General features: G+C 32.7%; 1 protein-coding gene across 1 annotated transcript; it reads right to left on the minus strand.

Moving 5' to 3' along the window:
* Positions 1 to 10,077: 10,077 nt before the first annotated feature.
* On the minus strand, positions 10,078 to 48,835 carry LOC129225582 (uncharacterized). Its single transcript, XM_054860033.1, has 7 exons — positions 48,681 to 48,835; positions 45,183 to 45,272; positions 35,764 to 35,810; positions 33,700 to 33,801; positions 17,525 to 17,575; positions 15,019 to 15,096; positions 10,078 to 10,391 (listed from the first exon to the last, which is right to left on the minus strand). The coding sequence occupies exons 1-7, from the start codon at positions 48,736 to 48,738 to the stop codon at positions 10,338 to 10,340; spliced, it is 480 nt and encodes a 159-aa protein (XP_054716008.1). The 5' UTR covers positions 48,739 to 48,835; the 3' UTR covers positions 10,078 to 10,337.
* Between the last annotated feature and the right edge of the window lie 23,254 nt (positions 48,836 to 72,089).

Below are 72,089 nucleotides of genomic sequence, written 5' to 3' on the forward strand. Positions count from 1 at the left end.
GACGAAGTAGAAAATTGTGCTTGCATCTATTGTTTAAAACAAAAAAGGACAAGGCAAGGTTCAATGTCTAAGATGTCAAAACGTAGTCCCATGACAAGAATGCAAAAAGAACTACTTTATTTTTGCTAGTAATATATATTCCATTTGGCGGAGTAAGTGCAACCCTTGGCGAATTTTATCACGTATTTATATTGACATTGAATTGGCCATGAATGTCGCTCTGCATTAATGAACTGCAAAGTATATTTTCCGTTAGAAACCAATATGCAGAGTTTTTTGTATAATTACGATTTTGAGCTACTTTAAACGAAAAAACAAACGAAATAAGGAAGTGAACTGAAACACCAATGTAAAGAGCAGACACTTTATTTATCAAAAAATAAAACAAGAAGTTACTACATGTAAAAACTTAAAATAAGTATGTTTGGGAAAACTATGACGCTATGCCTTAAAACGTGTGAATGTAAAAGAGAAATAAAGCTGCCTTTCTTCGGTCCACAGTTAATTGTGAGAGAATGCAGGGAATTAGAACTCAACTATTTCAGTGTACTTTTCTCCTTTCGTGCTACTTTTACATATCGCACACCCAATGCAACGAAATCGCAAGAAAAAAATTGTTGATTTTATGCATGTCCTGGTACATTTTTATTAGTTCCATTAAAGCGCAAGACATCCACAAACGAAAACAAATTTTTAGCCTTGCACCCTTGTGCAAATTATAAAATCAAGCCACTTTCTTTTACAAAATAACCTTTATTTACATTATCTTATACTAATAATAAAGCAGAAGTCTGGATCTCTGTCCGGATTTCTGTTTGTCAGGATCTCTCTATGTCCGGATCTCTGTCTGTCAGGATCTCTGTGACGCGCATAGCACCTAGACCGTTCGGCCGACTTTCATGAAATTTGGCACAAAGTTAGTTAGTAGCATGGAAGTGTGCACCTCGAAGCGATTTTTCGAAAATTCGATGTGGTTCTTTTTCTATTCCAATTTTAACAACAAAATTATCATAAGACGGACGAGTAAATTACGAAATTATCATAACGTGGAACCGTAACATGGGCACAAGCCAATTGGCGAGATACGAAATTATCATAACGTGGAACCGTAACATGGGCACAAGCCAATTGGCGAGATACGAAATTATCATAGCGTGGAACCGTAACATGGGCACAAGCCAATTGGCGAGATACGAAATTATCATAGCGTGGAACCGTAACATGGGCACAAGCCAATTGGCGAGATACGAAATTATCATAGCGTGGAACCGTAACATGGGCACAAGCCAATTGGCGAGATACGAAATTATCATAACGTGGAACTGTAACATGGATACAAGCCAATTGGCGAGAAAATTCACCATACATTACAGGCGAACCAAAAGACCTTTTAATTTTTCTATTTCGGGCAAAGCCGTGCGGGTACCACAAGTTTAATTATAAAATCAAAATCACCACTTAGTATTCCCCTCCCCAACACCACCTTTTTGTCCAGCACCATTTTCACTCTACTGGACATAAAGTCAACTAGAGTTTTGCACTTTCTTTGAATTCTTGATCTCAAAATCATGTTTTTAGCAAAGCACAAATTATTTTTTCTTTTGTTGTGCAATCAGATTTTCATTCAATGTCACAATGACCTGCCTCTTTCGCGGAGAAAGATCCATGACTAACAGAAAGGTAAAAAGTGACCGGATTGAGAAAAACTGCAAAATTACGGAGAAATTTATAATACTTAAACAAAACACAATATTTATGACAAAAAAAAACGTGAGTTTATAGTGCCTAATCAACTGGTAGGCTAAGCAGCTGCTATAAACAAAGACTGAGTAACCGAAAAAATACGAAAATTAAAAATTCCCAACTTGATTCCATTATTTCGCACAAGGATGTGTTTTTGAGATGAGTCCAGTGATGTTCCCATTATTTTTTTGGGGGGTAATCATTTGGTCCCAGTAATCATTTATGCACAATATGTGTGTGCGATCATATACATAACATGTTATAATATGAAAATTTTTGAAGCTTGAGGGTATACGCTATATGTCTAGAAAATTTTTCAGAGTATACGGCGTATATGGAGTATTATACCCTATGGGAACACCTCTGGATGTGTCAGTGTGTTACTATAAGAATTTAAGCTAATGCACACTACATTTAAATTGATTTTTCTCGAAAAGAATTTTTTGCAGATGTAACATTGTACTACAAGTAGATGTGCTATATGTCTGTTGTTGATAGATTAACGTAGCACCTGCAACGTTATTTTTAGTTTTTCAAATATATTACATAGCACTTTCTATAACATTTCGACTCTATATTTCTAATACATATTTGGATTTGCCAACTTTAAAGAACACATGATCCAAATCTCCTTTCTTGCCTGTCCGAATGTTTACTTTCTTCATCTTTTCTAATTCCTATAGCCAGTAAAGCTTTATCGTTGATTGCTCTTAAAATCATTTCTGTCTTATAATCATCCTTTGCATCTAAACTCCCTGTACTTTTACTACCGATTGAAGAATCGTAGAAGCTCTACCAAACGAAAATATCCCAACTCGCCTACCTTTTAAATGGTACACAAAAGTTCATTTTGGAATGCCAAATTACCTAACTGCTGCTTCCACACCTCATTTTTCAGTTTTTACAAAGACTAACGTTGCTTGGGGGTTATCTTTCAAATACGATTTGTCTTGATCCTTGTTTTTTTTTTTTTTTTGAGAACATAGGTTTTCACTATTTTTCAAATTAAATGCACTGCATTTAGTATATTCTTTTAAAGAATGAAGACATCTATATTTTCAGGGGATATTTTTTTTTCTTATTATTCAGCCTTTAAGTCGAAAAATAAGGGTAGTTCAACATGGTTGGTTCTGTTTTTTTTTTTTTTTTTTGTTTTTCCGCAAGAGCTTTGATAGGCTATGCTGCGCCACAGTTTAACATAGGCGTAAGTCCTTTTTTACGCATAATTCGGATTATTTTATACACACAAATTTTCTAATTTATATTAAGGTTTTCACAATCTATATACAGTCGGATCCCGCTACAACGAGATCCGACTTACGCAAAATGGCTATAACGCGAGTTTTTCCATGAGTAATGGCTTTTTTTTTTTTTTTTTTTTGTTTGCTGACTTAAATTGCTCGCCTGCATTTGATTTTTTTTTTTTGGGGGGGGGGGGGGGAAGAAGTCGCGTAGTCTTACAATAGGTTTCATTGAAACTAAATATAGGTTTCGTGAATGGACTTATATATGCATATACACGTAGAAATACAAATGTGCCATCGTACACGAGTATACTCGGGTTAAACAAGTATCTATATACCTATTGTCGTGTGTACACGTATTTACTCGTATATACACGTATTTTCTCGTATATACACGTATTTTCTCGTATATGCATGCATCAATGTGTATACACACGTTTAAATAGAAATTTACCTCTGTGCGCGAGTATACTCGGGGTAACACGTATGTTTACGTACATTTTCGTGTGTACATGAACATACTTTTATATACACGTACCTTCTCGTTTATGCACGCATACATATCTATCTATATACACGTACAAATACAAATGTAGCTTTTTACACGAGTATACTCGGGTAACACGTATCTATACGCATATTCTAGTGTGTAAACGAACATACTTGTATGTACACGTACTTTCTCGTATATGCATGTTTGAATATGTATATACACGTCGAAATACAAATGTACCTCTTTACACGAGTATACTCGAAGTAACACGTATCTATACGCATATTCTCATGTATACACGTATATAAACGTATTTTCGCTTGTGTGCATCCATAAGTATGTGTATACACAATTAAAAGCAATTTTACCTCTGTACACGAGCATACTCGGGGTAACACTTATCCATATGCATATTCTCTTGTATACACGTACATACTCGTATATACACGTATTTACTCGTATATGCACACATAAATATGTATTTTCACTTAAAAATTCAAATATACCTCCGTACACGAATATACGCGGGATAACACGTTTATATACGTATTGTCACGCACATAGTCGTATATACACGTATTAACTCGTGTATGCTTGCATAAATATGTACATACACGTAGAAATACAAATGTGCCTCTGTTCATGTGACATTTATATTTTACGAATTTAATCTGAATTAAAAATGTGATCAAATCAATTTGATTACTTTTAATCTGATTACTTTTAATCTGACTAAATTCAATTTGATTAATTTAATCTGAACTAAATCAATCTGAACTAAATTAGTTTTTTTAATCAACTAACGAGTTAGTTTATACTAACGTTAATCTTCGTCTGCAATTGAATTAAATTTTTAAAATATTAGTATGAACTAAATCAGATCAGATTACTTTAGTCAACTAATCAATCAATTACAAATTTAGTTGATTTTTTTAGTTGGTGCCCAACACTGGTGTATGGTTGTGAAGAATTTGCTCCTGAAAACATTCACTGTAAAGCAGTTCAAAAGGCAGTGGCATTGGCGAGCACCTCGTTGGAGAAGGCTTCTCCGAAATGAAGAAAGAGGATATAAAGGAGCTCATCGACTGTTATTGCGAAACTCCGTCACATACTGACCTAGCAGACTTTATTAAATCTGTAAAAGTGGAGAAGAAAATGAAGATTAGGAGCTTGAACGGGAGCTGCCTGAACTGAATGTTGAAATCCTTAACAAAATGAACATATTCGCAAGAGAAATGGTAAAACTGTCAGAGATTCAAGATCGGAATATTATGTGTTCCATTACTTCGCTAATCACCTTGCATCTGCTATAGCTCATTACAACAACTTACTTGTTTTAGAGAAGGAAAAATTAAGGAAATCAAAGATAACATCCTTTCTGATAAAGGTGACTGATCTACCGAAAAAAAAAAAAAAAAAAAAACACGGGATGATACTAAAAATGCCGAAAAATAACCATAACTCCACCTCTCTCTCTCTCTCTCTCTCTCTCTCTCTCCTGTTGATCATTGATTTTGTGCTTCATAACCATAATTTATGCTCAATATTTTTACTTCCTTTTACAAAAAAGGAAGTATTGTATTCGCGAAAAAAATTTTACTCATAATTCGGCCTTTTTTTCCATTTTGCTCATCCCCGAATTAATGTTGAGTTCTTTTTTCAACCCGATCATACGCGGTTAAGTGCCTAAGAACGTATAAACATTCGAAATATCCTTTTTGACAGTCCCCGAGATAATTACAACGACATTTCTCGTGACGTCCGTATGTACGTATGTATGTACGTATGTGCGTATGTGCGGATGTGCGTATGTATGTCGCATAACTCAAGAACGGTATGCCCTAGAAAGTTGAAATTTGGTACGTAGACTCCTAGTGGGGTCTAGTTGTGCACCTCTCCTGTTGGTTGCATTGGGGTGTTTCTAAAGGAGTCTTTTGCCCGTTTTTGGTGGGAAATCATTGTTAATTACGATGTATACTGAAGAGGTGTTATAATTTGGCGGACACTTTGCGATATATCGCCAGTCTTTTGGTCGGCAAGTTTGTCGCCAACTTGGAGACAAATTTGGCGATTTTTTTTTTAAATCTGGTTTTAATTTGGCCACTAATGGTGATATTTAGAGAGTAAACTATTGAATTACATTAAAATTGCCAAAAAATGGGAAAACGACATTAAAATTGGAGTAAAATTAAGTCATGTGATGCACACATCAGCTCGTTTTTTTCTAAAATACAGTAAAAATCCAGTTCTTTATGAAAGATATCGTAATATATAGTTAAGAAATGGTTTGAAACAATTCGGATGGTCTTTACAAATGTCTAAAATAATTGGGCATGCTTTTGAAAAATTTGTAAGCATTATTTGAACATACGTTATGCTACAACGCGAAATTTCGACGTACGTGAGGGGTCTTAGAACGCTTCCCTCGCGTAAGCTGGGATCCAACTGTAGTTAAATGTTATTTTACATAACAGTTTTATGAGGGCTGCATGCGTCCACAAGACGCACGTTCCCCACCTCTGCTATAGACATTAAGAGTCATTATTTTGAAATTCAGACAAAAAACGGAAATTTTGGCAGTGACAATTTTTGATTTTCCTAATTTTTTTATATGTCAAAGTAGGTCATAAGAAGTAAACATTCTGAAATTTTTAGCCTTCCAAAAAATTTCTTTCGCTCGTTAAAATTTCCCAAAGTTTGAGGTTTTACAGCGCTTTTTTAGAAAAATTCTATAAGTCGCATTTCAGTGCGCTATAGCTCTCTACAAAAACACCACCTCACGGTTATACTTATATTTATTGGTTGTACTGTATCTAGTGATGATGACTTCATAGTTATTTTGGTTGGGGATTGTTGCTTTCTTCAGATTAGGGGTCGCAAAGTATGGATTTTATCCGTTTTCGCGCAAGTTTAACCTGCGTTATTTCCCCCCAAAAAGCAACCCCCCCCCCCGAAAAAAATGTGACATATACTGAAAGTTTATACTATGAAGAGAGTAAATAGCACAAAAGTTGTTTGAGGTTTAATTTTTTTTAGGAGAAAATGCCCTGATATTTTTCAAATTTTCAAAAATTGTGCTTTTTTGATCGCAATTAACTCAAAACAGCATCACTAGGAAAAAAAAACCTTTTATATACTATGGTACCTGGCTATGTGTAAAACATCATGAAAAAGAAAACAGCATGGGATCTCTTCTTGTTTTCTAGAAAATAAATTTTTTTGTAGCTCATTTTATGCGTTTTCTCGTGCGTAAAACGTGTGTCCAGTATGCAGATTAGATCTGCTAAAACTTAAAGGATGTAGTAAGAATGTATATATGTATGTATAAAGAAAGAGAAAAAGACTAGCACTATTTTATTTTTCTGATTTCTACATATTGATGGTATTTTAATTGCAGGTAAATCAGAAAAGGATAAATCAATATCATATGTATATATATATATATATATATATATATATATATATATATATATATATTGATTTATCGTTTTATCGTATCAATCCCAAAATAATTCTTTCTTATTTATATATTTATGTCCATAGCAATGCAAGAAATTTCATGAACAATATCTGCTTCACTTTCCTCTAAATTTTAATTTTTTATGTTATCTTCAAATACCTCTAAAAGGCTGTCGGTTCTTGATAAATCAGTATTATTTGCTTTTTTTTTTTGCTTTGTATATCGGTTAAAAGCAGCTTGAATTTGTCTTCTTGTCAGATATTGTTCGGTTGGAATATTTTTATGTCTTCAATCATCTCTGTTCTCCTTGCATGTTCTACTTGGTCGGGCGTCTAATTTCTCCCGGTTTTCTCACCATAAAGGAACTTTTCTTAAAGAAACTCTTTTTGTTTCATTGAAAATCGTGTACTTTTACGAGTTGGGAGAGCCCACCCCTCACATGAGATTGACAAAATGTTTTCTTCTTTGTCAAAGTCTTCTTTGTCAAAAAGTTTGTTTTCTTTTTGCTCGAGTCAAGTACCTTCACTAGGTCAGAAAATTTTTATTTTTTGGTCATAAATAATTTGTATGTATACAAAAATGTAGGGGAGTTAGTTCAATTGCTTCACATGTAACGGTGAAATCACCCATTAACAAAACCTTTTAAACTTATTTTCGCATCAAAAAATGCAATTGCAATGAAATTCTGTCGAAATGACATCGAATATGAAATTTTGGAATAAGTAATTTACTGTACTCCACAGATGTGTAAACCTTAGTCAATAGTTAACCTTACAGCAAACGCATATGGTTGAGAGATATACCCCTAAAGTTAAATTCAGTTTTATATCTTCCAACAAAAATTTGTTAAAAATGTTTTTTCTTAACGCATGACTAATTGCTACATAATGTCTTAGTTAAATTATTACAAGTTACATTGATTAATGGTAGGGGAATGTGGGGCAAAGTGAAATGGTTAAGATTACTTACTTTTTTCCCAACAAATGAACAAATTTCCATGAACAAGTTAGAAACTTGTTTTGAAAATTGTGGTACATACAGAAAGAACAATATATTTTATAATAAAACTTGCATTGAAACATTATTTTTTTTGTTCGAAAGTAAATTTGTACCTTCAAAAAAAGGTAAAAATTTTCCCCTCCTTATTTTCATGGGGCAAAGTGAAAAATAACATATTTTTCTAATGAAATATTTTCAACTCGATTATTAAAGATATTTTTGATCGAATAAATGCGTAAAAGAAAGAATGAATAAATGAATGAAAATAAAATGAAACAATAAACGAATAAATAAATGAGAAAAATTAAATGAATCAATAAAATAGCAAATGAATAAGAAAATTAATTAATACTTGAATAAATAAGGGAACTTTTAAATGAAAGAATGTAAATTGAACAACTAATTGACTAAGACGTAAATGAGTTCATAAAAGCTTGAATAAGTAAATGAAATGTAATATTTCACTTTTCCCCATCCACTATGCCCCGCATGGACTTCACTAACTGTACAAAGCATTTGAAATACAAACATGTTTAATATTAAGCAAATAAGTGCTGAACGATATATTAGTAGATCTCAATTAATATTTAAAATGTTAATAACAATAACTTTATCATTCAATAATAGCAAAAATAATTTTTGATTTACAACAAAATCTTACAATATGAGTATCAATTTTTGAAATTTGCATGTATTATCATATTCTTTCATTTTCAGAGATAATTTTTTTCTTGACTGGAATAGACTACATGTGTTACTACATAGTTGAAATATTATTAGGCAGGTGGTGCTTAAAGTTGAGTAAATATTCCATTATTTCACTTTGCACCGCTAGTTCACTTTGCCCCGTATTCCCCTACATTTAAATTATTGCATTGTTTCATATTAAATTAAAGCGCGCCTGACAGTGGGTTAAAACATTTAAGGCAATTTTTTTTTTGAAATGGGTTTTTACTAAACTATTAAAATTAAAAAACCTCGACTGAGTCGCAAATGTAGAAGCAAGAGAGAATATTGCAAATCCTTTTAAGAGTCATGTACTATTAAATATCAATGGGATCATTTTCGAAATTTTAAAAGTCTTTGTTTCTGAAAGAGAATGCTTAAAAACATACGAATAACCATTTTTTAAGTATTTGACATAGTTTATGTATTTTTTAACAATAATTGTAATCGGTGCGCAGATTTAATTTCATTTTTTACGCACATGACATCACAAGTGATGAAATGCCATTCGCTGATGGTATTAGCGCAGGGCGCAACATTTAATTCGCTTCTTTGCTCACATGTACTGGCAACGATATGGTTCATCGCAAGGGTAGAGCGCAATATTTAATTGCCTTCTTAATTATCATAATCTGGAAATGCGGTAGACAGCAAGCGTAAGCATTCAGAGCGCCAAAGTTCATCACTTGTGACGTCATGAAGACCACGCCTTATTTAAAAAATCGGACATTTTAAAAATAATTTAAAAATTCAGCGTTTTGTCAATAAAAGTTTTTCTTCGCTTCATCTTTTTTTTTTTTTTTGCTCGTTTAATCGACTTCCGTGACTAAAAGTAAGTAGTCCTTTTAATTGATGGAAACAGCCCCGTTACAATTATTTTATTTGTTAACTAACAGAAGCTGGAAACAGATAAACATTTTTAAATCGTTGCGTTTTCTTTCCTTGTCGGCCAACAATGAATTCGGTTACCAAGCCCATGAATAAAGGCTTAGCCGTATTTAAAATCTGCTTTAAAGAAACATTATAATTCGAATTCTATATAACATGGAAAATTCAAACTTTTTCTGTCAGACGCAGAAAAAAAAAAACTCTTTAATATAGTACTAAATTTTTAAATATGTTTTCACTGCAAAAAACGCAAAAAATCATTCAGAGGTTCTTAATTAATATCTTCGTTAATATAAATGTCATCCGATCATAGTTGACATTTGATCATGCAACCTAGCTAAGAACACTCCCGATCAACTCTCCTTTGGAACAAAAAAAAAAAAAAAAAAGGAAATTCAAAATCGGTTCATCCGTTTAGGCGTTCTTCCTTTGTGTGTCGGGGGTTAAAAACTATAAATGGCAACAAAACCATCAGTGCTATAAAAAAAAAAACAAACAAACGAATAAACGAATAGTTAGAATTTTTTATTGTCAAGTTCCCATCCTCGTTCAGATGCAAATAACTGATTTAAGGAATCCAAACATTGACCGGATAATGTCATGTCATCTTCTTTTTAGCCATATTACATAGGTTTCATATTACCATTTTTGGTACCTGTGTGCAACCTGGTACTCGTGCTGCATTTCATATCATGGTTACAGAAAAAAGCATTCGTATAAGTTTCTGTATTTCGTATTCTTGTGTAGATTTCGATCCTTAATAACGCATGATCATTTCTTTACTTTAGCATTGCTCCGGAACAGTGATGCATTTTGCTATAAGTTTGAGGATACAAGGCTGAAAAAAAAAATGTTGTTATGCTATTTCGTAAAACAATGTCAATTTTAATTATATAGTGTTAAAAAGAAACCGACATCTCATTAAATACAGATTTTACTATAAATTGGGTTGTTTCCGAAATTTTAAAATTATTTTTTTCTAAAAGCATATGCTTAAAAACAAGTTTCAACCATTTCTTAAATAATTTGATAAAGTCTAGTATTTAAAAAAAAAAAAAATACTCGGTGTACTGATACAATTTCATTTTTCGCTTCTGCTCATGACATCACAAGTGATGAAATGCCATTCACTGATACCATCAGCGCAGAGCGCAATATTTTTCATTAGATAAAGATAAAAATATTATAGCGCAATAATACTAATGAATTTCATGTTTGCTTCAGAAACTCCTTCCTTAAAAATTGCCATTATGATTGCTATTAATATTACTGTTTTGTGGCAACCTTTTTTCTAACAATGTGCATTTTAAAGCATTCACTCCGCCAATGGAGCAGCGCGCCAAAATACATCACTTGTGACGTAATAAAGTTCACAACTTATTTCCAAAATCGGATTTAAAAAAAAAATAAAAAAACAACAACATTGGGATCTTAATTTTTTTTTTTTTTTGGCTCCATGCCATTTTTAGCCTATTTTCCAGTAAAAGTCAGAAAAAGAAGAAAAAAGCATGAAAGAAGGCTTAATGCATCTTAAAAATATCGCGAAAAACAAACAAAAAAGTCAAAAATAAATAAAATAATTAAATAAATTTTTAAAAAATTCAAAATTGGAAAGTAGGGTATTGAGATGAGGAAAAATGTCTGACGGTCTGCCTGTCTGCCCCCCCCCCCCCAATAACTTTTGAATGAATAGTCCGATTCGAAAAAACTTTTTTTGTTCGAAAGATTTCGGCGAGGACACCTCACTCCCATATTTCACTATTTGATTTGAACTATTTTTCATTCAATTTTGAACAGTTCAAAAAAACTTAACATTAGCCCCTACGAGGAAATTCAAGGCAATTCCGAACTGTGAGGCGAATTTGCTTCAAACAAACTTTGTTGGAAAAGCTTTTGATGAAAAACTTGTATATAAAATATCTTTTTGATTTGAACAATTTTCCGTTCAATTTTGAGCAGTTCAAATCCCTTAACCAGTGATGTGCCGGATCGTTAAAAAAGTAGATCCGCGGATACGGATACGGATCCGTATCCGCATTTGTTAACAAATATGAACTGACAGCAGGTAAAAATTTTAAATCATTGAGCCTTTTCTCCTCATCTTCCGACTGTGAAATCGCTACCAATCACGCATATAAAGGCTTAGAATTGAATTTAAAATTTACTTTACATGATTATAGCTCCTACTGTGTATAAGTTGGAAGTTTCAAATGAATATCAAACGCAGAAAACTTCGTTCTTTCAATTAGGGTCAATATTTTTTAACGTACCGCTAAATTTTTACTACCCTATTTGTGAAAAACGTTAAGTCGGTTTTTAATTAATATCTCCGGCAGTTAAAGTTCTAAAAAACGAGGACAAGCTAAGAACACTTTCGGTCAAGTCACCTTTTGAACGAAAAATGAACTATCAAAATCGGTTCATCTGTTTTGGAGTTACGATGCCACAAAAAGACACAATGATACACACTTTTAAAACTTATTTCCCCTTCCTTTTTGCAACGAAGGGGGGAGGGGGTTACAAATTGGCTTCTGAAATACCTTAAAATTTAAATAGGGAACAAAACCTAATTTAAACGGCATTTAAGAGTTTTTATTCAAATATTTAAAAAAATTTAGAAAAGAAATGATCCGCTTAAGATCCGTCAAAAAAGTAACGGATACGGATACAAATCTTTATTTTACTTCGGATATCCGCGGATACGAATACGGATATCCGGAACAACACTACCCTTAACATTAGCAACTACGGGGAAATTGAAAGTCAATGTAGATTCCGTACTTGAAGGCGGATTTACTTCAAACAAATTTTGTTGGAAATAGCTCTTGACGGCAAACTCCAGACATCGACTCCGAGAATTTAGGGGCACTTGACTCCGACTCCGATTCCTGTGCCCGATAATTAATCGGACTCCGACTCCCCGACTTCGACTCTGACTTCGTAGCTTTGGCAAAAATTTATACACGGAGGACAAATGACTGACTCCGATTCTTAGATATTCGACTCCGACTCCTTTACCCCAAAATGAGATTGACTCCGACTCCGCAGCTATGGTTTTGACTGTGAAATAATTATTGTTGATCTGACTTGTTTTATTTTTACGCTTAAGTTTTAATTTAGGTATTCAGTTTTCGGCGAATAAACTCGAAGTCATTTATGTTTCTACATAAAGATATGAGCAGACGATTTTTTTTTTTTTTTGACAATGAAAATTATTTTTTTAAGTTGACCTTTTTTTAATATTTATTTTGGTAAGTGAATTAATTCATTCAAAAAGTTGTTTTTGGCAACAGGGGAAAAAGAAACGATTTTTTTTTAATATGATATATTTATTTTAATGAGTTTATTGATTTTAATTATTGTTTTTTCGTTTTGAAAGCTGTTAAAGATTTTTTTAATGGAAAAAAGTGTATTAGCTGCTTTGTTTAAAAAATGCTGCTATTTTATTTGTTCGTTTTTTTTTTTTTTTAGATGAATGAGGAATATTTTATTCCTAGAAATCAGCTTAAAGTATTTTGAAAATATGTTTGAAAACATTTGCGATTTTAGCTATTTTTGAGAATATTGATCAGGTACTAGAAAGTAGTATGGGTATACGTGAAAGTAGGCTCGTCTAGTTCTAGACAGAACTTCTTGTTTTTTTGCTTATTCTATCTATTTTAGTGACTAAAAGCAGTACTTTTAACTGAAGGAAAGAACCCCACTATGTATTTTTTTTTTCCTTCATGATGTAAATTTTATAATTGTAAAGTTAATCAAACTTCACAACTTATGACTCTTCTCAATAATAAAGAAAATTTCCTAATAATTTTAGTGAATGTATTTCTTTCTTCTCTTCCATAAATGTTAGACTGTTTTCTCAACCACATAAATGAACTTGAGAATACATCAACAGTAAAAATTAATTGAATTTACTTGAACAAAGCAACATCAGCAAGATTTCAGATTTGAAGCTTCATTGCTTGGGGAACACGGCATATATCGCTATTAAGGTTAATTTGCCTAGTAGATGTTTATTTAATGTAAAGTTATTTGTAAATCATCCTATGGTATTAGTTATTTTTTGCCTTGAAAATTTTCTGGTCCAGTTGAAATATGCGGCAAACTATGCCTTAATGAAGAACGTTCGCCAGAATGATAAAGGTTTCAATCTAACCATCAAGAGAGGCATCGTTTTCAGAAGTGTCTAGTGTGTCGTGGTCACCAAAAATTTTTCTTCTATATCTATTTATATATTTATTTATTTATTTATTAAAAGTATTGCACACTACAGAAATAATCCAGTTACAGTGGCAACAATAATATAAAAATAGCAATTAAAACAAATTATACATTTAAAGTATTAAAACATAAAACTTAAAATTGTAAAATGACAAGTTAAAAATATCTAAATCACGGCAATGAATGTTAAAAAATTTGTAAAATTTAAAAAGACAAAATATATTAACATATTTCTGTCTGGTAAAGAAATCTATCTTATGAATTCCTGGATCTAACGTATAATTGCTATAGCAAAATTCTACTATTGCACTGTAAAAAAATTCCGAAACGTGGAACGTTTCAAGATTTCATGGGATTTCATCTATTTCCCCATAAAATCAATTAGCAAAAAAGTTTCCTGAAAAGCTACATTGCAGACTTTTCACTGTTGTGAAAAATATTTTTAGCTACCGGTTTAAAGATTGACTGAGAGTTAATAAATATTTCGGTTTTAGGTCGAGTATAGCCCGTCCTGATTGACTAAGCTCCCAATGAGAGCGAATAATTCCATGGATAGCTGCAGCCTTGCAAGGCAAGGGATTCTTACTTGCAATTCTGCTTTGACCATGGTTGCTTCAATGCAACCCAATTTCTGTCAGTAACAAAGCTTGCAAAAAACAAGAGTGTTTTCAGCTAAAAGTTAGTACCCTTCCTGAAATTATTCTTAAATATTTCTAAATACCTCCAGAAGTACCTCCGGTTAAAGCCTGTCATATTGCAGGAGCCTTCAGAGAAAACTTAAGTAAGTTTTATGTAGTAGCTTTGCGCCTTCCTGTTTTGCCAAGAAAGCTCAAAAGCCTTATTGCAACTAGAGAAAATGCTAAGACAGAACTGCAAGAACCAGGCAACTCGCTTGCAATTCTTGCAAAGCTGTGGAATCCAGTGACTTGCGTGCTCATTGGGAGTTGGTCATTCTGGATGAACAGTAATAGCTCTTAAGCCAATACACATAGTAAAGTGGTAGCTAAAAATATTTTTCCCAAATCTGTGAGAAGTCTACGAGTCAGAAAACTTTTTGACAAAAATACTTATTTCTCGCAGGAAAGTGTTGAAAATCTGTGAAATCCCGAAACGTTCCCTGGAAATTACCAGTAACGTTTCGGATTTTTTTTACAGTGTATCATTTCTACATTTCCATTTAATTCCTTGAAAAGCATGCAATGTGTAGTTCTTTCTTATAAAAAAAACATTGAGGCCTTACTTACGAAGAATGCGAGGCTTCTAAACTCTCGGAACCTTTCCTCAACTGTTAATTCTTGTAAAGCGTCCTTTGTTAAATCTGGCTAAAATATAATACAAAACATTGCAACTTATGAAATCAAGATATTAGAGATTTTATTTTTCAAATGTAAAATCACCGTGTAAATCTTATCGATGATATTTTTTAGGCATGGCTTTGTTTTCTTCTTTATTTTACCGTTTTCCCGCTATCCCTCACGTAATGCCTCATACATTTTAATAAAAGTAACACTTTAAATGGTAACTAACCAAAATTTGTTGCTTAACAAATTACGAACATTAGTGTGTTTTCTTAAGCAAAAGATTTCGTCTTCATCTTGTAAAACTATTGCTTTTGAATGAAACATATGAAACGTGCGAGACAAAGTGGCTAATTTTTCGTGGAATAACCCCATACATAATTACATAATTTCAATGGTTTAAATTATTATTTCTCAACAAATGAGCAATGTTTCCCTTACTTTGGAATCTTAACTTTCACAACCTGCAATTTGTTTCGTCATTGTCACATTAATAGAGCAAAAATATTAACTAATTCAGATTAACTAATTAAGTTACAAGAGGTTGATTTTGGATTTCTCGCACGCGACACATGCAAATAAATTAAATATAAAAAATTAATAAGTAAAAAATAACTGTCAGGAGCATTTTTATATCAAATGTAAAGATTAAAAAATGAGCTTCTTTTGTTTAATTAAAATAGTAAGATTTGTTTCAAAATCGTTGGGAAAATTATTGCATCTGATTGTCCCGCACGTGACAGTGGAATGGCCGATTTAAACTTTAATGCTTAGTTTTTAAATAAAACAATCCGTTAAATAGAACAAATAATTACATTAAAATGAAATAAATACACCACACAAACAAAGCTATTAAATGTATAATATTTAGATGTCTCAGAAGGTCTATTATAACTGTTGGATCTGTGCTTAGCCTTGATGTGCTTTTTATTTCTTATCTGTGATGGATTCTTTTCTAATTTTCGAGACAACAAGAGTTGACGCTGCATTAGTATAATTTCATTTATTAGCCTACTTTTGAAAAAAGAAAAAAAAAAAATGACAACAGCCTGGATGTCCTGTACTCAACGGAACCAGTATTAACCCGGTATAAATTGCCAGTCCGGAAGAGATAGGGTTACATATACGCACAGAAACTAATTATAGATTGTACTATTTTTTTAGTGTGTAGTAACGTAGTTTAGTAATACATTCACACTTATTTTTCAAAATCAATAAAACGGATAAAGATATAGGGTGTCTCAAAAAATCGTTTACAAAGTTAACGTGCTGCTCTGTCACTTCACGATGAACAAGATTTACATAGAAACTTGTATTTGAAAATGCAAACTGCATTCTCTAGAGGGCGATGATGCAGGGGTAGAGAAGGTGGAAGAAAAAATTCCGACAGTGTTGTTAGTATGATTTTAATTGTAGAACATGATTACACCACAACACATGTTCAAAATTTGCTCCAATCGCCACAATGCATGTTTCACAACGTCAATACATGGATTCACAGATCCGTTCAAATTCGCCACGTGTGTCACGTACTTTCGCGATCCTAGAAATGAGATCTATAACCGATGTTACGGCGTTTAGTACACCATGGAGTTCATGTAGAAACCATGCAGACTGACAAGTAGAAAGCCAGGGGAGTCAGGTCGGGAATCACGGTGGCCCTGCGTATTCCTGCGATCATTTCCCTCTAGCGGTCGCAGTATGAATTTTCAAGTACAAGTATCTGTAAATGTTGCTCATCGTGGTATGACAGATCAGCGTGTAGAGTTGGGAAATGACCTTTCGAGACATCAATACTTCATATGTCCCTGCTTCATATCCCTGTTCGAGATAATGCTTCAACTATTGCCATTATTGATGTTCTGCTGATAAGACGTATTTTCATCTTACTTTCAATACGGTCCCTTAGAATTGTGTGCTTGAATATCTCCTAGAGTTTTCGTCCTCAAATGTTTCATTTCGTTTTACTATTGTTTTTTATGCGCATGATTTCATTAAACAAGAATTTGAGAACCTGGAGGCCATAAATTTAGATTTTGTAAATTTTCACTCTTTGTTTTCGCTTAAAACTTTTTATATGTTAAATCTGCATTTTATTTTGACTATTTTTATAACTGGCTGTATGTATAGAGGACAAAAAAACGCGAAGAGGTTGGGAAGGTACAAGAAGAATTCAAGCATTTAAAACAGTATTTAGGAGGAGATTTCAGGCCATAAATTTAGAATTATTGAATTCACATTCGAGTGTGTCCAGTGTTGTTTGGAAACTTTTTTTTGCAAAATTTAAGGCAGAAATAAGTTATCCAAAATAATTGAACTAGTTTAACTTTTAAATCGCGTAATCGGTTTGTATCAGTGTACAACTTATTGAAAATTCCAGTGCACTGCAGCGGTCTGTGTTTTCTGGATTGAATGACTATTCAATAAACGTATAAGTAAATATTATACTTACTATTATAGCAGGAGTTAAAATTTGATTCATGAGTTGTTCTCCACATTGTCTCTGAAACAAAATAATTTATATTTAAAATATATATGTTTCAAAACGGACTGAAGTGCGTTCTATAACAGTTACCAGGTGGTATAGACACCAATGTGAACAGCTCCTGCGTTGGTTTCAAACAAAGTTTGCCCATGCATTAAATGTAAGTAAGGAAATAATTTTTAAAGAAATCTACATGCTTGCATTTTTAGATTTACAAGAAACCACTTAGTTAAAGAGAATGGTGTAATGTAAGAAATGTAGATGGCTCTAAATCCGTGCAAGAAGTTTTCTTTAATAATAATACAGCGATAATTTAAAAATACGATTTTTAGCGGTAATCTTTCGGAAAACAGTAACAATGTGAGTTGTTTGGTTATTTTTCGCGGATGGCGTAGGAAATGAAAGTAAAATGATTCCTTTTCTTTTGTACTTCAATGCAGTATTAAAAAACCATCCTCTCCCCAAAAAGAACTCTTAAGATTGTTATTCATGATACTGAGATTTATTGTGCTAAATGAAGTTTTTTGTCTGATTTTAATGCAACTGTACAACTGTGGTTGAGAATCCTGCAATAACTTTAGGTTGTATATTCTTGAAAATTTGGATCGAAATCATACCGAGGAAGAAGAGTCATTCAAAGCAACCAACTCTCTAGGAGGATTGAACACATGACCTTCGCGTTTCTAACACGACGCTCTAACCGAATGAGCTATGAGGCTTCATTCGTGGGAGCGTTATACATTGAAAAAAAGGAATAGGATAAGAGATCCAGTAGTCGGGCATTTAAGACAGCGATTGCTATTTTTTGTTAACCTACAAATTTCAGCAATCAATACAAAAAAAAAAAAAAAACATTGTAAGGCTTTAGGTTATACCTTTTTGATAATGATTCACTAAATTGTTTCAGAAATAAAACCATTTTTACTTTAAAAACTAACCTATTGTTGACACGAGAAAATGCTCCAGTATTCGGGAAAAGAAATCCAGCGCTCGGCATGTATGAGCCAAGTAATCGTTCGTTTCATTTTAATTACTCTTATGGGGTATGAGTGAATAAATTTGTGCAAAATTTAATGCGAAACATTGCACAGCATTGTACTTACAAAATTAATTATTCCAATAACTGCGAAAGAATTCTGCATTCTTGATGTTTTCGTAACATTTATGTTTATATAATTTTTCAATTTGCAACCAGTTTGGATATGCTTCCCATGCAAAACATATTGCATGGCGCAAAAAGTTTTAACTGTGTATGCTAAGATAAATACTGAATAAAAGAGTTGATAGACTTCATGATTGACCAAGAATGAATTAATGATCAATATGACTGACACTTGACTCGTCTATGTTTATTAGAAAGAAACTTCAACATATGGAACAAAAAATTAAAATTGTAGTTTTGGAAACAATTTCACGTCAAAGCAAAGCAAGTAAAAATCCGTTCAAAAAGCACTTAAAAGATTGGCAATCGTAGGCACATCTAAAACAAAATTTATTATAAGACAAAGGTATTTTTATTGTGAACGAACTGGAATAAAACGAATTATGTTACAAGAATGATACAAGAGTTACAGTTATGATACAAGAATTCCGGATATGTTTCCATCGTTTTTGGGTTCATCAGTTTTTTTTTTTTTTAAACTTTTCAAAAAAGACAACAATATTTTGTCACCCGAACGCTTCATTATTTTGATTATGGGAAGTCCTTTTTCTATCAAACGCGGATTTTTTTAGCACAGTTTCCGTCTAATACGATAGGCTAATTACGGAAACCCTCGTGCAACGAGGTTTCGAGCAAACACAATCCTAAAATTTTACCTTTCTTATCCGACACAAAGTCCAAAACATTGATTTAAACTTTTTACAGCTCATTTTAAATAAACTCAGCATGAACAAAAACGAAACTATCTAAAAATCACAACAGAGAAGAATTATCTACTGAAACTTTACATAAAAATATTGACATATTACAATAACTATCGGCAATTAAATTTGCTCTATGAGAAGCGATTTGGCAGCAGACACTTCTTTTCATTATACTGATTCCTGAAGACAGCTGCCGGAGGAAAGAAGAGAATGTCTCAAGCAGAGCCAATTTACTGCCTCCATTTGAATAGAAAAGTGATATGTATACCCCAAGGAAAATCAAAAATTATTTTCTCTCTCTTGTGGTTTTGGTCAAGTTTTCTTTTCTTTCTTCTTCAAGCAGTCATTTTCACTACTCAAATGCAACGAAACTTTTAACAGATTAAAAAGTGTTGTCACAGATTGGGGGGACTGTAATATAGTTTAGCCTTGCATATTTAATTATTTCATCAAATGTTACTTTTAATACAATTGTAAGTGAACGTGACTTTAGGTTTTTAAAATATTGTCAGAACGACTTAAGATGATTTAAATGTTGTAACGAAAAGCTGGTTCCCAAACTCAACTAAAATAAAATACATATTAAACGTCAAGGAGTCTCAATACATTATATGACATGGTGGCAGCTGAAAACGAACCTAAATTCAGCGATTTTGGCATGATAAAGGTTAGTAGTTATGCAATATAATAAAAGGTCAGTTAATAGATATATTCTGGCTATTGTGAAACTGAGTTTTTAATGCTTGATTAAAGATTAGTATACCTTAAAAATGGAGTTGAAAGCACCTTCAAGTATGAAATTATCCGGCAATTTGTCCGAAAATTGGAAAAAATTTAAGCAACGTTTTATGCTTTATTTGGAGGCATCCGATAAAATAAGGAAGCCAGATAAAATGAAAGTAGCTTTATTATTAGGAATAATAGGCGAAGAATGTATAGACATATTTAATAGCTTCAAACTTAGTGAAGCAATTGGAAATAATTTCAACGAAGTTTTAAATGCTTTCGACAATTATTTTCAGCCAAGGACAAATACTGTGATTGCACGTTATAAATTCTTTAATAGCAGGCAGAAGGAAGGTGAATCTGTTGACTCATTTGTCACAAATCTGAAAAATTTATCGAAAGACTGTTGTTTTGAGAACCAAGAGGACAGCTTAGTTCGAGATTTATTAGTTATCGGTATACGAGATTCCTCGACGAAAGAAAAATTGCTCATGGAAACCGAGCTAACTTTGGGAAAAGCTATAGAGTATTGTAGGGCAAAAGAAGCCAGTACTAAACAAATTCAAGTTATGAGTGAACATTCGGACTATAATCCGAAAGACATAGATGCTGTTAAGGATAAAAATAAACACGGGAAAGTTTTTAACAGGCATAAAGGAAACGATGACAGCCATCGCAAAATGGACAGAAGTTGTTCCAAATGTAAAACAGTTCATGATTACGGAAAATGCCCAGCATATGGGAAAAAAAGCTATAATTGTTCTCTTTTGAATCATTTTTCCGTTGCATGTAAAATGAAGAAAAAGAAAAAGAAGAAAATAAATGAACTTAACAGTAATGATAATTTTTCGACATCAAATGAAGACGAAGACGGAACTACTTTGATATACCCCCCCAAATCGGAAATTTGGCGACTTTTTTTGTTTTTGTTGACACAAAACTTTGTTGCCACAAAAATTGTTGCCACAAAACTTTTTAAAAAACTCAAAGAATGGTACAAAATACATGAAAATACTAAATTTGGCAACAGTAAAAACCTAAAAGCTGAAAAAACCTAAATTGGCAACACCAAAATAAGGAACAGCAACCCTAAAAAGTCCGTAGGGAATGCCAGATTTGGCGCGTAATTTTTGGGGGTGTATATCAAAGTTATACCACGAAGACAATTCAGTTAAACTAGATTCAGTAAAATGTCAAATTAATACTTTAAAGTCAGAATGGAGAGAAAATGTTTGCATAAATAATAAAGAAGTATCTCTCAAAATTGACACTGGAGCCGAGGTTAATGTTTTGCCTTTCAGGATCTTTAAAGATGTGAAGAAAAATGAGAGTTTAGAAAAAACAGGGAAAAAGTTAACATCATACACGGGACATAAACTGAAAGTTATAGGAACCTCTAAACTGATGTGTAAATTTAAAAATAAATCAGAATTGATTGAATTTTTTATTGTTGACCAAGAGTCAAGTGCGTTATTAGGAATTGAAGCTTGTGAAAAAATGGGATTTGTTCATAGAAAGTCATCAGTTCATGTTGATTCTGCGCTTGGTAAGGATATTGTTAAAGATTTCCAAGATGTGTTTACTGGAAAATTGGGTAAATTACCATACGTGTATAAGATCAAGCTCGATGCCAGAGCTGAACCCAAAATTTCAGCTCCGAGAATAATTCCATATTCACTAAAATTGAAAGTGAAGCGTGAACTCGATAAAATGGTAGACCAAGGAAGGTGTCATAGAAAAGGTTGTTGAATCGACTGATTGGGTACATCCTATAGTGATAGTTCAGAAACCAAATAATCAAATTAGAATTTGCATGGATCCTAGGATGTTAAATAAATACGTTAAACGAGAACACTATCCTATTCCTACACAACAGAGCTTATTTTCTCAGATTGAAGGAGAATTCTTTACAGTTCTGGATGCATCTTCAGCATTTTTACAGATACCCTTAGATGAAGAAAGTTCAAATTTATGTACAATTGCCACTCCATTTGGGAGGTTCAGGTTTCGTAGATTACCTTACGGCTTATCGAGCGCCCCTGAAGTATATCAAAATACGATAGAATCTATTTTTAGAGATTTGGAGGGTATACTTGTCTATATTGATGCTATCTTAGTTTTTGGTAAAACTGAAGAGGAACATGATAGACGACTCAAAGCAGTTTTAAACAGAGCCAAAGAAGCTGGTTTGAAACTCTCCCAAGAGAAAAGTCAAATTAAACAAAAGTCTGTTAAATATTTAGGATATAACTTAACTAATGAAGGAGTTTTAGTTAATGACGATAAAATTAAAGCTATTGTTGATTTCAAAGCACCTACTAATAAAACAGAATTGCAGAGATTTTTAGGAATGATTACATACCTAGGAAAATTGATCGAAAATCTCTCAGACAGAACAGGAATATTGAGAAAACTACTGAGTAAGAAGAGTGAATTTGTTTGGACTAGTAATGAACAAAAAGTGTTTGAAAATTTGAAGAAATGTGTATCCATTGCACCCGTTTTAGCGTACTATAATCCTGATTTAAAATCTACTGTCTCTGTTGATGCTAGCCAATACGGCTTAGGAGCAGTTTTACTAAAAGGAGACCACCCAGTTTACTATGCATCGTGTGCGCTTAATGACACTCAGCAAAGATACAGCCAAATAGAGAAAGAACTTTTAGCTGTTGTGAATGGTTGTAAAAAATTTCACTACTTTATATATGGTACTGATACAGTTGTGGAGACAGATCACAAGCCTCTTCTTGGTTTGTTGAAAAAACCAATTGAAAATCTTTCGCCAAGATTGCAAAGAATGCGGTAGAATTACGGTAACCGGGTCGCGTTGGCGGATTTTTTCAAAAACAGCCAAAGTTGGCGCCTACGACTCAATGTAAACAAAGTACTTCAATGTAAACAAAGGAAATCCACCAATAAGAATAGACCCAAAGAAAATGGGCGGAGCTATGGATGACTCAAACTATCACCTTCGTAACGAAGAGAATATTAACTCTCTTTCTCTGATCGTAACCGCAAAGAAAAAAAAATATTAAAATTCTTTTTCCTCTTTTAAATGATGATAATGTAACAAAATATACAAAGAAACATATTATTAAACCTAATTTAGGAAATCATAGAGTATACTTGAAAGAAAAAAAAAAGGGTGGGGGAGTGAATATTTGGAACAGATAATTGTTAGTTTTCAAAATCATTTAATGCAAAAAAAAAAAAATAATAATAATAATAATATTTTAAGCTGTTTTTGGCTAGCGTGCACATTTTATTCGAACAGAATACATAACTAGCAATGAGCAAAATGAGCAAAAAGCAAACGAAACATTAATGTAACATTAACAGTGTATTAAAATTCAAAAAAATTGCTAAATAAATTAAAAATACTACAAAACAACGTTAAATCTCTGTTAAAATGTAAAATAACATTCTAATTAAATGATTCAACAACTCCATTAAAATTTAAATTACTCTACCAAAACAAATTGAAACAAATTCTAAGGAACAAAAGAATGTAAAATAAGTTCTAACAAAATTTAACAACATTAAAAGTTGGATCGAAAACGACATTAAAGTATAAAATAAATCGTCAAGTAAACAGAAAACGTCATTAAGTACAGTTGAAGTGTAACAGTAAAACGAAAAAAATCTACTAGATAACTTAAACTAAACGAAAAGATCCAGTCAGAGAACGTTATCATAACTGCAAATTTTAATTTTACCTTACTGAATAATTACAATAATTAATAAATTTTAAATTAAAGATGGAACAATAAAACATGAAGGAAAGTACTTACGGCGAGCAAAGTCTTAAAAAAAAGTATTCAAAAGATATGAATGACTAATTTTTAAATCAACAACTTAAAATAGTTAAGAGTGAAAAACATTCCACGATGTAAAATTTCATAAAATGTTTCGACGATCTAAAAATTGAAAAGATAGTTTACGTTGCCAATTTTCAGAAAAAAAAAGTTTCAGAAATTAAAAAATATTAATTCTGTAGAATTAAAAAAAAAAGTTTATGAGACAAATCAATTACAGTTTTGTGTATCGCCGATTGGCCAAACGAATAGCGAATCAGCTTTGTTGTAGGGTTGCTAATATTGCTCTGTCGCCAATTGAGGTAGCGGGATGCCAGAATCAAACATTTATCGCCGCGACCCGGTTACCGTAATTCTACCAAGAATGCTTTTTGAACTTTTAAAATACAGAATTAAACTTGTATATGTCCCAGGGAAGAAACTTTATGTAGCAGATGCTCTGTCTAGAAGTCCTACTAAGGTCTATGCAGACACAAGTTTCTTGGAGGGAGGAGCTGCAACTGTACATACGATTCTATCAACAACAGATGAACGAACAGCTGAAATGCAAAATGCTGTAAAGGAGGATGAAGATCTATCCAGATTAAAGTTGTTAATACAAAATGGATGGCCAAAACAATTTACTCAAGTTCCAGAAAAACTGAGACCTTATTGGAATTTTAAAGACTAGGGGGCTATCGCCCCCTGCTCGCTATCGCTCGCCAACCCCCGGAACTGCTTACGCAGTTCCCTGTGGATCGCTTCGCGATCCATGCTCGCTTCGCTCGCTCGCTGTATGCCAATACATTAGCCTAGCTAAAATTTTCCGTAAAAATTAAAGTTGGTAATTGCATTTAGGTCACCATCCATTTAACCAATATGAAAATTACGTTCATAATGTTAATTTGTCTGCTTTAGCCAGATTTTCGACAGTTTAACTTTGCTGTATGTAAGATGACTGCCTTGGCAATGTGCACAACTTTACCATTATAGATACAAAAGTGTCTGTCATTGCTTTGGAGAGATTGCACTTCTACCTGTTGGTCCGCGGAAGGTATTTTATTTCCCTTCTACCACCCATTGGAAAACCAATGAAGGCATTCCCCTATCCGCCACCTGGGGACGCGCCCTCTAGGGGTTACAGGCCTCCCCCGAGGGATGTATTTACATTATTTACACTCTTATATATTTACATATTTACACTCTTATATATTCTAATCTGAGAAAACTTCCTCATATACACAATTAAAAATGTCCCGTTTGGGAGCCACAACTGACACTGCTTCAAAAGATCTTGTTCTTGATAATGCCACATAGAGCTGGCCATGACTAAAAACAGGCTCAGAGAGCACCAAACATATTTTCTCAAACGTTTGTCCTTCTTGTTGTTATTCTGAATCCTTGCCACGTCACGAACAAAAAATGGTTTAACTAAAAACGCGAAAACTCGCCAAGGCTACTTTGCTTGCACAATACTAAAACTACTATAACCCTAAACAAATTTGGCGAAACCTTTCAGCTGAGAATAAAAGGAATAAAGTAAATTCTTTCTCGGTTATTCATTTTGAACTGAACTGTCGTACTGAAGCAGAGAATAGACGACGCTCAAAGCGCCTACGCGTTCAAAACAACATTGCCGATGAACATGATTGTGGAGCAATGTGTGAAGAATGCGAATTTTGTGGTGCTCTTTATTGGCAGAAAGAGCGTAATACTGCAAATAAATATACTAAATGTTGCCATGACGGAAAGGTGCGGTTACCGGCATTGTGTGACGCACCTGATCTGTTGAAGGAACTGCTGACTGAAAATTCCCCAGCCGCTAAAAATTATCGGCAGCGAATCAGAGAATACAACTCTGGAAATGGCTCGTCTTAAATTGGATTCAAGAACGGTTTCCTGCCTTCTTTGAGCTTTTCTTTGCTGATTAAGGTTGAAATGGGCCACAGCCCGACTCAAACTCATCTCAAAAAAAAAAAAAGTTCGTTGAGTATTCTGTGATTCAAGATTTCAAAACAACGTAGAAGTTTGTTTACATGATTTATCGGCGAAGTGTTGCCAACAGAGGTTTAGAAATTCACCCCTTCATTTGCCGGCACGTAAGAGAATTATATATATAGAAGAGTTACATGACAGTAATGACTTGATTTTTCTTGGACATAGACTTGTTGTGCCAAAGAGCATGCAATCTTATGTGTTATCTAAATTGCATTCTGCACACCAAGGTATCACTACATGTCAAAATAAAGCTAAAGTGTCTTTGTACTGGCCGAAAATGAATGAACATATTAAAGATTACGTGGAGCGATGCCAAGTCTGCCAAGAGCGCCAAACTGCAAATCAGAAAGAAACATTAATGCCTTATGATATTCCAAAACTGCCTTGGGAAGAAGTTTGCGTAGACTTTATGTATTTGGATGGAGATAACTTCTTACAAGTAATAGATTACTATTCAAAATTTATAGAATTGAGGAAGCTCAACACGAAAACTGCTACAGCAGTGATCAGTGCACTTAAACAAATATTTCGTACACATGGAATTCCGCAGAAAATACATTCAGACAATGGCCCACCTTTTGACAGCCAAGCATATTTGTCATTTTTGAAATCCTATGATATTCAACCTATAACATCATCTCCTAGATATCCAAGATCTAATGGAATGATTGAAAGATCAATAGGGACAATGAAAAACATCCTTTTGAAAGTCAAAGCTTCTGGAGGCGATCCTAATTTAGCAATCTTGGAGTACAATAACACGCCAAAATTCAAATTGCCTTCTCCAGCAGAAATGTTGATGGGAAGACGCTTAAGGTCAGTGGTACCCCAGAAGACAATTTTACTAAAGCCTTTATTTTCCACTAGAAGCACCATTCAGCAACTCAAGAAAAATCAAAACAAGCAAAAATATTATTATGATTTTTCAACAACGAAATTAAAATCTTTAAATGTAAAAGATCCAGTGTATCTACAGATTGATCATCGAAAATGGATACCAGGAACTATTATAAAGAAACACAGTCAAAGATCATATTTAGTACAGTCCGCAGAAGGAACTGTATATCGCCGTAATAGAATACACTTAAGACCAAGAAAGTTAGACGATTCCACCCCAGTGAAACAAGCTGTTCCAGTTACTCCTAAAATGGCGAGACCCAAACGAGCAATTAGACCGCCAATTCGTTTTAAAGACTATGATTGACTTTTTATTTTGCTTTGAAACTTTAAGCCAAATTTGAATTTTTAATTTTTCTTTTTACGTTTTATTTTATTGTTTCATTGAAAAGAAAGGGCGTGTAATATAGTTTAGCCTTGCATATTTAATTATTTCATCAAATGTTACTTTTAATACAATTGTAAGTGAACGTGACTTTAGGTTTTTAAAATATTGTCAGAACGACTTAAGATGATTTGAATGTTGTAACGAAAAGCTGGTTCCCAAATTCATCTAAAATAAAATGCATATTAAACGTCAAGGAGTCTCAATACATTATATGACAGGGACGACGACTCCCATGACTCCTCCCCTTTCTTTGCATAAACCACTTCATGCAATTCCCAAAAAAATTGAATTCAAAAAGATATTTACTTTATCTCATGGTTTTGGCATTTTTTAATATTATTTCAAGCAAACATTCAAAATTTTTGCTTGCGGTTTGAGGGAGGGAAGGGAGGCCATTACCCCCATGATAAAAGGAGTACCAAGTCGGGGGTTCAGCGTTAGACTGACCACCTGACCACACCAGTCATAATATGATGGTTGCAAATTTCTTGGCCATTTCTATTCCATTTCACTTGTGGAAACAAGAAACCCAACGAGTAAAATCCTATGGCAAGTCGTAATCGTGGAAAACATAACTTGAATGCGAGACGTCAAAATTTAAATGATTTTATTTCTATAATTATTTTATTTCATTTTATTTTTTTATAAATTTCTAAAGTTATTACAACTTTCAAAGCCTAAATATTGTGTTTTATTCAACACCAAGCCACATCTAACGCAAGTTACCAAATGAGAAATGTATCGTCAATTTTTATGCTAACACTAAAAGTGCGTTCAAATTAAAATTTAAAAAAGGTCAACTAAATTAAACGGGTCATTGGCTTTCATTAAAATTGTGAAGTTGATAGCAATTTTTATGTTTTCCTTTATATTCTAATAAATAATCATAAGTTAAGTGGGTGAAAAGCGTAATTACTGAGCAAACGTGTCTACGTTTCCAAATGCATTCATTGAACTAATGTATAATAAAAAATTAAAAAAAAAGGATTTTTTTTTTTTTTTGACCAAACAAAGCAATTTTTAGGCCGTGGGTTTATTTTTCGTCATTAGCCGGCACGATAAGCTTCAAAACGAGGGATCATTTATTGGATTTGGTCAAGGAGTAAGGAACCACATTGCGCTGTTAATAACGATTACTGTCTTTGCGATAATTTAAGAATTTATCCTCTTTCAACCCAGAAGTCCCCAAAAGTAAGGGAATGTGGGGCAAAGTGAAATACATAGTTAAAATAACTTTTTTTTTTTCAAAATGAAAAACTTTGAAATTTGTTTTGAAAATTAGGGTATATAAAGAAAAAACAAAGTATTTTACGGTAAAATTTTCTTTGAAACATTATTTTTAATTACACTAAATTTGTACCTTCGAAGAATTGGAAAATGCTTCCTTTTTTTTCATGTGGCGATGTAAAAAATGAAATGTTTTTCCGATAACTTATTTTTTTACTTTACAAATACTTTTGATGAAATGAATGAGTAAATGAAAGAATGAATGAAGTAGTGAATGAATGAATGAATAAATAAGTGAATTATTTAATGAAGGAATGAAAAAAAAATAACAACTGAATAAGTCAGATATTTAATAAATGATTGTATAATTGAATGACATGAGCTATTTCACTTTAACTTGACTTTTTACATAGACTTCACTAATTGTGCAAAATATTTAAAATACAAATAAGCTTAATATTAAGGAAATAAATAGGGTAGACCGGGACGCGTTTACGCATTGAGTACGTTTACGCAGTGCCCTTTTTCCAAAACGAGTCATAAATGGAGAGCCAGCACTCATACCAAATTGATGCTACTCCTTAGCAAATATTCTCACAAGTTTTTGAGCATCATTCGAGCTTCGGTTTAGCATGCGGATAGAAAAATCTGTTTTCTACCGAGCCGAGTAAATTTTGTGTTGAACATTTTAAAGCTTATTGTGAATAAATAATCCTTTGTTAAACACAAAAAAATATATAAAAAGTAGTAGAATTTCATCCTTTTTTTGAGAATTGTATTTATATGGACAGGAAATTTATTAAATTTTGTTGCACGTTAAAAACAAATGCAAACTTGCCGACGGGATATGTTTACGCATTTTCATTGGGGCACATTTACGCACGTTCTCACTGTGTGTCTTATTACATTCTGTCTAACTTCTAAACGGGCCTCGTACGCCTTTTTCGCTCTGTACTGTCTCAAACCTTTAGTATTTTCAGGTAATTTAAATTTGAAAATCACCATTCATTGCTAATTAAGTAACAGATTCGTACATTATAGCTTACAATCATATAATGTTGTCTTCATGCCTGTTCAGCTTTAACTTTATATACTATTCAGCCTGTAAAACATTTGTGTTTTAAAGATAGTAAGACATTACGTTCAAAACACTAACAGAACCACCTTAGGTGTCAAAATAATGAAAAGGCTTATGATAATCCAAGTATTTCTCCCACTAGGCCCTCCACATTGTCACATATGAACTACCCCAACTGAGACCATGTGAAAAAGTAGGACCAAAGCTTAGGAACTAGGAAAAGATTGTGTGAGCATCCTCCTTTTTTTTTCTTTCCTAACTGATATTCCGATTAAAGAAGCCCTCAGACAAGAGCAGTTAGAAGCTACAAAGAAATGAACAAAATGGGCAGAACAAAAAAAAAAGAAAAGAGAGAGAAATTACTTCTAAATTTACAAGTTTCTATTGAAACAGAAATAGACATCAAAAAAAAAAAAAAAAAATATGAAACCAAAGCCTGAGACAGAGAAAAAGTTAGTACACTCTGTAAAAAAGAAATTAATAAACGATTCTGTTGTGCTTGCACCTATTGTTTGAAAGCACATAACCAATCGAAAAAAGGATAAGACAGGGATCAATGCCTAAAATGTCAAAACGCAGTCCCATGTCAAGTATGCGAAAAGGAATACCTAATTTTTGTTAGTAAAAATCTACCAGTGATGAAGAAGATGACTATGTTTTTAATTCGTAATAAGCTCTATGATTTTAGTTTAGCCTATAAAATGTTCTTTATTTAATTATTTGTGATTTTCCAATTTTTAAAATGTTTTGAAAGAACATTTAGAGAAATAAAACATTTAAATTTTGTTAAATATCTATATCACTTACTCTTTGATGTAATTTTTAATATGCGCGAACGTGCCCCACTCGATGCTGCGCAACTGACTTGGACTCAAAAAACATTTATTTTACGATTTAAAACACAAGTTGAACAACAACTGAATACACAAATTTTGACTTCATTAACGGCTTTATAAAATCACAATGTGTAAATTTTCATAGGTACAAACATAAAAATTGGAAAATTCATTGAAAAAAATCCTCGTAAATGTGCCCCGGTCTACCCAACTACACCGAGTGTTAGTAGATCTCAATTAATATTTAAAATCCTAATAACAAGAGTTTTATCAGTTCAAAATAGGCTTGGTTGGTCTAAGTGGGACCCCTTTTGAGAATAGTTAGTTTTTAAACCTTATACAAAAGTTTTGAGACAATAAAAGTTGAACTTATTGTCTTATTTTAACTTGGACATTATTAACAAACAAAAGTTCATTATTATTTTCTAAAATAATATGATTTAAATATTCTTAATGATTATATTTAAAAAAAAAATCGGATTGGTGTCCCACTTACCCTATAGTAAGGGGTAGGTGGATCACCCGCTTTTAGTTAAATTTAAATAAAGCATATCTAAAAAAGAGGTACGGGTGTCTTACATGATAAAGTATAAATTTTTAGTGTGACTTATTTTTTTGTAAATGAATCTATTTGTGTTATATTTACTCTCTTTTAAATCTGTATCACGGAAAACTTTAAAACGGAAAACAAAACAATTTCACTTGTAAAATTTATTGAAATCCTATAGGTATATATTTTACTCTTACATACAAAAGTGTTTAATGAACGTAATACAGTTGATTAAGATCAATTTGAGAAAATTAGCCAAAACTTCAAGTTAAAAAAGAAACGGGAAACACTAAATGACTGCGTCTGTGTAAAGTTGACTAAGGAAAGAACCATTGTCGCTTCATTCTCAGTAATTATTTCCAATATCATCTGCACTATGGCAACAAAAAGTGTCAAATTCAACAGTATTTTTTAATTTGTAACATCATTTTCCAACATTAGACCTATTTAAATCTGAATGATTTTCTTTCATGTATGTTTCAAATACTTAATCACCAGCTTTAGCAGTTTTTGTAGCTGAACTATCAATTCCTACCACGTCACCATAGTTGTCTTGTATTTCACTAGTACAAATGATTAATCAGAGTTGCTTTTGATTTTAAAATCCCCATTATTATAGGAGGACCTACTTACCCCGCAGTGAGGAGACTCACTTACCTTTATAGAAAAAATGTACGGGGTAAGTGGGACTCCTCCTCTTAAACACTTATTAATAACATTTCATACAAAAAATTTTATTGTAGTATGAACTTTAAATTAAACTATACGTGAAAAATTAATTAGCATAAAAAAATAATAAAAACTAACCTGGAAACACTTCTTTAAAAAATGTTGCTTGAACTCGCAATTTTTTTATTTTTATTTATTTATTTATTATTATTATTATTTTTTTTTTTTTGAGTAAATATTATGGCCTGGAAAAAAAATTCCACGAAACCCGAATATGTGCAAAATCAATCACTGGTGAAATTTAACATGACCAGTGTAAAAATGTTTGAACACTTTATCCATAAGATAAATAAATACCTTTGTGCTGAACAGTAATGTAAGACAAACAACGTTAGAAGAAGCACAAATTTGCAAATTACAGCAGAACTTTCATCCATAAGCTCATTATTTTTTGCATTGAAAAAGGCGTTTCCTGTAACGCCGAAACACGTGTCTGCTGTAATTTGCAAATTTGTGCTTCTTCTAACGTTGTTTGTCTTACATTACTTTAACCATATTTCAGTTTTAGGGGGGGGGGTGACCCACTTACCCCGGTGACCATAACTTCTCCCAACCAACCCTAACAAAAAAAAATATTTACCACAAAAAAAAAAGAGAGTATCAATTTTACTAAAACTAATTGTTTTATCATATGTTTTGTTTTTTAGAGATGATTTTTTCTGACTGCAGTAGACGACATGTTTTACTACATGGTTAAAATATTACTAGATAACTTGGGCTAAGAATTGAATAAGTATTTCACCATTTATCTTTGCACAGCTATTTCATTTTACCCCACATTTCCCCACATGTCCATGGCCAAACATATGTATTGCGGTCAACTGTAGAACATGCAATATCACGGTTCCAGGAGGTAGACGAAAACCATCGCCGTCATGTTGAACGTGTTTTGATAAACAATGTATTTTAAAACCATCGTAAATATATAGTAGGGTAGACTAGGGCACATTTACGCGGATTTTTTTCAATGAATTTTCAAATTTTTATGTTTTAACAGAAAATTTTAGACATTGTTGTTTTATGAAGCAGTTAATGGAATCAAAATTGGTATATGCAGTTGTTGCTCAGTTTGTTTTTAACCGTTAAAAAAATTATTTTCGAGTTGGTTTCGTAAATTTGCCCCGGACGCGGGGCACGTTTACGCATATTTATTTTGACACCTAACGTGGTCCTGTTACTATGTTGAACGTAATATCTTAACATCGTTGAAACAAAGCAAATTTATTACAGACTGAATAGTGTATAAAGTTAGAGCTGAAGGGGCATGAAGACTAGATGATGGCTATATTTGAAAGCTATAGGATAAAAAATGTAACTTAGTTTAAAATTAAATCCATTTTTTCAAAACTAAATAGCCGGAAAATACTAAAAAGGTTTAAGACAGTTTGTAGCGAAAAAAATGTCAAGGGCACGTTTAAGTAAGACACAGTAAGAACGTGCGTACAGGTGCTCCAATGTCAACGCGTAAACTTGCCCCGTTACCGGGTTCGGATTTATTTTTAACATGCAAAAATATTTAATAACATTTAAGTTCATACAAATACGATTCTCAATAAAGGATATAAAATTCTGCTATATATAATTTTTATTATATTTTTTCTCTCCTAATGAAATATTATTTATTCACAAAAAGCTTCAAAACGTTCAACACAAAACTGGTCAACTTAGTAGAAAACAGATTATTCTTTCTGCTCGCTAGACCGAAACCAGACTCATGCTCAAAAACTTGTGGTAATATTTGCTAGGGAACAGCATCAATCTGTCCTAACTGCTGGCCCAGTTATAGTTCGTTTTGAAAAAAAAAGGCACTGCGTGCCCCAGTCTACATTAAATGTGTAAGCATAAAAAGAGCCCGCTGGTGGCAAAACTTTGAACTTTTTTTTTTTTTTTTTACTTGCTCAAACAAGTTTCTGTCATTTCATTATGCGCTATACAAAATTTCGTTAACTTCTGAGCAACAGTTTCGTCGCTAGAAAACTTAGAAGTAGAGTCGTTCAATTAGGGAGGCTTTCTATTGAATCTGTTCATAGGTATACAACTCATTTATTCTTACCATGCATGAATTTGGACCCTTACAAAGCCAGTTTGTGTCCTTTCGCATCCTTTTTTCCAGTCCGCTGCATTGTGACGTCTTGTCTATTAATCTTCGAAACGTCTAAGAAGAAAAAAGTTAAAATTATAATGTAAAGAAATCGCATTAAGAAAAATAGTTTGAACTTCACGAGTAGCTATAAAAAACAGTTTTTGCAACACAGTTGATTTTTTTTTTCTTTTTTTTAATGCGGTGGATAAGGACCGCATAAAAAGTCTCGCGTAGAAAATAACCCTAGAACTTATGAAATAACAAGAAATCGTTTCTTTAAAAAAATCAAAATAAACCAAGTGATGATAATTTTGCCGAATAGTCAGACGAAATTCCCCGAATAAGGAAATGTTTGGAGGTCACAGTGACTTCCCTTCGGGGTGCCCTTGTCGTCACTTAGAGATAGTACCTCGCACTTGTTATATAAATAATTTCGTCAATTGAGACCCAATCTGATTGAAATTTTCTTATAATGAACAAAAAAAAAAAAAAAAAAAAAAATCCCCCCCCCCTTAAAAAAAAAAAAAGAGCGCACAAAAACAAGTTTCAGTGTACGTATTTTTTTTACGTTTTACTAAGGCACTCATATTATTTAACCCTTTTGTTCATAATATGACAAAGATATATGTTTAGTATAATTATGAAAATGGGTCACGCCCCAGTATTTAGCTGTGGAATGTCCCGTACGCAAAGCTAAATCTCAAAATACTATGATAATTTTTTTTCACTGTAAAACTACAGACAACGAAGACTTATTGTTTTTAACTATCATTTGAATTTTTACATTAAAAAATATAAATTTTCAAAAACTAGCGTTACGTACAGGACATTTCACCCATATTTTTCTGATTAAGGTTATGGCTCGATTCTAATATAATGAAGAAGTTTTCTATTGTTTTTAGTTTTCATTTGGATTTTTGCAGCAAAAAATATAAATATTTCGAGATTCAACGCTACGTACAGGGCATTCCACCCTTATTTTTTAATGAAAATTTATAGCTTGGCTCTGATAAGATGAAAATTGAGGGACGAATGATTAAAACGATTCAAGTTGCTAAATAAGGAAAACCTGTTTCAGAAAGAGCACGAATGTTTATACAGCTGGCACCGTTATTTTATATTTGGCGGTCTATGTGTAAGATATTAAGCAACAAGCTACCTCCCCCAAACTAAGGTAGAGAAAAGCAAGTCACCGTCCTTCACTAAGGGCTAAACATGAAAAATTCCGACAGTCCGGTTATGACATCCAGATACTAATTTCTTCCACTTTTCGTTTTCAGCTATCACTTAAGGGCGGTAACTTATTACCTAAGCTTTTACCTTCAATTTCGAGTTGACCATACCATTGTTTGAGGGGTTCTAGCTGGTGTGCTAAATTAATTTTAGCTGCCAGTTTGAGATAATCTCAGCTTCAGCGAGAGAACTTCTGCTTCAAGCTCGGTTCTTGACTGTTTCAGACTGAGGAGTCAATAACAGAAACGAAACTGCAGTCTTTGGATGTATTTTGCATTAAATACATCCAGCATCTTTCCTTAGTCCTGGCTTAAAAGCGGCAACTAATTACTTATTACCTATTGTACCTTATTAACTGCATGGAACCCGATTCTGAAAATATATTACGAGTCATCTTCTTACTGCTTGTTCTTTTTTAGAAGAAATCAACTCCCTTAAAGTCAGGCTTCATTTTTTAACTCGTGAGCCAGGAAAGTCTTGGATCATTTTTTCTAACAAAACTTATTGCAGATGTTTTAATAGTTATCAGTTTTCCTCTTAGACAGAAAAATCAAACCTTTTCAAAGTTTTAAAATGTATTTGTATGCATTTTTTTCTTCTCCATACTAACAATTTTATTAGACAGATTAACTTGAAATTTAAGTAAATATAACAAGATGCTTCAAGATGCAACTTCCCTCCCGTTATTTAAATTTATTTTGTGGTGAAAATCGAGAAAAATATTTAGGCTGTATTAAAGACAAACATACAGACAGGCATGCGTTCAGACAAGCAATGATATTTATAAAATTGACAACATACCACATCTTCGACCTTATCTGTACATTTCCTGAGCTCGTTTTCTTCTCCTAAAACGAAAGCAAACATTATTTAATTCTACTGACTTAACTGAAAATATCAAACGAAAAATATACACATTCAGTACAAAGTATTTGATAATTCTTCTCACGTTATGGATCCTGTGTTTTAGAGACAAAAGTAAAGCTTTAAAAGCATAATCTACCTAAACTACTTTTTAGCGAATTACATGCCATTATTTGTTAACTTAGTCTTCGTTAGCACACACATTGATTACACATTTTTCCCTTCTTCTCCTCCCATCCCTCTTCTTCTTTTTATTTATTTATTTAAACTATTTTTTGTTTCTTAAATTAAAGGATTACTAAGAAGAATCATTAAAGTTTAGTATTATTTGAATTGGTGGTTGTAGCATAACAGGGATGAGGACAATGATTTGAAAAAAAAATACTGGAATGATTTTAATTGCATTTTTTGCACATTATTGAGAACAACTGAGGGATTTTTAAAGAAGAGTTTTGTTTTTAAGATGCTTTACTTTTCTTTTCAAAGAAGCAAAAAGTTAGAAATCATTTGTGTTATTAAAATTCCATAAACTATAATAACATAAATGAACCAAAAATTTTTCTTATAGAATTATTTTTGAACTAAAGTATATTGAATTAAGATGTCGGTTTTACATAACAATTTTGACATAGGGGAAACCGGGTAACGTGAATACCTTAAACTTTTCTTGATTATTGTCGTTTAGTAGTAACTTTAGAAATTGAAACAAATGTTTATAATCAGTCTTCATTTAATGCACTTGCGTAATGCAATAACAGTTGTCCTTAATATTAATTACACTATTAGATATAAGGCCAGTTTTCAACAATGGCATGAATATCCACTTTGCCCAACACCCCGGGTAAAGTGGATTCGTTACTAGGGCAAAGCGAACAACAACATTATTTGTCATGAAACTAAACATTAAAAATAAAATAACCATCGAAAATTAAAGGAACATATCCAAAAAACATTTTTTTGCTACAATGCTAATTATTGTGGTTATTGCAAACAAAGAAATTGAACTTAAAAATAAAATAAACGTAGAAAATAAAAGGAACACATTTAAAAACATTTTTTGCTGCAGTGCTAATTGTTGTTGTATTACAAACGAAGAAACTGAACTTAAGAATAAAATAAGCATCGAAAATTAAAGTCTCATATTAAAAAGCATTTTTCTACTATTCTAATTATTGCAGTAATTATTGTAACAAGCAAAGAATTTTTTTGAAAAAGTCAACATCCAAAATTTAGAAGCATATTTAAAAAAAAAAAAACATTTTTCTGCTGCAATACTAATCATTGCAGTTATTACAAGCAAAATCATTACCATTTTCGAATGTTGAACACTCTTTATGACACCACTCAGTACAAATATGACATTGCATCCTGTTTTCTATTGGCTGATCAGCTTCTTCCATGAACATTTCATCACAGAACCTTACATCATCATTTTTTTTTTCTTCCTTCTTCTTATCATTTTCGTATGCAGTCCTATGTTTTGTAGTAGAGATTTTTGATTAGTCTTTTTGGTACTTCGTCTTTTTAATAGTCTTCTGAGAAGGTTTTGTCAAAACACTATTTAGTTACTTCATGAAAGTCTTTTTTGATTTTTCAAATTTTTGTCTTTGATTGTCCTTTACTGGAGTACTTGCCTGGAGTGTAGATCTCTGTAGTTTTTATTTACGTGTTGTTATGGGTTTTACAGGATGAGGAATAGATAGTAAAAAGGAAGGACTGTTGTAGTTCGTAGAACTTTCAGGTTTGAGTGACATCATTGCCTTGACTTATTCTGTTGTTTCAGATCCCATGGGAGTATAAGGACGATCTTCAATGGTAGTATTGTCTTGAGATCTTAATATTGAAGGATTTTCAGGTTCGAATGAAGTGACGTGTCATGACCGGGCAAAGTGAATATGGTATTCACTTTGCCCAATCCGCTTTGACCTTCAAGTACATTTTTGAGGTTAATAAAAATTACTAGAAAACCAGAGCATCTAAACTCTTCATCTACGGATAGTTGAAAGCTACATAATTGTACATCAAATCCTACTCATAACAAAGAACATGTCACAAATAGTATTAAAGTTATAAAGAAAACACTAACCTCTGTAAACTAATATTTTTTTCTCCAAAACATACTTTGTTCGCTCATTGGCGTTGTATTATGTGAATTTGTCCCGACGTGTTCGCCGCACACGGAGCGGCAACAGGCGACCGTGGCTATGACAACGCGGCTGCCGGCCGTCTAATTATTTGGGAGTTATAGGCAAAATTCGCTTTGCCCGGGGTATCCACTTTAGCCGGGTTTCCCCTATTCTATTTCTTGCTAATCTTTGCGCACAAAGACAAATTCATGTGATATTCAAGGTGTTTCAATTTGGGTAAACTCATTCAATATCACTGGGGAGTAAGGGCGCCCATATAGGGGTAGCAAGGGGGGCTCGTGCCCCCCCCCCCTTTGAAATTAGAACTTCCTTCCTTGCTTTTAGTACTTTTTTCTTTGCAAAAACGTAAAAATATTTCTTCTACAGTCATTAATGAAAACGTTATTAAAAACTAGATTCGTTGCCCGGCTTTGCCCGGTCTACCATTAAAAAAAACCATTGCATCAAGTGAAGTATCTTCAATAACCAGGATTAAATAAAAGAAAAAATCCATCATGCCAAATTTTCTCGCCAAACAATGACGACAGATACTAAAATACTTTTAAGAAATTAAAATAAAATGAGAAAGATGGATTTAAAAGACGTAACCATGGTAAACACAAAACAAAATAAGTTTAAAAATTGAAAATGAGAAAGATGGAAATAAACAGTGGATTCAAAAAGCGATACCGTGGAAACGCAAAATAAAATGGTTAAAAACTTGAACAGAGAACAGATTTTTGAACTTCATTTAATTCGCTTGTAATTTTTTTTTCTAACGGAGATAGAGGGTTAAACTTTCGACCTTAGGTCGAGTTAGATCTGGAGTAAAAAAAAACAGCTCTTTCTAATGCTGTCAAAAAGAAAACTGTGGGAAAATTTCTTCACTTTTTATTGATGGATTTAATGAAGAAAGTAGTTCCTAAATTTCAGTAAGCCTAAAAAAATTCGAGCTAAAAACGCAAATAACTTCCGCCACAATTAAGTTAGATCATTGAAACTAATTGCGTAGAACGCGGAAAATTCTATCCTTTCCAACGATATGTAATTTTAACATGTGCAAGTAATTTTTCACCCCTTATTCGAGAATTGCAAGTAATTTTTCACCCCCTTATACGAGAATTTATATGAAAATAAGGTCTAATTTGGAATTAAAAAAGAAATACTCGACGAATTGCTTTCGAACTGGTCTGCAAACCTTTTCAGGATTTTAAGGAAAAAACTGTGAAAATTTCAGCGAAATCGGTCGAGTAGCCGAGTAGTTCTCGAGTTTTGCGAGTTCAAACACACAGACGCTTTTTAGAGATTTCATTTCATACTATGTAGAGAAGATGTCAAATTTTAATGATTCTAATCTGTCCTGAAATCAGTTTCCGCGGGGAAAATATCCAGCTAAGTCATGGGGAAAATATTTGAGCCCCCCCCCCCCTTGCGACTTTGCCCCTACTGAGGAATTTTACGCAGGAAATATTTTGTTTTGGTTTTTCAATTTTTAACGGCTGTACAACGATTACTTAAATATAATATATAGATATAAATATATATATATATATATATATATTATATATATATATATATATATATATATATATATATATATATATATATATATATATATATATATATATATATATTAGGGCTCGATCGATGGCACTTTTTGGCTGATGGGCCGATGGCCGATTGACGATGGCCGATGCCGATGGCAAAAAAAAAAATCAAACAGAAATAAATTGATCAGATTGTCAGGGATTTAAAAGATCATTGATTCATTTCACTTTACTTCCTTTCTACGAATAAAGAATTGTAATCACAAAAAAAAAAAAAAAATTAGATTTCGACCTAAATTTCTATTTTACGATCACCCAATTTATACTTCACAAGTTTTTTCGGCACATCTGTACATATATATGTACCTAAAAACATATAAATAACAGAACTATCCATTTTGAACGCCTCCTCAGTTAATTATAGCAAATTTTCTTGTAATGTCTTCATGCGCGTAAATTTGTGTCACTCAAAAACGCTATGAAATAGTAAGTTGAAAACTCATACGTACGTAGTATGATTTAAAAGTTCGAGGACAAGTTGTATAAAGCCTTACCCTGAATAGTTCACTTTACCGAAGCACACCTATCTACAAAATAGTCACCTTAAACGACTATGCACTTCTGCCAACGTTCGTATAGCTTTTAGAAGCACTTCTGGAAGACATTTTTCGCAACCACCTGTATGGCCTTTTTCGCTGCTGCTTTATCTTCATCGTAGGGAAGAAGGCGACTTTTATATTGAGGATGCACGGTTCGATTGGTCAATATTCTGATATGACAAACAAATAACAAAACGTTTCGTTGGACTTAGCTCCGTGCAACTTTCACCTGTTTCCAGCAAAAAAAAAAAAAAAAAAAAACATTTGCGTGGACGCCGCTTTCTTCCGTCAGGAAAAGATAAATCTGCATCATAAAAGGTAGTGAAAAATGGCTTCCAGGAGTGTTTCCAAAAGTTATATGAACACTGGCAGAAGCATATAGTCGCTCAAGGTGACCTTTTGAAAGTGGATGTGCTTCGGTAATGTGAACTATTCTGGGTAAGGTTTTATGCAGCTTGTTCAAGAACTTTTGGATCGTACTACGTACAATCTGTATAGGGTACATTTATGTTTCTCCTTTTTTGTCTGCTGTATGATGAAAGACAAAGAACAACAACCAAAAAACAAAAAAAGAAAGAAAGAAAAAGGAAGAAAAACAAAGAGACTGTTTAATAACCAACTGGTTTTTTTTTTTTAAATTGAACATGTAACTAAGATTTCAATAATATTGTAATAATGTATGGATTTAGGTACATTAAACATAGATAAAAAACATTAAATTATGTTGTTTAATCATTCAAAAAAAATTAAGAATAAAAATATGAAATTGTCAACAAATTTCGCAATTAAAGTGGAAAAATTGCACGTAGACATTTTTTAGTCATCAAATAGAACAAAAAAGGTAACAGATAAATTACAATATTAAATCAAAATAGGAATACTTTTATACTTATTTAAAATTTATGAATAGAAAAGTTTGCCTTTTTCATAAAAGCTATAATAGTGACAAAACTTTTGCTGAAAAAAGAAATAGCCATGAAAAGAGCGAGGTTCTTAAAACGCAGCTACAATAAACAAACTCAATATTTACACCAAGTTAGCAACTGAATACATATACTACTTGATATGATGTTTGCACACATAATATTGAACAATTTGATTGTTTAACCTTTTATGAAGCTTTACAAACAAGTTCAAATTAAATTTTTGAATTTAACAATAATTTTCTGAAATTAAAAAAATTGCATAATAGAAAATCCTTGAAACTTTTCTATAAAAATGGAAAATAACTTATTCATTGATTTTATATAAATACATAAAATAGTTACTTACAACAGAAAAAAAAAATCGATCGCTATTAATGATGCAAAAGAGATGGCGCATTACGAAATATAGGTGAAACGAGTGTGAGAAATACGCAAAATGACATTTCTTGACAAAAATAAATAATCGCTAAATATTTAAGAAATGCTTGAAACGACGAGGTAGGGTAAGGGGGGGGGGGGTCACCCTCTGATTTTGGAGTAACTCACACTTTGACCCCAACCTCGGCCTCATTTTTTTAGTACAGAACCACTACCACCAACGCCTCGGAAGAGTTTCTGAATCTACTTCAGTACTTACGAAAAACAAATTCAAAAGTCCTTTTGATTTACGAATTATGTCACCATTCAAAACGTCTTTAATCAATTTCGTAAATTAATGCTCTAAATTCTTTCTAAACAATAGATAAAGTTTGAAAAAAAATCTCCAATTTTATGAATGGTTTTACATTAAACAACTCAGGCGTACAACCAGAGTTTAATTTCAAAATTGAGGGAGTGGGAGGAGGGGCACGCAAGTGTTCTCGAAAATTAAAAAAATAGTTGTAAAAATAGAGTTGAAAATAATCATTAGCATCGAGCAGAAAAACCCTTTCAAAACTTGCATCCGAGTTCGTTTTGACGTGCAGTGGCAGATTTAAAATATAGCAAATGTTGCAATTGTGCAAGAGGGCCCATAACCATAGGGGCACCGTAGGAGTTACAAAAATGCTTATGATAAATATTTTAAAACTTCTGTGATAGAGAAATAGGGTCCCAAAATGTATTTCGACGGGCCCCAAACTTGTAACTCCGCCGAAGCGATACTGAAAAGAGTGCATTACTGTGATTCATATTACAAATATCGAAAAATTAAAAATTACCGTCAGTTAAACGGGAATCTAACAAATTGAAACGAAATCAGTTTCGCCATCTCGTATTTGTTTCCATGGTCTCCAATTCGGCAATATATCAACAAGTGATCGTCAGTTTGAGACGCTATATTAGTTTTGCATTGAAATAAGTAATTAATAGCCACAAAAAATGAGTAAACAGCCATTTCAGAACACCCGATTGAAAATAGAAAGGGAAGTGCACAACTGGAACGTACGCACACCTCACATGCGAAAATTAATCCTTCTACAGCTTACCATTTTTGAGTTATGACTTATGAGAGATACATACGTACGTACATCCAGCGACGAGAAACAACGCAATAAATAACTTGTTTGGTACCTGAATGCAGTATTAAAACCTCTTTCAGGGGGGACTAAAATAGAAATTCATACTGAAATTTAAGTTAATTTTATATGAAAACAATAACTCCCTTTACCTTGTATTGAAAAGTAAAACAGCCAAGGTCCTTTTTTTTTTCAAAAACATCGGTCAATTCCATCGGCTTTTCGATGTTTTTTAAGGCCGATGGGCCGATGTTTCCCGCAAGTTAGCACATCGGCCGCCGAAGCCGATGCCGATGGCTTAATTGTTGAACCGTCGGCGCCAATGCATCGGCCAGGCCGATGCATCGGTCGAGTCCTAATATATATATATATATATATATATATATATATATATCATTATTATACGATTTTTTAAAAGTAGGGTAATGTGGGGAGAAGTGATGCAGTAAGACAAAGTGAAATGGTAAAATATTTACTGTTTTTAGCGCTATATATATGGTAATATTTTAACTTTGCAGTAACATGTAACCTATTGCAGTCAGGAAAAAATTACCTTTGAAGATTAAAGCATACGATAATACAGGCAGTGTTCAAAACTTTATACTCATATTGTAATATTTTGTTGTAAGTCAAAAATTATTTTTGTTATTATAAAATAATAAGTTCTTGTTTTTTACATTTTAAATATTAAATAAGACCTATTAATGTCTTGGGCAGTATTTATTTATTTAATATTAAACTAATTTTTATTTTAAATGTTTTGTACGATTAGTCAAGTGCATACGGGACAAATTGGATGGAGCAAAGTGAAATAGTACTTTTTGTTTCCTTATTTGATCATTTATTAAATCATTTACGGATTTTAGTTTAGTAATAAATTCGCTTATTCATTCATTCCTTCACTTATTTTCTTATTCATCCACCACTTTGTTTGCTAATTTATTTTTCTCATAAACTAAATGGTTTTTTCGTGTATTTGTTCATTATCTATTCATTTATTCATCCATTCTTTCATTTAATCATTTATTTGATCAAAATATTTTTGATAACCAAGTAGAAAATATTTCATTGGAAAAATATATTTAATTTTTCACTTTGCCGAAGAAATAATGTTCTTAAGAAATCTTTATTACAAAATTCATTGTTTTTTCTTCATGTACTGAAATTTTCAAAACAAAATTACATATTTTTCATGTTGAAGAAGGTAAGTTGCTTTAACGATTTCACTTTGCCCACCTTCTGCTACTAACACTTTTTCATATTGCAAAAGTTCTCAAGAATTTTTTACCCACTACTCCTTCTTCATATCACTATATATGCGTACTCCTATCAAAATCAGTTCAATTTAGATTTGGTCAAACTTGACTTTTTAAGTTAAAAAGCTCAGTTACGAATAGATAATTAAAATTTTTAAAAAGTAGTTTTTTCAAAGGACATTTTATTAAAATTTTTATTCATCAAACATTAAATTACAAATGTCTCAGAAAATATTTAGTACGAACGCTGGGTTTGCCTATGTTTATAGATCATCAGTGTTTACTTTCCAACGTGAACAACTACAGTCATTCGCCACCTTCAACATTAAACTTGCCATTCATCAATATACTTACTTGAGTTTATAACTCGAAACTCCTTTTTTGCGCAAGTAAGTTAGCCAAATGTGGCTAGATTTTTAGGTTCTTTTTGAATGCCAGACCAGAAGTTAATGAACAAAATACTATAATAATTTTAATTTAATATAGGATGACAGGACGTTGTTCAAACTTTTTTTCATAATTATCATGTTCAATATAATTTTGAATATTTCCTTCTTAGTAGCAAATTAAACACCCATTGCTGATTTGCAAAAAAACCAATGGACACGCGTACCACCGGTTGAGAAACAACATACTTACTTGAGTTGTTAACTCGAATTTCGTGCAATTCAGTTACGTAAATCCCGGAAGGTACTTCATTGCTATATATCTTATGTTATTTTTGGATTCAAGACCGGAGAACTTAATAAACAAAATATTATAATAATTTTACTTCAATATGGAATCACAGGCTGTTGCTCAAACTTTTGTCATAATGGAATTGTAGCAGTATCGACATAATTGTGTATATTTCCTTCTTGGTAGCGATTTGAGTACCCATTGCAGATGTTTGAACACCCAAGGGGTACGCGTATCACCGAATGAGAATCATTGTCATATTGCATCAGTGGCGTAGCTAGACCCGACTTTCGGGGGGGGTTACTTCTTTTATATATATATATATATATAATATATATATATATATATATATATATATATATTATATATATAATATATATATAATATATATATATATATATATATATATAATATATATATATATATATATATATATATATTATATATATAATATATATATAATATATATATATATATATATATATATATATATATATATATATATATAATATATATATATATATATATATGTATGTATAATCGCTTGGAATTTTTTCCTTTTCTTCCTTTTTTTTTCTTTCTCTTCTCTCTTCTTTCTCTTTTTTTTTTGAGACTAACTTTTCGGGGGGGGGGGTTTTGTCCCCAAAACCCCCCCCCTTAGCTACGCCCCTGTATTGCATCCCCGTGATTTAACTGTCATTTCAAGCAGTTTGATGAAAAGAGCTTACCGCAATCACAGACTCTGCTTCTGATACAGGACAAAATTGCTCCCGTGCTGTCGCCTAGTGCTGGACCAAAGTCAAAAATATCACCTCCATCTGTGAGGGAAAAAAAAAGAAAAACACGGTGTTATATATGCGTAAGAAAGGTATAAGGTTTGAAATAACAAGAAAAATCATTCATTCAAAAGAGATAAGTACAGTAATATCTTGCACATTAAAACTAAATTTTAAGTAACTTATTATTACATCCGAAACGTTAACCATGTGATTCTTGTAGTAAATTTTCAATTATTTCTATTTCCAATTGTAGACAGATAAAAGAATGGAAGAGCCACGTTATATTAGAACGGCAAGGGGACGCATTTTGCATCCTCCTTATAAAATAAAAACGGCATACTAACACGTAACCTTTGCCAAACTTAAATTAACGACGGTAATACAGCTCAGTATAGTGCAGGAGTAGATACTCTTCTCCGCACACACCCCACCACTTAGCTGTAAGCCTTAGGTTAGCAGGAGTGGATACTGACAAACATTTTGATGCGGGAGGAGGGAGAGGCATGATGAAAAATATCAAGTTTTGGGCTTGAAAAATTTCTGTGGCTGCGGGTATCAGCAAAAAGCTCCAAAGTGCCTATAATAAAGAGTATTTTAGGGGATAAGCTTTATTAATTCATTTCCAGCAGCGATGAAAGGAAGTATTTGTTAAGATATTTACTTAAACATACGTGAAAATTAAGAATATCACGGCAAACACTTACATTTTATTGATGAAGTATTTGAGATTCTGAAACGTTCTTTGAAAATAATGGGCAGCTAATGTGCTCAATTTCTGCCAGTAACATATCTTGAAAAATCCGGGAACGTTTTCCGCTAAAAGCAGTAACCTTCCTGAAATTATTCTTGAATTTTTCTGAAGAATATGAAATCTCCCCGATTGAAGCCCGGATGGAACTTTCTAGGGAAATTAATTACGTTAAACATAATTAATAAGAACTTTCTGATTTACTGAGAAAGTTCCAGAAGCATCAATACAACCATGGCAAATGCTAAGGCAGAATTTCAAATTAGAACCAAGCAACTTCCTTGTCTGCATTTCCTGCCTTGCAAAGCTGCAGATGTCCGGTGACTTATCCGCTCTCATTGGGAGCTTAGTCTATGCATAATTTTATTCTGAACAATTTGATACCTTATATATTACCATACGCCAAAAACTTTTCGAGTTATTGTAAAAATGCGTAAACTTTCCCCGTAGAGATTTATGTTAATAGCAGCTGTTTAAGTCTCTTTTTCTCAGGTGCCGATTTCTTCGGTTTTCTCGTTTTGTGCGCATGATAGTTCAAAAAGTTTCTTATATATTTCCGTAAAACTTTTCATGCATGTTTGTCTGATACATCTTAACGATCTGAACCTAAATTTCAACTAAAAAATTAAAGTTAATATTTAAAAATAACTATTTTTTTACCCAAAATTTTGGAAATTTTCGATATTAACTTACCAAATTTCAAAAAAATAAATAAATAATTTTAAAAAAATAAATAAATTTAGGTTCAGGTCATAAATATAAACCAGATAAACATACATCAAAAGTTTCACGGACATATATAAGAAACTTTCTGAGATATCATGCGCGCAACACGAGAAAACCGAAGAAACCGGCACCTGAGAAAAAGAGACTTAAACAGCTACTGTTAACATAAATCTCTATGGGGAAAGTTTAGACATTTTTACAATAACTCGAAAAGTTTTTGGCGTATAGTAATAAATAAGGTATCAAATTGTTCAGTATTAAACTGTGCATAACATATATTTTTTCCAGAAAATCGAAAATTTTGAAGTTTAAAGGTCCTTAGACCCCTTAAACACTTATTAAACACACTAGAATATTTTTCACAACAGTGAAAAGTCTGCATTCGTGCAACGTGGAATTCAATTCAGGAAACTTTTTTTGCAAAGCTGTGTGTGTTTGATTTTTACGGGAAAATAGATGAAAACCCGTGAAATCCCGAAATGATACACAAACATTATCAGTGACGTTTTAGAAATTTTTTACAGTCTAATATATTAACAGGATATTGAATAATATTTTCGACGGTTTGGGGGGGGGGGGGGGTCATGAGTCCTATTACTATCCCTTTGTATCCGCCTTTGGTAAAATACTAATAAACCGTGAAATACTTTATGAGCTAAATGTCCAGCTAAACTTAACTGGAATCATTTCCTGTCTTATTGTCAAGCAATCAGAAAGAGCATTGTGGAACATATATATATATATATATATATATATATATATATATATATATATATATATATATATATATATATATATATATATATATATATATATATATATATATATTTTTTTTTTTTTTTTTTTTGACCTATTAATCATTTGCCCTCGATTCATGGAAAAATTAGTCTGTCAAAATTCGAGCAGAAGTGGGAAAAATCATAGCCTCCATTTAAAAAGAGAATTTCAGATAAAATTTTGAAAGAAATCGCGCTGATGGCGTACCTACTAAATTGCATAATATACTAAAGTTGGTGACGGGTAAAATTAATAAACAAGCGTCAGCAATAGTTTGTTTTCTCACCAAGAGGGATGGATTAATTAGAATCAGATTATAATCCAGAAATCTTACGCCACAAGATATAACACTAAGGCCAAACATTTTCCAGGAGTCAAGACAATAGTTCAACTCGTCATCCAAAGTAAGTTTTATTGTGTGCAATGCGTAACAGTTTGAGGGCTAAAAAACCATTTCAATTAATTTTGCAACTTCTTTTGTTTCGATTTGTGACTTATGTTGGGCTGTTGCAAGTTATTTATTTATTTTCAGACGTTTTTACTTAACCTTTGGTCTCTATCATAGATGAATTTAATATTTTGCGCCTAAGTTGTGCGGTAAGTAAAAGATCAACTTTTTTTTGCCATGTAAGAAATGCTTTTATTACTTATTTTTTCGTATCTATGTAAGAATTAATAAATATGAACGCACATTTTTTTCTCTCAAATAATAGCTTCTCATATTTTTTCTTTAAGTACGGAATGTAATTCAATATTAACGATATAGATCAAATTCCAAACATATGTAGAATTTTAAAATATAGTTTGCAATCAAAATTATCGTATATGCAGTGGATAACACAAAAAGCCTACTCTTTCGGAATCTTACATCAAATTTGAAAGTCAGATTTTTGATGAAATCATTATGACTTTGCATTTTTTACACAAAAATGATCAACTTGCGAGATATTTTTAGACCTCGAGATATTTTTGGATGTTGAAATCCTTTTTTAAGATCAAATATCTCAACAAAAGGCAACTTTTCCGCACTGTTGTTCAGCGTTTATCAAATTTTATTTTTTTTCATTCCACTCGATTGTGATGTGATGAAATGTCTAGTTATTCTATGAAATGACTGAATCATAAACTTTAATAGTAATATTTTCCGAATAACTTTGCCATTTTAGTTAAAACTGCAGAAGATTTGAAAAACTTACTTGCTTTCCAAGCGTGCAAGACGAAAACGGTCGCAATAAGAGCAAAACTCTGCATCATCACCACTCTAGAGAACGAAATTCTCTTTCAAAAAATTTATGAATGCTTTATATATTGATAGAAAATTTCCCAATGATACCAAGAATTCATCTACGTCTCTACGATAAGTTAAGATGAGCCTTAGTTCACGACATTTTTGTTTGAACATCATTTTGCTACCGTTTATCATTTTCTCTGCCTCATCCCCGTTAGTAGAAACAGCGTGACGCTGCTGTGTGCGTCGCAGATTTTTAAGAAGATCTGTAGACTATTTCGCTGCTGTGGAATAAAAAACCTAAAATATTTAAAGAAACAACGTCTTAAATTTCAGGTAATGCATATTTATCCCGCATTTTTGGGATATTATCCACAGGTAGCCTGCAATTGTTTTACTGTCTTATTTTTAAGCATTTTTCATACCGATTTAGATGTTGCAATTAATCTAAAGTTTGTTTTATCTTGCAGATTATGTTTGGGTTTGTTAATCTGCTTCGCAGAATGCAGAAAAATTCTGCTATCTATGGATCATCATGCAAAAGGCAAGTTATACAATTTTATAAAAAGTAGCACGCTCTATTTCCATAAAAAGATTCTTTTGTTTGATCAAAGGAAACCAAATCACTTGATTTCTCGATTGCAGACGAAGCTGGTAACACATACTTCCCATCGATAAGATAATGGCTATGAGTTCTATCGTACCTTTTTTCTATTCTTAAAATTAATCCTCTTGTACTGCTCTTTTCTGGTTTTGACATTCAACATTTTGCAAACATTAATCAAAAACTTCTACCAAGTTGGATTTTTCACTTCGCGGCTTAATTTGTTCATCAAAACTCTGTTGCTCTAAATTTAAAACTCATCTCTATAATTTGTTCCTCAAAATCTGTGTGCGGTTGATTGATACAAGTTCTAAGATTTGACAGGAAATCAAAAGTTGTGGTCACTGAGAGTTAAAAAGAAAAAAACAAGAATGAAGAAAAGACAATAAAAATTTTAAAGGTATTTAAAATACTGTGCACTGAAGAAAGAAAAACTGTTCTACTACTAAAAATCCTCTAGGAAACTGGAATTCTATAAACTTTTCTAGTAACGATACAGCTTCTTCTTTAGTAACACTGACTGTGTTACCTTAACTACGTTTTTGGGAACCTTTATGGAAGTCCAGGTTCATGGAGATTTTCTAGTACTACTGCAGTTCTTTTTACAGAGTAGATATGGCTACATCCAAACTCTTCCCCTTGCTGATAAGGATGACAGGTGAGCTGTCAGAGCAACTATTGTATGGAACTTCCTTTGTGCAGGGAAAGAAACTTAAAAAGCAGGTTCAGTACAAATCCGTATGTCCGCCATTACTGGTCACGAAAACAATTGTAAATCCCCGCGGAAAGCATTCGCCAAGGGAAAGATAACACGCCAAATTGTTGCACTCCTTTCGAAAGAGCGTCCGGTTCTCCGGAAAATTCTTGGAAGGTGTCTTATAAGTGTGAAGCTAGCCGTAAATAATAGGGTGCTTTCATGCGATCATTTTCTCAACTTTCAATAGTCTTTCTCGCTAAAATTATTTTCCGATACAGAACTTTAAGACGATTTCTTAGCGTACTTTCTATGTCATAATGCTCGCATACTAATTCCGGTTGGCAAAAACAATGAAAAATAATTATTACTATAAATAGACATGGTACGAAGTTTCGGCTATTTCACCACAGCATTTTCCTGGCCGAAATCATGAGAAGTGATTCTGCCGCTTCAGCAGATATATTATGTTGAAATAAATAAAGATTTATGTTGTGAGTTTCATTTTACAATTGTAATTATATAAAATAGTGTCTTTTTAGTTTACGCAATTATGCCATACAATGAAATAAAGTAGATAAGTACATTTAGTTAAATTGATTGTAAGTATTGAACACTTGGAACCAAAAATTGTCCAGAAATTAATTGCATATTCTTTTAACTTGAACGTTTTTGGAGAAAGATCAGTTTAACCTCTATATTCGAAGTAAATAAGTACGTAGCATTTGCTTATTTTAAAATAGATTATTTGGCTGTAAGGATAAGGGGAGGTAAGGATAATCTTTTAAAACATTTTTAAAAAGAGTCTCAAGAGAACTTTTTTCTTTTAAGTAAAAAAAATGGGGGGGGGGGGGACTTTTTTCGGCTTCTTCCATAAAATATTTTCCCGTAGAGATTGTTCAAGATTATTAAAAATAGTCCTGTATTATAAAACATCCTACGAATTAAGCAAAAAAATAGTTAATTGAAAATGAATTTTATTATTTATATTTTATAAAGCAAAATATGAAGAAATAGACTATTCTTTGCACATCCACGTTTTATCACTTTAAAGAAAATAGTTATTTGTGATTTTTTTAATTTTTTATTTCGAAATAAATACGTCAGCTCCGCTTAATCGGGTAACGGATATGCAAATGCCCCGCGTTTACGTACAAAATCTCCTGGAACTGAATATTTCCACGTAGACGCAATGTTAAATATCCTCGCTTAATGCAACAATTTCCCCGGACAATCGAATAATATTAATCAGCTTTAGCAAATAATTTTGTTGGGAAAAATTTTGAATAAATTAGAAAGAAATTAAGCAAGAACATTGATTGTCGTTGAAGGCGTGAAAAACAACATCCATAGTCCATGAAAACGTTTTCAATGTTTTTAAAAGAACAGTGAAAGAAATTTAAAAATTTCTTTTGTCTTTGTCATTACAAAAAAAAAGCAGTCGATAATGAAATTAAATAACGCAAATGAATATACGCACTTTAGGCGATGATGAGGAATTAATAAATATTAAATGTAAGATACGGTAGACGAGAAGGGAAAAAAAAAGTCAGAAAAGTGTTCCCAAAAAGATCTTGAGTACAAGCAATTTATGGAATTTTTCAAAAAATAACGTACTGAAAAAAGGTGCCAAAACAAAGATTTCATAACTCAAGCTGTAGGTTACTTTTTATAATTTCTATGCGTACACTGTTAAAAAAAACCTGAAAGTTCAGGTAGTTTTCTGACTGATTTTAACAGAATATTTCCGTAATGCTTCAAAACGCATTTTTTCCTTCCAACAACAGAAATATCACGAAAGGAAGGGATGAAAACAGAATTTTTCCATTTCTAGGGTTGCCGCTGTGCTGTACTTTGTTAGTATTCTGATTAGCCTTCAAGTTATGATAAACATCGCTTTTTTATAGTGCACTGTTCGCACTGTTACATGTTGTTAATTAAAAGCTTATTTAGAATAACAACTCAGATGCCGTAGTCAAAACAGATAGCTTGCTATTTCATGTCTGGAAACTAGTACTATGTCGAAACTGTTTTTACGCCTTTGGGCTTTGTAAGTTTGGAAAAATGTTTGCGCCATTTTCAGACAGGCAGATGTGTTTTGATCGCCTTGGTGATTTGATGTGGGTTTTACTGAGTCAGTATTAGAATATTATTGCGGTGTATTATTTTGCTCAATACTTCGAAATTCTATTCGTTAGACGACGTTTATTCGTCGTCGTCGACGACAATTCTATTCGTTAGTCATATTGTGTGTTCTATTCGTGAGAATAGTTTTAGGATCTCATGTTATCCATTTAAAATAAAGGCTATTGGATTACTTGTTTCCAGATGCAATGGAGACACTTAAATTTAGCACCGCTGGTCACATGTAAGTATTGTTGAATATCTTTGTACATGTTAATATACAAATGTATTTTTCTTGTTAATGTGCATTTGATAGAATTCCGATGGTAGCTGATTTAGAATTTATAGAACTACGTATTATAAAGTTACTGTTTTTGCTCTAACGCGTTGTATTCTTGAAAGTCATTAAAAAGTTAAATGGCCAACATTTCGTATCAACCGGAGATTATCGTGGTGTGCGAGCAAGACAGAAAAAATCACTCAGTTTTTTTTTTTTTTTTTTGACAGATTGAAGGTAAACATTTTGAATCTCTAAATAAAAGTATTTCTTGCTGTTATATTTCTTGCGAAAAGGCATAGTAGATTGTTAATCTTTGAAAATACAATTACAATTTTGACAAGAATAAGTTTTCTTGACTACTTAGAAATCTGGAAACATTCATTACTCCTTTCGTGATTTCATTTATAATAAAAAATATAAATTATTTAATTTATTTCCTTAGGATCTCATCCAACAACTTATTTGAGATTATTGCAAGTTTCTTGTAAAAACATTTCGGGTAAAACGAACTGATTGATATGTTTAGCTTAAGTATAATGCTTATGCACTAAAAATCTATGCTGCTATTCCAATGAGTGAAAAATGCGGAAATCACCGAGGGGGGGGGGGATATACATCATCTGAGCAAAAAATTCTTCACGTATATGTCAATGATTCTGTTTTTAAACACAGTAAATAGGTATGCGGTACTCTCCATCAGGTATATTATTCCATGATAAAGTCAACCGGTTTTTGATGGTATTTTATTTGACTCAATCTGCAAATAAAAATATTCTATTTTTCATGTATGCTTTTCCATGCCACGCCAGAATATGTACGAGGAGATGTGGAAGAAAATATCGAACAGTATCAGCATCAAAAATTGGTGTTATATTTAAATCCACTAGTTTCCTTGCTGGTACTTTTCGATTATTTTTATTCATCTGAAGGTGCAAATTTCGAGATAGATGCCTTGAAAGGTAAGTTATCAAGTAAAAATTTCACTTAAAATATATGAGTAATAAATACAAATTAAAACAATAATAGTTTTTGAATAGTTAACTATTTTTCTATATATATCATTTTAAACATAGGATAGAAAAACGAGAATGAAATTTCAGTAAAATATGTGAAAATGAGAAACGAAAAAATAGCGCAACGAAAAATCAAGAACCGAAAGTTCTGTAAAGACACAGAAAATATAAAAACGGAAAAATAGATGAACGGAAAATTTAAAAACGGAAAAATAGATCAACGGAAAGAAGAGAAATGGAATTTTCGTTAAATCACGGAAAATTTATAAATGGAAGAACAGAACTAAACGGAGAAATGAGAAATGGAACTTCTGTTAAGTCACGGAAAATAATGTAACGGAAACGTAATATTTACGGCAACTTTGCTGCCGGTACTTTATCCGTTATTTTCAGGAAATTTTTTTAACAGTGTACTTGTAATGTATTGTACTAATTGTTGAACTATTTTGCTGTTAAATTTAGCTTATTTCAAAAACATTTTAGCAATAACATTTCTTTATGCAGCGATCTATTTATTATTAGTATAATGTTTTAAGACTAATGTTTTCAAATTAAAAGCTAAGTAAAATTTTCCCGCATATTAAAATAACCCGCTTTATCGAATAATATTTCTTGGAACCGACGATATTCAATTAAGCGGGGCTAGATCCAAAATAAATGCGTTAACTCTCTTACTTAAAGAATTTTTTCTGAAAGATAAGTAAAGTAAGAAAAAATATATGTACATAACTAGAACAATTTTAATTTGACTTCAAAAATTTCAAATTAAGTATAATGTTAAGATTTAGTGAAATTAGTTTAAAAATAAGACAGTAAGCAGGAAATGTTTTGTGACACTATACCAGTGGTTGGAAGTAGCGCGCTACAAGTAGCGACGCTACTGTAGTAGCTACATTTTTGAGTAGTTTGTGGTGTAGCGCACTACTTTTTTAAAAAAGTAGTGTAGTGAGTAGTTAACTACAAAAAAAATAGTAGTTTGTAGCGATTTCTGGAAACTACTTTTAAATAAACTGAAAAAAAAAGAAAAAAGGTTCAAACGAATTTGATTGGCTCAAATTTTACACAAGTACATCAGCGGATGCAATGAGAAATAAGACTCATAAAAATACGAGCTGACCTCAGGCATTTCATTTTGACGCCATACGTTCTATCTGTTTGACGCCATTAGTTTTTTTGCCGTTGTAAGTTTCATATTTCACCAATATTCATATTGCAAAAAGCACTTATTTTCGCGAAAATAAAGATATTGGTGATTTCGTGAGTTGAAAATTGGGTGAATTTTATATGAACTGACCGAAGATTAAAAAACAAAAATATTTTAGCGAGGCTTAAATTTTTGACAGTATTCACCAAATAAAAAGAAGCTACTTAAAATGTCATAGAAAAGGATGAAATTGAACTGTTCTGGAGGACTTACAATAAATACGAGCATTACAGTGTGTGAGAGTATGATAACGGATATTTTTCTTAATGTCTTCTGATGAGCTAATTTATCAATCTTTTTTTGTTCAATTCTCTTACGGTGTGTGTGTGTGTGTATGTATCAGGATCCCCCCCCCCCCCAAAAAATCGAAAGTTGATTTTTCAAGTCGCACACTCTCTTATATTTTATCCTTTTATATAAAAATAAAAAACTAGTATGTTGTGGCCATTACGAAACTTTCTTCTATATATATATACATTTTTTTTTCTGATCCCTCCCCATGCTTGATGAGGAAGCAATATTTCCAACAAAAACAAAATTACACATACAAAAACTTGACGACCATCCCAATGTCTGAATTATTGCAAAAGCAAAGCAAAGAGCGAAAATTGAAAGTTATTTTAAAAGCCTTTCTTGAATTACAAACATTTATTTGATAACAAACACAGGATGGCAACAGTTAAAATTTTTAAATCATTGAGATAATTTTTCCGATCATTTCCATACAATTAAAATCGCGAGAAATACGCAGACGACAATCTATTACGATTTATCTTTCTTATTGATGCATTAGTAAAGCTATTTTTATTCGCAAAAAAAAAAAAAAAAAATCAACACCTCTTGGAGCGATTGGCGTCAAAATTGAACCAAAGCCGGTTTACATATGGATTCACATATATTCCAAATTTCAACCAGAACGTAGCATTACTTCTTGAGATAGGGCACTCACAATGGAAAAAAAGAACGGGTGATTGTAGTTTTTGCTGTAGAGCGGCCACAAAAAACTGGTCACACACAGACGTGACACACACACACACATACACACAGACAGACAGACATTTTCCAAAAATAGTCGAAATGGACTCAGTACACCTCAAAACGTTCGAATCCGTCAAAATTCGAAATTCGAAAATTTGCACGAATCCAATACTTTCTTCTATATATTAGATATAGAAGAAAGTAAAAAATCATATAATTTGAACAACGGCAGCAAGTGCCGATTATGTCTGAAAGTGTGAATCAGCATTTGTGTAATGCTAGGCCAAATTGAAATAAAATGTTTTTTTAGAAACTCAAAATTTCTGTTGATAAAACGTTCCTCCTATACCCACATATGCACCACAAAAACATTTATTCAAATTAAAAACCATTTAGAAATCCCACACGTGCCTAACATTTATAATTTTCTTCAAAAAATTAAGCTTTTGATACAGTAAAACCTGTAAAGTTGACCACCTTTGTAAGTTGACCACCTGTCTATGTTGACCGCTTTTGTCAGAAACGGAATTAGTCCTATCTTATATAATGAAGGAAAACCTCTGTAACTTGACCACCTGTCTATCTTGACCACTAATGAACACCAAATTTGGTTTGGAGTACTGTAAAAAACCCTTTGTAAGTTGACCACTTGGTTTAGTTTTTAAAATTTTACTTAGCAAATTATTTTATTTTATTATTTCTTTTATAGCTTTCCAAGAATATTTTTGATACCAGAACAGCATTTTACTAACTAAATGAAACAGCAGCATAACTAAACCTCCTTTTGAGTTTAACCACATGGGAAAACTAAGAACTACTAAGAACCCTTTTATTTCTCAAACTTGATTTTCTTTTGTTGATCTATTTGAGATTGTCCTTTGTACTCTCTGTTCAATGAAAACATGTGTCAATAGAAAAATACAAACCATTTTTTAAAAGTTGCATTATTTTGTGGCAACAATGGAATTGTGCTAAAGAGTCAAGTTACTTGCATTGCAGTATTTCTGGTGCAAGTGATTAAGAGATAGGACACACACACACATTTTCGTTTTCAACTGCTTTTTTGAACTATGAGAGTCTAGCTTGTTGCTCTTTGTGTTATAGTTTTACATAAAATGGCTTCAAAAAGAAAGTTAGTTGAGCTTGAGATCAATAAAAAGTATAAAATATTAAAATTAATTGAAAAGGGAGAAAGCCAGAGAAAATTAGCTGACACATATGGAATTTCTAAAACTAGTGTCTAATAAGTGCGCCAACTTCAATAAGGAGTTATTTTGTTGAAAAGTAGATTATCATGGGGTATAAATGTATATGAGAAAAATTTGTAATTTTTGAGAAGCTATGAATTGTTAGGAACTATTAATATCAAATGAGTAACTTTTCATAAATAATAAGATTTTTTTTTTTTTTTTGGATCAATTTACTAAAATTTTAAATTTGCATGGCACATCATACGTCATTCTGAGAAAATAATCTCTAAAAATATTTGAATAACATTTTAAATAATTGTTTCAAAGTAATGCTAAACAATGAAAGTGAGTTGAACAGAAAGAGTAAGTGTCAATCAATCAAAAAATGAATATATGGAGCAAGAAATGACAAAAAAAAAAAAATCACTGCCCCCTTTATAAGTTGACCACCTGTCTAAGTTGACCACCAAAGTACTGCACCGCAAGTGGTCAATTTACACAGGTTTCACTGTACATATTTTCAGAAATGTAAGATTTTACGAAATTATCAAGCTGGAAAATATAAACAGTAAAGTGGAAAAGTAGGTAATTAGCGTTAAATAGAAATGTTTGTTTTCCTGCAATTTTGAAGTCTCCCACATAGTACTCAAAGATCTGGTTTGCTTCCAGGCTGAGTTAAATTTTTCATTTAAAATATATTATTTTTTTATTATTCGTTTGTAATTTGATCTGTAAATGTGTTCGTTATTAATTTTTAAACTTGATATTCTATTTAAATTTATATGTAATTTTTTAAAAGATAACTGAAAAAAAAATCAATTTTTTAAGTAAAATTATAAATTTTAGGTCAAGTGTGGCATATCTAAATGTTTTTTAATTTGAATAAATGTTCTTGTGGTACATGTGGGGTGTTGGGTACAGGGGCAACGTTTCCCAACAAAAATTTCGAGTTTCTAAAAAACTTTTTTTTTTGCGATTTGGCCTAGCATACAGGTACTGTTTTACAGTTTCAGGTGCAAGTCGGCACTGGTTGCCCTTGTGCAAATTATATGAAACTTTTTTTCACGATTGTTTTGACACAAGAGGAAGAATACAAGAGTGTATGCGACTTGAAAAATTGACTTTCATTTTTTGAGGGACAGCCTATTGTGTATGCTTTTTATTTGCTTATTTTTTGGAAAGTAGCGAAGTAGCGACTACATTTCAAAAGTAGATTGTAGTTACTACATTTTGAAAAAAAGTAGTTGTAGCTGTAGTTAACTACATTTGTAACAAAGTAGTTGTAGTTGTAGTTCGCTACAAAAGAAATGTAGTTTTTCCAACCACTGCACTATACATATTAAAATATCTGTAGTACAGTATCATATTGCATGCATTTATTATGAATTCAAGTATTCATGGCTAAAAATTCAAGAAAAGAAGCAGTCGAAGCTTCGGTCACCCTTTATCCGATGCTTCGATGTTTGGCGCTTCGGTTAAACTGCACTTCCGCTTTTTAATTATTAGCAGTAACAATAAAATAAAACAGTAATTAAAAGGCAGGGGCGGATACAGACAGTTTTTGGGAGAGGCCCCGAAAAGTAAAAAGTGCCCCCTTCATAAGAACTTTTTTTATTAAAAAAAGTTCTAGACCGGGATACCTCGCCCTTTTTCGTTATTCATTACTAACAAGCTAATTTTCCGTTAGTAGCTTCATTTTGTCGTGACGCCCAACATTAGCCAGTACAAAAATTTTGTAAGTGGTAGCTAACAGGGGTATTAAGGACATAGTTTGTTCATTTGGCAGTTATCAAATATTTATAACTAACTGTGTGTTTTTTTTATAATTATCATATTAATTATCTAAATTAGCCGAAAAAAAATTGTCCTACAAAATGCACGATTTTATCAAAGATGTCCCACTTTTGCAACATGTACTATTTACGAAGACATGAAATATAATTACTAACCAGCTGATTTTTTTTTTTTTTTTTTTTTTGGTCAGTTAGTTAATGTTTATATAATTTAAAACACACATTGTCCTACAAATTGCGTGGTATGCTTTTCTGGTCCGACACTCCAAAGTTGTCAATACTACAGGACCTTTTTTTTTATTAACCGTAGGACACAAATATCACGTGATAAACTAATGTGTTTCGTGCCCAAATAAAACAATGTCCAACGAGAAAACAGGTATATATTCCTAGTCCTACAATAATTGTTATTTTCGTTTTCCTATGTGAATCCATCCAAAATAAAAGGCCTCAAAAAAGAAAGAAATACCCCTTGAAAAAACTGCCTTAAAATTTCCAATGACGCAATTTGCGCCATGGACCCCCCCCCCCCCCCCCCCGTCTGTCTGTGCACTCCAGTTAACTAGAATGTTTTTCTGTGAGAGTTTATTATTTTACTATTATAGAGTGTGGTTTCTGCGAATTTTAAGTTTTTTTTTTAAGTAATAGAAATTATTTTTATTTAAAAAGAGGATTTTCGCCCCCCTCTTTCCCCCAAAACCCGACGCGCTAAGTGCTGGGACTTTTTACCCCCTTTTTGCTGGAAGGGTAAGAAGTAATTTGCAACAGGTTTCAACTTGTTTTTTTTTTTTTTTTTTTTTTTGGATGTTTGGGTTTGGCCATTTTTTAGCCTAATTTTACTGTACTATATGCATTACACTCCAAATTTTTTAGAAAAATAAGTGAAGCATAATGTACTTACTAAAATGATTGTTTAAAAAAAATAGCAATAATTTTATCATGAAAATACTCCAGTTTTTTTTTTTTTTTTTTTTTTTTTTACATAATTGCGTGAAAAATTCTACTTAATAAATTATTTTTCATATATTTTAAAAATAAAATGAAAAAATAGTCAATCGATTTATCTTTTATAATATAAATATTTTGATTTCACTCGAAATTCTTTATAGCAAGAAAAATGATACCCGATTATGCCGTCATTCCAATTTTCCGGTAATACGACATTACAATATTTGTGATTATGATTCTTTCGAGCTGATGAAAAATTTCGACAAGAAAGCAAAATATCTTGAGAAAATTTCTTGATTTCTTCGCGTTTCTCTTAAAAGCGAGTTTTGTCGCACAATATATTGCATAAAAAAACACTCCATTATTTTGTAGCAATTCACAAAGTAATTGAAATTATTTCAGAGCGATAAACACGTGGTCAACATAAAATAACTTAGCACGGTTATGGTCGGCTCCAACTTGAAATACCTAATACACAGTAAACAATTATGTGCGCATGCGTACTAATATAACTGAACACCAATAGCAAAATGTAGGGAATGAATCTATTTTCAGTTGTATGAATTTCAAATTACATTGGAGGATCGGCAAAACGTACCACGCAATTTGTAGGACAATGTGGGTGTTAAATCACATAAATATTAACTAACTGATCAAATAAAATTTAGCTGGTTAGTAATTATATTTCATGACCTCGTTAATGATACATGTTAGAAAGGGGGGGGGGACCTCGTTGATAAAATCTTGAATTTTGTAGGACAAATATTTTTTCGGCTAATATCAATAACCATTTTGTGAATTTAAAAAATAAAACCCAGTTAGCAATAAATTTTTTATTATCATTAAATCAACATGTTATATACCTGCCACAATCGAGCATTTTTGCAAAGGAAACTGTTGGGCGTCTCATTAAAACGAAACTACTCACGAAGATTCAGCTTGATAGTAATTATTTTTATATTTGAGATTTGTACTTCAACTTTGGAGTGTCGGACCAGGAAAGCATACCACGCAATTTGTAAGAAAATGTGTGTCTTAAATCTTACTAATATTATATATGCGAAAGTTTGTCTGTATGGATGTATGGATGTATGGATGGATGTTTGTTACTCTTTCACGCAAAAACTACTGAACGGATTTTGACGAAACTTTACAATAATATAGCTTATGCATCAGAATAACACATAGGGTAGTTTTCGTCCCGTTATGGGGGGCAAAACCCCCTTAGGGGGGCAATAAAACACAATTTTTGTATACATTCTCTAATATTGGGATGAAAAAATACTTGCACATATTTACATTATATGTCCATCGAAAGCTCTGATTTTTCTGCTGAAGATGGCACCTGTTTGAAATTTCTAAGTAGAATAAAAAACGAGTTATGAGCTTTTTAGATCCATGTTCGAAGGCTTTCCTCAACTCAATACAGTATTTAGTGTATCATCTCAACTCCCTGTCGATAGCGACAATTGTTCTATTGTTGACTTTCTTTGCTTTTCGTGATTGTTCAAGGCTTTTCTCAAGTCAAATCTTGAAGTAAGATTTTTGCACAAAATTGGCAAATAATACATGATTTGGCTGATGATTTTCCATTTAAACGGAACTTTAATGAAATTAATGGTTTTTATAATTATTTATGCTGATTGAACACTTACTCATTATCCAAACAACCAGCAGATCGCCAAAATTTTTGCAGAAAGATTTCCGTAGCTGATGCATTTGGCAGTTTTTTCAACGTTGCTGTTTTTGAAGCCGAAGATTACGTCATAATGTTTCTCAGCTTTCACCATGTAAACAAAATATCGCCAATCAAAGAATTTTCAAAAGACTTTTTTACCGTGTTAAATAATCCAGCAACTAAATTAGGCAAATCCATAAACAGCACAAAAATTTCCATTAATTTTCCTTTTTGCACAATTTCAAACGATCACCAAATTTTATTACTTATTTTGGTAACATTTCGGATGAAACTGTTTAGCGCCATTTTATGGTGACCAAAAATATCTCAGCATCTGGCGGCGATATCTCTGTAACGAAAATTAATATCATATCGTTTTACAAAGTATGGAAAGAATGGGGGAGCATCATCGAAGGTACCCCGAAACGACTTTTGTAAATTCGGTAAAATCGCACCAAGAGCCACAATGATTGAAATTTCCCGAAATAACTAAAGCAAGTATAAGGGGATTACGAGCGCAGCTACTTTTTTTTAATCACTTCGTACTTCATTAGCCATACAGAGAAGGTTTTAGACTCCATGTTAAAAAAAAAGTATCAACAGATTAATCTTTTTAAACATGAGAAGATTAATTTCATGTTTTTTAAATTTGTATATGCTTAAATATAGTGCTTTCGTTTCTAAATCAATACTACTTTGTTCTTTATACTTATTGCTATTTTAGTTTTATGGGTAAGGAAGAAACTCGATTTTTAATCACGCCAAAAAGATGTGTTTTAAATTCTTTCACTTAAAGTAGAAAACAAAAGCAAGTAACGATTTTTTCTAATAATTATTAATGACCCAGGCAACGCCGGGTATTTTTGCTAGTTATATAAATATTAACTAACCGACCAAAAAAAAATTCAGCTGGTTAGTAATTATATTTCATGTCTTCGTAAATAGTACATGTTGCAAAAGTGGGACATCTTTGATCAAATCGTGCATTTTGTAGGACAATTTTTTTTTCCGGTTAATTTAAATAATTAATATGAGAATTATAAAAAATAACACAGTTAGATATAAATATTTGATAACCGCCAAATGAACAAACTATGTCCTTAATACCCCTGTTAGCTACCACTTACAAAATTTTTGTACTGGCTAATGTTGGGCGTCTCGACAAAATGAAGCTACAAACGGAAAATTAGCTTGTTAGTAACGAATAACGAAAAAGAGCCCGGGATCCCGGTCTATTCCCGCGAGGTCCGTTTAAAATGTTTTTTAAAGATCTCTTAGAGCCAATTAAACTATTTTTAAGTACATAAAATTACGTACTAACTCATTTCGGATTCCCATTCCCAAATTTTAAGGTTGTGATTTTAACGGAAAATCTTAGGCTCGACTCAATTCAAGCCCCAAGCTAAGGAGCAAAATATATTACTAGAGATCATGATTATGAACGCGATTTTTCAAACGTATACAACTGCAATTTTGCAATGCGCAGGAGCCTCGTAACTAATGAAGTGCCGGATCATCAAAAAAGTAGATCCACGGATCCGGATCATTAGCGTCAAGATCCACGGATACGGATCTCAATTTGTTTTACCCAATTAAACTATCCAAGTGTTTAATTTGTTACGGAAGGTATTCCCGTCAGAATAATAACACTGCTTCTTCAAAAACTGTCATCTACGGCGAAAATATAATCAAGACTATGATTTACTCTTTAAAGAAATCTTCGTTAAAAGTGAGGGAGAATTGGAAGGAACGGGTCAACGCTGCATTAATGCCTAAATAGAATGTTAAGAATTATTTCTAGCTTCCTTGGTAAATGTAGGATACAGGAGCAAGAGTGTAAAGCTGCTACTGGGCAGGCAAGAAATAATTTTTCGCATTTTATTTCAGCATAAATGCAGCACTGACCTATTCCACCCAACTTACTCCGACCGACAGAATAACAGAGCCGAGAAAACCTTTGAAGAATGCCGAGAAAAACCAAAATGAAGAACAACAGAAACCACAAATCAATAACAGAAACTAATGTTAAACTAAAAATAAAAAAATAAAACATGTCCTAGAGGGCCGACCCGATATTGAGATGGATTTTGCGGGTCAAAACACACATTGTTAACAAATATGAACTGACAGCGGATCATAGGCGGATTTACGGGGGTGCCAGGGGTTGCGCAGCACCCCCAATATTTTTGGTTGGATTTTGAAAAAAAATTTAAAAATTTTCATCCGGACACATAAATGGAAAATAATTTACAATTTCTCGCAGCTACGACGCTAGTTAGTTTACTTAAAAACGGACATACAATAATAGGCAGTTTATTGTGTGACCCAGCGTGTATCACCAAACATCGCCAGTGTGAGAGAAATTGTGCTACTTATTAAGAAGAGAATTTTATCCATTTGAAGAAAAAGATAAATGAATGCATTTCTTAAATTTTATATATTTAATGTATTCAATGCTGTATTATAGAATGATCGTATACTTTGTTAACAAAGTACAATTATTACAATTTCTTTTTCTTTGAAAGAACCGTGGCTATAAAGGTAAAAAAAAAAAAAAAAAAAAAAAAAAAAAAAAAAAAAAAAGAAAAAAAAACATGGCTCCTGTTATAATTTTTCTTTCAAAAACAATATAAACTCTTTCAAGTTCTTGCACATCATTCCCCCCCCCCTCCAACTAGATCCCCGTTATTGTTGCACCCCCAGAATCCACAGGCTAAATCCGCCTATGCAGCGGATAGAAATTTTAAATCATTGAACTTTTTCTCCTTACCGACTATGAAATAGCTACCTATCACGCGTATAAAGGCTTTGAATTGCATTTAAAATTTCCTTGACAAGATTATAGCTTTTACTGCATATAACTTGGAAGTTCCAAACAAATATCAAATGAAGAAAAACTTAGTTCTTTCAATTTGAGGCCAATATTTTTAACGTACGGGTAAGTTTTTACTAATATAATTCTGAAAAACGTGAAGTCGGTTTTTATTAATATCTCCGGTTTTGCAACGGGTGGTACAAATTTGCTTCTGAAATGATACCTTATAATTTAAAAAGGGAATAAAACCTAATTTAAACGGAGAGTTTTTTATTCAAATATTTAGGAATTTTTAGAATAGAAAAGTTCCGTTTAAGATCCGTCAAAAAGTAGCGGATACGGATCTTTACTTTCCCTTGGATATCCGCGGATACGGATATCCGGAACATCACTACTCCTAATCTTTATCGCTCTGCAAATTAGTACAAATTATTTTGAAACCCGGGGAAGGGATGCTTTTTGTTCCAAAGAGAGCTCATAACGCATTTTTAACCTGTTTCTTTATAATTGACGTTTTAAATCGTTGAGAATCAAATAAGATTGCTAAGCAACTTTCGGGGCTTGGTCAGCGTTAGCGAGCGGGGGGCAGAGCTCCCTAGTATATTGAAAAATAGTTAATGGTATTATTAAATTATTCCCGGGAGGGGGAGGTTCGGAACCCTGTGCCCCACCTTAAAGCTCCTAAATGTTATAAAGTTAAAGTTTTGTCAAAAACATTTCATGACTAATAGGCCATTTTAAAATTTTTAAATAATGCAGGTTTTCGAGCATTCTGTGATTTAGTTTATAAGCACTTTTGCAAGTTTTTTTCTTTTTCACTATTATTTGAAATTCGAACACAAAAACTTTTAGAGCAGATAATGGTACACAATCCTCTCTTTAAGCGAAAATTTTTTATTCAAACAAAAATAGGTTAGGTAGCAAGTAAATATGTTTTAAATTTCAAACAGTTTCGTCTGAAATAGGTTAGACTGAATGAATGATACGTCCGTCATTATGAAATCGTAGAAACTGGACACACGTGCTTTTTTTTTTTCTCTTTTCTTTTCACACACCCCTGCTTAAGAGTGGGCAACTCTTTAAGACGCCAAGAATTCGCCAACTTCATTTTCAATAGTAGAAACTTTTAAAAGAGTGAGACTTAATGGGAAAAGAACAGGAAAAACAGCTTGGTATTTTCAAACTCCTTTCGCCCCTCTAACTCAACAGGAGGTATGACTGGAGCTCTTCGGCTGCGATAAGCGCTATTGTTTGCTCCCCCTAGTCCCTCGGGTCTACCGGAACTGTGGAAGAAATTGGAGTACACCAGTAGATATAGTCCGGCCACGAAGAAATGACCCTCGTCAATCATTTGAGAAAACCGGTCCATTCCTTAAAATAGGTAGCGAAGGAAGGACACGTGTCATATTTTGGAGTTTAGCAACATTTTGGCGATATGAAAAAAAAAAAAAAAAAAAAACTCCTAATATATTTTCTTTCTGTGATTAATTTAGATCTGAAAGATTTTTGAAGTAATAACTGCGTTGAGTTGGCGGAAAAGTAAAAATGACAATACTTGCATTCTTTATTGCAAGACTACTTGAGCCAATTTTCAATAGAAATTAATTATCGGGGGCGTTGTTATCTCTGAGCAATGACTGCTGAATATCTTTAAAATATCTGCAGAATTCTTCAAAATTTCTGCAGGTGAACTTCTGCAGATTTTGTGAGGAAAACGCAACACACTTGGCTTATCCTGTTGAAAATTAGACATTTTCGCGCAAAACAAAATCTAGCACTGATACGATAGTTACATTGATGTGTTTACATCAGGGCTGTGGAGTCGGAGTTGAAGAGTCAGAGTAGGACTGATTTTAGGATAAAAAAAAATCGGAGTCGGAGTCATTCGAAAACATGCCGACTCTGACTCCGACATCGGGGTTTTTTTATTACTTTTATTTTCACCGACTCTCCTTGCTTTTTTTAAAAACACTGACTACCTATTAATTTGATTACATGCTACTAATAAAAAAAATGCTAGTAATTGTGGCAATCATATGGTTTGATTGTTTATCGAGCTTTCTGTAACAGCTACCTACGCCACGCCGTCTCCCAGTTTGCTAATTTTTTTACTTTCATTTAAGTGATAGTAATTGTCAACAAACAGTTTTGTTGCGTAACATATCCTAAGTAATTACTTTCAAATAAAAATAATAATATATTTTTTACTTCGATCTGAGTTATAAAATAATAAAAGGAATGTATGAATGACCTGAGCAAGTCGGAAAACTTCTGAGGGTGCTTAGTAAATTCAAATAAGTGTTGACTTGGCTCGAAAGTGCAAATCGAAAAGATCCGATAAAATATAAATGTTTTTCTTTTTTTTTAATCTAAAGACTTTATCTAAGAAAGCTTGGTTATCACTAAAAAGTTCAAAATAAAATCAGTACATGATTTCTTGGTTACAACAATCAATAATTGTAGTTAATAATAAAATCTTCTTATTAAGGTTAATTCTAAAGCTGCCAATAAAACTAAAATTAACTAGTATGTTGTGGCCATCACGAAACTTTCTTCTATATTTTTCCTTTTTCTGATCCCTCCCCATGCTTGACGAAGAAGCAATATTCCTAACAAAAACAAAATGACACATGCAAAAACTTGACGACCATCCCAATGTCTGAATTATTGTAAACGCAAAGCAAAGGGCGAAAATTGAAAGTTACTTTAAAAGCCTTACTTGAATTAATTACAAATATTTTATTTATTAAAAAACATAAGATGGCAACAGTTAAAAATTTTAATTCATTGAGATAATATTTCCTATCATTTCCATACAATTAAAATCACGAGAAATACGCAGACGACAATCTATTACGATTTATCTTTCTTATTGTTGCAATATAAAGCTATTTTTATTCGCAAAAAAAAAAAAAAAAAAAATCAACACCTCTTGGAGCGATTGGAGTCAAAATTGAACCAAAGCCTGTTTACGTATGGATTCACATATATTCCAAATTTCAAACAGAACGTAGCATTACTTCTTGAGATAGGGCACTCACAATGGAAAAAAAGAACGGGCGATTGCGCTACCCCCTTTTTAGCTGTTGTCACCAAAATAAAATCAGCTCTTATACCCACTAAGGGCTACTTGTCAAAAAATTTTTCTTTGATTCCGTTCGTTATTTCTTGAGATACAGCAGTCACAATTGACGACAAAAAACGTTCTATAGCTCAACCCCCCTTTGAGTTATTGACACCAAAATTGAATCAGCACCTGTTCCTGTTAATTCCAACATACGGACCAAATTTTGTTTGATTCCGCCAGTTACTTCCTGAGGAATAGCAATCACGCATAACTCAAAAAACGTCCCATTGCTCCACCCCCCTTGGAGGAATTCGCGCCAAAAACCAATGGGCACAAGTTCACATAAGGTCACATATGTGTACCAAATTTCGTTCAATTTCATGCGATAGTTTTTGCTGTAGAGCGGCCACAAAAAACTGGTCACACACAGACGTGACACACACACACATACATACACACACACATACATACATACACACACACAGACAGACAGACATTTTCCAGAAATAGTCGAAATGGACTCAGCACACCTCAAAACGTTTGAATCCGTCAAAATTCGAAATTCGAAAATTTGCACGAATCCAATACTTTCTTCTATATATTAGATATAGAAGAAAGTAAAAATTGAACTAAGAAATGTAGCTATAGTAAAAGCTATTCCTACAAAGCGCAGTATACTGCCGCATTTCGGGTAAAATTTGCTCCATACCTAAATGTACCCGACCTCTTCCCGCAATATAGTGCAATATTTTCGTTGAAATTTTTAAGATGAAATTTAAGATTTAGGGGACATTATTGGGGAAATTTTTCAGAATTAAAGTATATCATTTTTTATAAACTATGAGATTTTGTTACAGTGGAACCCACCAAATGGGTGTCACCCGGGAGGGGGGAGGACCGCCCCCTGTCAAAAAAGTTTTTTGACTAAGCAAATAAAAAAAAAAGAAAATAAAAGAAAAAACCTCAAGTTACAGCTTTTAAAAGTTGAAAGCACAGGATTTGATCAATATCTGTTAGTTAAACATTAAAAGGGAGCAAATTAATTCTATTCATTTTTTTTAAAAACGAGATTTTGAAGTCTTACTTTAGAAATCAAACTATTGGATACATGAAATACACCGCCAGCTCAGTCAATTCCAGCCGAGGACTGCAGTTTCGTGCTTAATAGCACTCATCAGCCCGACATAGGAGTGACTGAGCTGGAGGTGGAAAACCTCTTAAGGAAGCCTAGAGTGCCAAACAAACTGGTAGCTAATACAGAATTAGCACTGACCAGACGAGTGACCGAAACAATGGTTCGGTTCAACTCGAATTTTGAAGGAATGGCAGGTATGTTTAGTAAGTTACCTCCCTTTCGCCGGGCTGAGACAGAAATACATGAAATACACCGCCCGCTCAGTCAATTCCAGCCGAGGACTGCAGTTTCGTGCTTATTAGCACTCATCAGCCCGGCATAGGAGTGATTGAGCTGGAGGTGCAAAACCTCTTAAGGAAGCCTAGAGTGCCAAACAAACTGGTCGCTAATACAGAATTACTAATACTAATACTAATTGTTTCGGTGTATTTCATGTATTTCTGCCTTAGCCCTGGCTATAGGGCGGTAACTTACTGAACAAACTATTGGATAGTTTGATTTTCAAATTGAATTTTTAACGTTGTATACATCTTAGGTTTACAATAAAATAGAGCGCGAAAATTTCATAAAAAAGAATTAATATTTCATGAGGAAGGAGTACTTGTAAAAAAATAATAAAAAAGTCGGAGTCGGAGTTGAAGTCGGAGTAGGACGTTTCGAAATCCAGGAGTCGGAGTCGGCAATTTTCGTTCCGACTCCGCAGCCCTGGTTTACATACTTGTATTTTAATTACAGTTATGTCATGAGATTACGTATATGGGCGTGTTTCTCCTGCTTTGCAGAATGACAAGGGGTCGTCTCTCAAAGAGCGGGAGGGAGGAGTCAGGTTGCTCACTTCACTTTTAATTTTTTTAATGGAGGAGGAGTAGAGAGAGATTTAAAACTATTAAGGGAGCGGCAGGTTTGGCTATGGATTTTAGAAAAAAAATGCTAGAATGATTTTGAAGATGGCAGATGGATTACCCCTACTGCATGCCTCAGCTTTCAGACGATTTAGCTAGTGGTCCTTCCCCCGAAAAGATATCCCCCAAATGTTACAGAGCATCTCCCCCCACCCACCCTAAAAATGTAAGAAACTCCAAAACATGAAAACAAAACCACGTTCAAAAATCGCCACAAAAATTTAAAACTGACTACCAAACGGCACGACATTGAGGGTCACGGATTTGGACAACATTCTAGGTATAGGTCAATTCCAACTAAATATGAGCCCAGGTATAGCGGTTTGACTGCATAGGCCCTAGTTCGGCTGCAACGGGAGTCCAAAGTTGATCATTTGGACCCAGAAATGCAATGGAGTTTTCTTAACAATTACCATTTTTATCTGTTTTTCTGCTATTGTACTATAGAATAAGCCTTTTGTATTCCTACCTTTGAATTAATTACGTTGAATACTAATTTTTAATAAGCTTTTCTCAAATTCAAATTAGCTGCTACTTTTAATTTCAATAACTTGAATGCCAAAATAGCATAGTAACAGGCTATTTATCGTTTGCAAATGAAACTAATTATTTCCGTTTTGTATTAATCATCTGCTAGTAGAAAGTATTTATCGTTTGCTAAGAAAAACATTTACTTTAACTGGATATTTATCGTCTGCTATCAATGATATGCCACATTAATAGGCTAAAATTGGGAGAAGATAAAAAGCTCTGATTTATTGCACATGGCGCACAAAAGAACAAAAATATGAGATCATTTCAACTTTTCAAATAACTTAGATAATGCCCATAAATAAATACGTGTTCTGCCATATACTCAATTTAGTAACAAAAGATGCCAAAGGCGTTGGAAGATCGAACATGGTGTTGAATTTTGAAATTTCAATGGATAAGCCATTGCATTTTTCGGGCCAAACTAGCAACTTTGGACCCTCGTTGCAGAGAAACTAGGGCCTATGCAGTCAAACCAGCTTTACCTGCGCTCATATCTAGTGGGAATGTTCCTATAGCTGGAATTTTGTCCAAATCCGTGACCCTCAAGTTCGTGCCGTTTGGTCGTGGGCATTCTACGTCATGACCAACCCCCTCACCCCCTCCATCGCCGCCATTTTTTGTCACCAATGCTCTTTAATCATTATTGTTAGAATAAATGGCTGGAATGATTTTCGAGATTGCCATTGGCCGATCTCTATTACATTTCTTCATATTCAGATACTTTAGGAAGGGTTACTTCCACCTTAGAAAAGACCCCCCCCCATTTGGAAACACCCCCTTCTAAAATATAAAGAAACTCCAAAAGAATGAGACAAAAAGCCGCGTTCAAAAATCGCCATACAACTTTTAACTGCGCATTCTGCACTATTACTCCCCCTCCCATTTCTTCGCCGACATTTTTGGGCACAAATGCTCTTGATCCATTATTATCAGAATAAATTATTGGAATGATTTTCGAGATAGCCAATGATAGATCTCTATTCGTGCCTTCATATTCAGACAATGAAGGGGATCTTTCTATTTTATTGAAGGGAAGTAATATTTGAGCGCGGCATCTTTTTTTTTTTTTTTTTTTTTTTTTTTGAGGGAGGGGAAGGGATGTTCTCCTAGTCAGGGCCGTCCGAAGCTCTGACGACGCCCGGGGCGAAAGTTTCCTGGCGCCCCCCCCCCCCCCATACACACAGAAAAATCAAGTTAGCTATGACATCAGTGCAGAATACATACTTGAATTTCTTACATATTAATGAACAGAACAATTTGAAGACTATGCATAATAAAAATTAAAAGATGAGCAATGAACATGTTTCTAATATTTGTGAAACATTAATGCCCCAAAAACTTTTCAAAAATGGAAATGTTAAAAATCCAAATATTTATCTAGTAAAATGTTATCGCACTTGATAAAAAACTAACAATTAAAACTGAATTGGTTATTCATATTGATCAAACTAAGAACACAAATAAGTTGCTGATTATAAATAGAAAATTTATTTATAGAAGTAAATTACATCAAAATTAGATTTCGATCTGGTCTCATCCAATGATTCTTTTCAAGAATTTTTTGTGGTTTTACTTGTACCAACTTAATACCAACTTTCATATGTGTTATAAACAAAGATGTTATTCTTTTGCATCAAATGTTTGTAGGTTTTAGGGAGAAGCCCACAAATACACAACAACATCGAAAATTGCTCAGAATTGCGTTTTGGAGCTCTAATTTCGAAAAATCACTGGCCCTAATATTACAAAATATGGCCTTACAAATTGCGTTTTAATACTTAAGTTTAAGAAAATATTCGTGCAAGGGTCCCCCCATGCTGCCTTTCTTTAATATCACAAAAAATGGGTTTTTTAAACAACACTTACAAAAAAATTTAAGTGGAATTGCCCCTGAATGTAAAACATGGCTTAAAGTTTTTAAACCATAATTTTAAATAATTTTCCTGGGAAATGCTCCACATTCTCTCGTCCATAAAATCTTCAAAGTTCGTCTAAAGTTGCGTTTTTTAAATTTCAATTTCGAAAACTTGCAGGGGGAGAAGGAAATGATTTCAATCTATTAAAAAAAAATCATCTATCAGAAAGTTTCTAAGCTCCTTCCCTAACGTCAATAAACATTGCCTATAGTCGCGTGTTTAAAGCTAAAATTGCGTTTTCAAAATTAGAAGTTTCAAACTTTTGACTGGACACCTTTTGACCTTTTTTCCTATCAGATCAAAAAAAAAAAAAAAAAATCTGCATTTTTTTTTTTTTTTTTTTTAATGTGCCCCCTTAAAACTTTTTCTGGTTACTTCACTGCACGCAGGGGCAGAATTCAAGCAAATTTGGTGAGAGCTAGACAATGAGAAGTGCATTTTCTTGAATTTTAAACAGTTATCTTCTCAGAAATTGTATCTCCTTCAATGATACAAAGGAAAC

This window comes from Uloborus diversus, chromosome 7, assembly GCF_026930045.1.
Source record: "Uloborus diversus isolate 005 chromosome 7, Udiv.v.3.1, whole genome shotgun sequence".
Lineage (NCBI taxonomy): Eukaryota > Metazoa > Arthropoda > Arachnida > Araneae > Uloboridae > Uloborus > Uloborus diversus.

Coding starts and splice junctions, on each gene's coding strand:
- LOC129225582 (XM_054860033.1), bottom strand. CDS start 48,738: ATGATGCAGAGTTTTGCTCTTATTGCGACCGTTTTCGTCTTGCACGCT. Junction 45,273..48,680: donor CTTGCACGCTTGGAAAGCAA/GTAAGTTTTTCA, acceptor TTTCCCTCACAG/ATGGAGGTGATATTTTTGAC. Junction 10,392..15,018: donor TTAGAAGCCTCGCATTCTTC/GTAAGTAAGGCC, acceptor TTTTTTTTTCAG/CCTTGTATCCTCAAACTTAT.